General features: G+C 35.4%; 3 protein-coding genes and 2 long non-coding RNA genes across 5 annotated transcripts; 3 read left to right on the top strand and 2 right to left on the bottom strand.

Annotated features, from left to right (window-relative positions):
* Positions 1–19,648: 19,648 nt before the first annotated feature.
* On the bottom strand, positions 19,649–24,166 carry camk2n1b (calcium/calmodulin-dependent protein kinase II inhibitor 1b). The gene is made up of 2 exons (XM_026200381.1): positions 23,664–24,166; positions 19,649–20,739 (listed from the first exon to the last, which is right to left on the bottom strand). Exons 1-2 carry the CDS (start codon positions 23,830–23,832, stop codon positions 20,669–20,671), a joined length of 240 nt encoding a protein of 79 aa, XP_026056166.1. The 5' UTR covers positions 23,833–24,166; the 3' UTR covers positions 19,649–20,668.
* Positions 24,167–28,631: 4,465 nt separating this feature from the next.
* On the bottom strand, positions 28,632–33,043 carry mul1 (mitochondrial E3 ubiquitin protein ligase 1). The gene is made up of 5 exons (XM_026199583.1): positions 32,974–33,043; positions 32,497–32,632; positions 32,326–32,413; positions 32,058–32,178; positions 28,632–29,582 (listed from the first exon to the last, which is right to left on the bottom strand). The coding sequence occupies exons 2-5, from the start codon at positions 32,614–32,616 to the stop codon at positions 28,853–28,855; spliced, it is 1,059 nt and encodes a 352-aa protein (XP_026055368.1). The 5' UTR covers positions 32,617–32,632; positions 32,974–33,043; the 3' UTR covers positions 28,632–28,852.
* Positions 33,044–45,454: 12,411 nt separating this feature from the next.
* fam43b (family with sequence similarity 43 member B) lies at positions 45,455–48,643 on the top strand. Its single transcript, XM_026199584.1, has one exon. It carries the CDS (start codon positions 45,704–45,706, stop codon positions 46,739–46,741), a length of 1,038 nt encoding a protein of 345 aa, XP_026055369.1. The 5' UTR covers positions 45,455–45,703; the 3' UTR covers positions 46,742–48,643.
* An 11,504-nt stretch (positions 48,644–60,147) lies between these two features.
* Positions 60,148–63,465, top strand: LOC113041730 (uncharacterized). The gene is made up of 3 exons (XR_003275451.1): positions 60,148–60,328; positions 61,921–62,011; positions 63,267–63,465. It is a non-coding gene; the product is annotated as an uncharacterized LOC113041730 (long non-coding RNA).
* Positions 63,466–64,421: 956 nt separating this feature from the next.
* LOC113041731 (uncharacterized) lies at positions 64,422–66,542 on the top strand. Its single transcript, XR_003275452.1, has 3 exons — positions 64,422–64,774; positions 64,889–64,969; positions 65,078–66,542. It is a non-coding gene; the product is annotated as an uncharacterized LOC113041731 (long non-coding RNA).
* The last annotated feature ends 5,547 nt before the right edge of the window (positions 66,543–72,089 follow it).

Below are 72,089 nucleotides of genomic sequence, written 5' to 3' on the forward strand. Positions count from 1 at the left end.
TACACCTCAGGTATTGCTCTTGAGTACTGTTGTCTAAGTAGATAAATGAGTGGTTTGTGGAAAGATCTTTCATCTCAAGGTTCTTTTGAGATCAAACCTCTCTTGTGCTCTTGTGACGTGGCAGCTGGTTTGTGAAAAGTGCATTACGTCAGTCAGTTGTACTAAATACTTAAGTGTCGAATTCCCTTCAAGTTATGTGTACTTGCTAGTGCAATGCTGGACTCTGTAAATGCATGTAATAAAGTTAATTGGATGAAAAATTTGGTCTCTTTATTTCCACTATATAGGATAAAAATATATATATAAAAAAATCAGTCTGGCTCCATTCACACTGACAGTGATTTGCACCCACAAAACGTTTGGATGTCATGCAGTTTCGTTGTGTATTGATGGTTTTGGATGTCAATAACAGTGACTTAGTTTTATGCAAATATGCAATATGTAATGATGATGTAATGCAACTTCCAAAACGTAATCCATAAAAATGTTACTTATTACAGTTGCAAGTATACAAATGTTACTTGTTACTAATTAAAGTAAAAATGAACTAAATATATTTTATTTCAGCTAGTGGCCAATGCAACATTTCTCATGTTCATTTAAACTGAAAATCATATAAACATAAAAAAACAATAAAAATTACAAATGTGAACTGAAATAAAGTTTTGTATATTTTATTTCAACTTGCAAGGTTTATTTCAGCTGCCAACAAGGCAAAATTTCTAAAAATTTTGTTTAATTTAATAATACAACTAAAACCAGTAATAATATGAATAATAAATGTAAAAAAATATATCAAGTTAAACTGAAAATGGAAAATAAAAAAGTAAAACAAATTCAATGAATAAAAAACTAATTCAAAATATTAATAAAAGCTATAATAGTATCTCAATGATACTAAAATAACACAGTTTTTTTGAAAAATGCTAGTAACCAAATGGTTTTATGTCCCATTGACTTTTATAACATGAACAAAAAACATATGGAAGTCAATGGGACCCAAAGCTGTTTGGTAACCCACTTTCTTCAAAATAGTTATCTTCTTTTGGGTTCAGCAAAAGACGGAATGCATATCAGTTTGGAACGACATAATGGGTGAGAAAATTGTCCGAATTTTAATTTTTGGGTGAACTATTCCTTTAAAATCCATCTGTATTATATTAACTTTCTCAGACTTTCAGTTTTGACAACATAGGTAATTTGTGGAGCTGCATTGTAGAGCTTTTTTTCCTTTTCGTCATGTCCCTAACCTCACCAAAGGCAATACTTTTTGCAGCCAGTAGATGTTGCACCGCCCTTTCAAAATATGGTATAAGTTATGTCAGATTGCCACATTTACAAACCGTAAGACAGCTTGTTTCTGGTTTGTTCTCTCTCTTTCTCTCAGTAACACTTTGTATAGCTTAAGCCTATTAGTCAGGAACTCATCAGGGAATTACACTGCAACTATAGCTGTCATCATGTTTGTGCAGCTCAAAACAATGAAATCTAGTGTCTCTTTGTTAGCTGTGAAATCTCTCTTTTATGAGTCATGTCTGTCCTGCAGCATAGGCCACCATTTAATTATATCAGTTACCACTCAGTGCAGTAAAAATTGCTTCAGGCATAAAGTCAGTAAGAAAGGATTGTGATAGCTTGCTTTTGATGATGCTAATAATGCACGGTTTTCTAAAGAGAAAGAGAGAAAGTGTGAGAGGGCTGTAATTAGGGTTGGGAACCATTTTTTTTTTTCAATTTATTATTTAAAAAACACCAGAACCAAAGCAGATATCATTAATGCACTTAATGATAAGTTAAGTGTAACACATTATTTAAGATAAAAGGAGTCTGATTCAACGAGGAATATCAGAAAGCCAAGTCCTGGCGAAAGGCGGAGCTGGGGATGGAGAAGGGTAGTTTGCTACTAAACAAGTGAAAAAGCTGCTGAATAATACTGAATAGAGCTTATATAGGAGTGTCATGATAGGTGTCGTATTCCTACAGGTAGATGTGATCAGCTGAGGCAGCCGATGCAAGCTTACTAATGCTAATGCTATATGCTTAATTTCTGTCATTAATTACTCACTTCATGTTGTTCCAAACCCATAAGACCTTCGTTCATCTTTGGAACTCAAATTAAGATATTTAGTTGAAATCCGAGAGCTTTCTGACCATGCATAGACAGCAACACGACTGGAATGTTCTCAGACCCAGAAACGTAAGGACAACAGTAAAACAGTCCAAGTGACATCAGTGGTTCAAACATAATTTTACAAAGCTGTTAGAATACTTTTTGTCTGCAACTAAAAAACTAAAATAACAACTTTATCCAACAATTCTTGCCTTCCAAATCATGAGTACTTCTGTGCAGAAAAAAAAGCACTCAGATACATTGTGGTACTCTCGATAATGGCCAAATATGTGATTTGGAGGAGAATAATCGTTGAATAAAGTTGTTACATATGTTTTCTTTGCACATTTCTAGTCTGGGAAATTTTCTGTCAAATTGCTGTATATGCAGGATCAGAGAGCTCTTGGATTTCATCAAAACGATTTTAATCTGTGTTCCGAAGATCTTATGGGTTTGAAACGATATGAGGTTTGTGATATTGATGACAGAATTTACATTTTTGGGTGAAAGCTCTGCAAGATGGAAATTTTGTGTGTTTTGTGTGTATTTGTCAATTTAAGCATATACCTAAAACCAAAAGTAGCCTAAACTTGGCCATGTTTCACTCTTTCTCGTATCACACATGAAGTATCAAGGGAAGTGTTATTGCACATCTCTATAAATCAAATATAGAATAAAAGTGACATGACATTAAGGCAAGTATGGTGACCCATATTTAGAATTGGTGCTCTGCATTTAACCCATCCAAAGTGCACACACACAAACCAGGAGCAGTGGGCAGCCATTTATGCTGCAGCGCCCAGGGGAGCAGTTGGGGGTTCATTGCCTTGCTCAAAGGTATCTCAGTCATGGTATTGACGGCCGGAGATTCGAACCCACAACCCTAGGGTTAGGGGTCAAACTCTCTAACCACTAGGCTACGACTTCCCTTAAATAAATACAATTCTATTAAATACACAGCTCTAGTCATTCAATCGTCTTCTTTAATTTTCATTTCATTCTTCTTTCTTCATAATTGAGTTGTGTCTTCATCTGAAATTTTTTTGGATAAATTTTGCATTACATTAGTTGCTCACCAATGGATGAATGGGTGCCATTAGAATGAGTGTCCAAACAGCTGATAAAAACATCACAATAATAAACAAGTAATCCACACCACTCCAGTCCATCAATTAACATCTTGTGAAGTGAAAAACTGTGTTTAGAAGAAACAAATTAATAATTAGCTGTTTTTACATTTCAAGACATTACTTCCAAAAGTCCATAATATTCCATTTCTTCAGTGGAAAAGTCTTCTCGTCTGAATCAAAAGAGAAATATACACATCAAACCTTGTTTATAAGCCAAAAATGATTGAAAATAAATATTTTTTAGCTGTTTGGACTCTCATCCTGACGGCACCCATTCAAATCCATTGGCGATGAAGAAACAAGGAAACGCCTGAAGGTGAGTGGCCTGCATTCATTATCGAGTCAACCATTTCTTCAACTGTAAAAAATAATTGGAGTATAATTTTACAAGGAAACACAATATCATCTCTTCAGTTCTTCAAAGTGAAGGAAAATCCTACACCAACTTTTCACCAAAAACTCGTTAGCATACAGGAAGTTAGGTTTACTGGTCAGAATACTGCATTCATCAAACATTCATCAGCTGTTTGTATTAATTATTATTAAACCACTGATCCCAGGAAGTAGGAGTATGTCTCTGACGGGAACTTTTGAAGTGTTATACTGATAGTCCCACTTGTATTACCCAACACTTTCACAAGAGCAACTACAGAGCGTACGGAGTCACCCTTGTGCTTCATTACAGATATTCTTCTCTTATGTAAAGCCTCTTACTTAGAAAGGGTTCATTGTGAGGAAAGGGTGCACACTCAGCTTGACTTCTTTCACACTTTTGCACACACTCGTTTTTAATCAGCAGCGAGGTGTTATTTGATGTTTTGATAATGATTGCCGAGCGTAAGGGGCAAAGATAAAAACTGAAGCGTAATGATAATGACAGGTCTGTAGTTAGCACATAAGAAATTAAAGAAAGTACTTTTGTGCTGTATAAAAACGAGATATATTTTATGCATTATTGAGCTTGTTTCTATGGCAACTATAAGCATTGTTAAGCAGGCCTTGAATAACGTACTTGACATAAGAGCTGAAAAATGAAAAGAAAGTCACAGTCAGACTCATTAGCCCGTACTTTAGTGTTTTACTTATCTTAGCAAAAAAATAAAAAAATATTTTTATTTTATATTGTCAATGACTTTTTCATCTGGTGCAGTTTTTATTTTGTAAATATTTTTCATATGACCATGTTAAGTCTAAATTCACATTTATGAATTTGAATGAATTAATTGCATTTATGCAACCAATAAAAATACTGTGTAAAAAGATTTAGCTGTATATATATATTTTAAATATATATTTTATATTTATAAAGTTTTTCATGCATTTAGTGTATATGAATTTATTCTGGTAAATTTGTTTCCATTGTAGTTGATGAACATTTTTCTTTTTTATATATGCACATTTAGGAAAAAAACATTCTATTGGTCTGTATTTGTGATAGTGTTTTTGATTTTTACAGTTTTATTCTTGTATAATTGAGATATAAGTGACTTTTTATTATCATTATAAACCTTTATTTATTTATTTATTTATTTTTTCAGTTGAATTTGAAAAAATTTGGATTTAAAAAAAAATTTTATTTACATTTTCTAATAATGAAAATGCTTTTATAACTTTTAGTTTTAGCATGATAACAAAAAGCCTATTTCTTTAGCAAATCTCTTATTTTAACACATCAAGATCTATATAAGTTTGTTATGGTTTTCTTCTCATTGACGAAGTTAAGTTTCCTTCAAGGGTCACTCAAAAGTGAACTGAGACGGATCACTTTGAAAAACCATAACTGATTATGGACAGTATTTTTGGGCTCCGCTGTCATGGCTGATGATAAAATCAATATCTGTCGAGCTGTGATCTACTTCACTGACATTAGCGCCGCCTCCCCATCTCTTAGCGATCAAACATCAGTCTTCTTATCTTCCATACATTGCCATGAAACATTAGTTCATTCAAAATTGAATTAATTAGACTGCTAATAGCAGCTCGTCAACTATCCGGCCCTTAAATGGCAGCTTGTTTGTGCTTTCCAACGACTGATGATGCCATTGATACGTTTGGTTTTTTTCCAAAAACACGGCAGTGTAAAATGTCATAAGTCCCATTAGGTGAAGCTCAATTAGCGGAAATTGTCTCAGTGGGTTTCTCAGCATGACAGTACGAGTAATCTCAAAGCAGCTTTCGTTTTGGACCCTTGTGCTCGTCGGGGGATCGGAGAGAAGCTTTAGCTCTTAATTAGCTGCAGTACTTTCAGCGCAGCGAGGCGGACGCCTCAAACGAGGGACATACACAGGGCTTTAATGATGTCCGACAAGTTTGTTTCCACTGTGGTTCAGGGCTGATGAATAGCTGCGAACCAGCGCTTCATTAACGGACTGAGCTTTGATTAAAAGAAAAGCTATAGAGGAATCAAGCCTGCCCTAAATGACTCTCAATTAGTCCACCCTCAGTCATGTAAATGGTAGTATTGCTGGAATTCATGTACTCTTTGTTATAACCTCCAACTCTGCATTTGAATCTCTACCTGCACTGGAGAATTAAAAGTTTTAAGATGTAAGTAAAGTTTTAAAGTATGTGGGACATACAGTACATACATAACTGACCAAACCAAAAGGTGAGTCTATAATTCATGCTTCCTCCAGTGAAAAAGTACATTCCCTGTTGTCCTCTCACATCAAAATTCACAACATACAGTATTTTTTTAGAACTGTTTTGTCTTATAATCTGTGAATATTTCTCTTCTGATTCAGACAAAATGACTTTTTCACTGGAGAAAGCAATAGAGGTATTGTAATTAAGATGGAAGCAATGACTTCAAGTAAAAAATTGCCTTAAAGATGGATTTGTTTCTTATAAATACAGCTTTTCGCTTCACATGATATTAATTATGGACTGGAGTTGTGCAGATTACTTGTGATGTTTTTATCAGCTGTTTGGACTCATGTTATCTCATCTGAATCAAGAGAGAAATATGCACAAAATAAGCACTGTTTACTAGCGAAAGCAGTCTAAAACAGTTTTAAACAAATATGTGAGTATTAAAGATTACTTGTGGATTGTGATGTTTTTAATCAGCTGTTTGGACTCTCATTCTGACGGCACCCATTCACTGCAGAGGATCCATTGGTGAGCAAGTGATGTAATGCGAAACAGATTATTACAGAGCTGCTTAATTTAAATACATGACCGATACATGACTGTTTCAAACTTAACACATTGGTAAATGCAGGAGTGTTTGCAATGCGATCTTCTTGAAGGGAGACTTTTCCTTTCATGGTTGGGATCATAATGATTGCCATGGGTGAATTTGTTAGTGTTTCCGTATGAATCTACAGTATGGAAGATCTGACCCATCTAAACAGCTCATTTAGACTCTGAAGAGTTATTCAGTTTAATAAGAGAGTGTCGTGTTGTATGGAGTGGGTGGTGTTTTTGAGCTCCATGTAACGTTTAACAAAAATATACTAGCAAACCGTTTTATCTGTAAATGGATATGCTATTGAAATTTTTATCTTGTTTCTAGGCAACCATTTTATGTGCTAGAGCTAAAGCCTTTTTGAGTAACTCGAGTGAATTGCCTCTATGTCTTGTGTCTTTGTGGAAACATTCACATGGGGTTATGAACTCAATGAAATGGAGATATTTTATTCGCCCCCTTTGATCCAAAGGACATTTCAATCAAGCAGTTATCTAATAGTGATGTAATTTGAGGGGAAAGTTGTGGTGGACCACAGATGAAGTGCAGTTTCCCTTACATGGATAAAAGGAAGATTTGTTGCAGATTAAATTGTACAATGATTAAGAAGAGACATTTTCTAGACTGCCTTTATTCATTTTCACAACACCATTGGCCAGCTGAAACAAACCCCTTAGGTTAAGAAAACTTTTTAAATTATAACTAAAAGAGTTTTGCTCTTTTCTTAGGCACAAAATAAGATATTTTGAAGAATGTTTAACCTAACAGTTCATGGAAACCATTGACGTCCACAGTATGGAAAAGATACTGTGGAAGTCAATGGCTTCCGTCAAGTGGAGGGTGAGTAAATGATGATAGAGTTTTCATTTTTGAGTGAATTATCCCTTTAACTTTAGGGTTTGTTGCAAGGTGCAAATCATCCTTTATTCACCTTAATGTGAATTTCTGAAGATGACCCTCGCCACTCTTTTTAAAGGCATATTAAAAATCACTTAGTTTTATTAAAATACTTACTGTCACAATGTTCCAAAAATGTATAAGCACAAAAGAAGGTATCTTTGAAGAATGTTGGTAACCAAGCAATTTTGTAAATGTTGACAGAATTTGCCATTTTGAGTGGCGAATACATTTACAAATGCGAATGAAGACTGCAACATGAAGCTAAAATAACCATGAAAGGGAATCAAGCAATATATTTCTATATTTTCAAAATCTTGTTTAAGGGGTCATATGATGCTTTTTTAAAGATCATTATTTTGTGTATTTGGTGCAACAGAATATGTTAACATGCTTTAAATTTTTCAAATACTGTACATTATTGTAGGTCCTATGCCTCGCCTCTCTCTGTAATTTTCTACAAAGTCCCTCATTCCGACAAGCACAGTCTGCTCTGATTGGCCAGCTGACCTAGTGCATTGTGATTGGCCGAACACCGCAAGCACTTATCAGAAATGTAACGCCCCTTTCCATTATCACAACTTCATCTTTCAAAATAAATGTAAAGACAGTTAATAATGTCCTTAGTTTTACCGTCAGTCAGCGACATGCAAAACTCCACATTTGAACATTCAATAGCAAATACTTAAAGGGGGGGTGAAATGCTTGTTTTCACTCAATATCCTGTTAATCTTGAGTACCTATAGAGTAGTACTGCATCCTACAACTCCAAAAAGTCTTTAGTTTTATTATATTCATAAGAGAAAGATAGTCTGTACCGATTTTTCCCAGAAAAACACGACCTAAAGAATCACGAGCGCCAGTAGGCTTTTGAGTTGAGAGCATTTGGAAGCTGTGACATTACCGTGAGGGAAAAACCATCATCCAAAACAAACCATGGCTTACAGTCAGATTCAGCCGTTTATTTATGATCCAGAATCAGATCCAGAGGCTGAAACTGAACGAGAGCAGCAGCAGCAACGACTCGCTCTGAGCGGGGCTCGAACCCGGGTCTCCGGCATGAGAGGGGACGCACTAACAAGGAGGCAGAGATATTTGAAGCAGTTTTACTCACCGCCTGCGGTTCCAACACACGATCGTGACCCTTTTTCGTTGGGATTGCATCGTCCTTAAGAAATAAACGATACACAAATCCGTCGTCAAACTGGGCCTTGTTTGTAAAACAAGCATCTTTGAAATGCAGGGAACAAACACAAACACTTGCACAACTCCGTTGATGCTCTGTAAAAATAAACTCCATCCACTGGTCCCTTATAAGGAAATTCCGCTCCATCTAACCTCACACAGAGCCATAATCAAAAAAAACTTTCCGAAACTTGTGACAAAATTTTGGGAACAAAAATACTCCTTCAAACGTACAACTTAATTTTTGAAACTTTGTCCATGTTTAGCATGGGAATCCAACTCTTTAACAGTGTAAAAAACTCAGTATGCATGAAATAGCATTTCACCCCCCCTTTAAATTAATAACAAAACATACTTACAGAAGCTGATTCAGAAGCGCCAGATAGTTTGTAGCAAAGTCAGAATGACCTCCTTTCCTAGGTTCACTAAAACAGTCGTCCATAAAATGCGTTGCATAAATTTGCATTGTCTTAAAGATTCCTAAATGCATCTACATTCAGAAGGCCAAATAATGTGCTTTTGTTTGCCACAGCTTCTTTGTTTGCGTGAACATTTGGGCGGCATTACCCAAATATTTCCACATAGATACGTAGATATGTGGGGCGTGTTTGAACGAGACGTTTTAGAGGGGCATGGCAGAGTTTTAAATTTATAAACAATATCTCTTTGGTTTTAAGACTTTAGTCTTTGCAACTTTACAGATCTTCTTTATGCACCAATAGCTTGTAACACTCCAACACTACTTTTATTCGTTTTTTGTCCTTTTTGAAGTCTGAAGACCTCAGTCTCCATTGCAATTGCACTGAAAAAAGCAACAATTAATTTAGTTCTTTTTGGGTTCAACCGCAGAAATCTTGGCGCTTGACATTTTGAGAGATTCTTTTTATTTTTGTGTGCAATATGATCAGATGGTTGAGGAATGGTCTGTGGGCGGTTTGTGGGTGTGCCGCCTGAGGCGAGACTAGCTCCAGGTCTGCTAAGTAGTCAAACTGTAAAATGAAATATCTGGAACCATAGTGAAAAAAAATGAGGGCGTATTTATTTAATATTTATTTGAGTTTCACACCGTAGTTTTCAGGTAATCCATAAGTATAAGGCTTTATCCCAGTTTCTCCATATATAAATAACAGCTCGTTGGTATCTGTGAAGCATGTTTATCACGTTTCTCCCATGAGCAGTGCATTAACACTGTTCCATACACAGATGAATGTCTGACTGATCAGATGGACCACGGGCAGGTGGTAGCTCTAAATTAAACATGTTGGACACATGAACGAATACATTGGGCTTTGCTCCAAGGATCAAGTGTCGGTATGATGCTTTTCAAGAATGCTTCATGATATTTGATGGACAGTTATTCATTTAGCAGTCTGATTGTGTTATTGTAGACAATGCAAGAAAACACAAGATCTCTGCAAAGAGGAGAAAGAAAAAAAAAATAGCTTGATGGGGAAGACCCTGGAAGCCAGACGCATAAAATTTACCATGCCCACTCTTATGGGAAAGATAAGGTGGATAAAAAAACGAATTCACATTTTTGCATAGGATATGAAGATATGCCTAGGCTAGATTTTCCTCACTGTGGGCTGTAACTGGTAGTGAGAACTGGACTTACCCAATGCTCAGTCTGAACCATGTGGGAAAGAAATGTGGTGAGCACCATGACAACCAACAAGGTCATAGCGGGCAAAAAATAAGAGGGAAATGGTATCACTTCAGGCATCCACAGTAGGATGAAGAGCACAAATTAAAGGCACGAGCTGTAGGGGCTGAACAGGTGGAACCCAAACAGTCAGTCAGAGGTTTTGAGCAATTCTAAGTCAATTTGAAGCCACCGTTTAATTTCTACATCACAGAAGACAGGGGATAGAAAGGGAGCAGTATTTCAGATAGGCGCATTGAGCTAACTGCTAGTAGCTGCATTGGTTTTAGAACGAGAGGAATAAAAGCTAGAGATGTCAGAGTCTCATGTACTGTGGCAAACCGCAGTTTCATGTGATTCTCATCTTAGCTTGGCAAGTTGGTGCAGCTCCAAAGTGGCAAACAGGTTTACGGCATTCAGACCTAAGGGTGGGCGGATGGAGTTAGCAAAAGAACATCTGAGAAAACTGAAGCTGATACAAAAGTTGAGCTCTTTGGCCTGAAAATGAAAAGAATCATGTACAGTATGTAGTCGACGGTTAGGTAACACTATCCTAAACAGCCGTGGCATTATGGTCCGATTTTAGAAGTTTAGAAGTTTGTGTAAATCATCTAGTTGAAGCAGTTTCACTCAGCCATCGATTGGAGAAGATCCACTTTCTAGTAGGACAATGACCTGAAGCACAAAGAAAAAATAATAGAAGAATAGCTTGGAAAAAAAGAGCTCAGAATCTGATTGAAAATCTGCTGCATGACCTGAAAAGTTCTGTCCACTGGCTCTCTCCGTATCATTTGGCTGCAGCAAATTTGTCGGGAAAATGGGCAAGAAATGAGCAGAGCTCATACAGATTTACCCAAGAAGACCTTCCTAGACAATTCTCAATTGTTTGTGTGTTTGTGTTTGTTTGTGTGTGTGGATGGGTGTGTATTCGTACTTCTCTGATAAGTCTGTATGAGCTCTGCACATTTCTTGCCCATTCTTTACAGCAAATTTGCTAATAATAATGATAGTGATAATAATAATATACATTTTAATTATTTATTTATTCTAATAAAATATTAAAACATTCATTGTTTGCATTTTTATCCCAAGAAGACCTTCCCAGAGACTTACCCTGCTCAAGTGTAACTGAGACAATTGAGTCTTTCATTTTGCGCCCCCCCCCCCCCAAAAAAAGTAAATAAAAATACATTTATAAATTAAAATGAAAACACAAATAATAATTAAAAAAATGATATTAAAATTATGTTTTATAACAAAATATTTTGTTATTGAAGGTATTACATGTTACATATTATTAGTTTTGGGAATGCTATTTTGAAGCTATTTAAAAAACTAAGCATATCTTGATTGATATTAACAGCAGCATTCATTAATGAGCATTTGAAACTTTTTATATTTCACCAGATGTCAATCAAAAGCCCAAAATTCCTATTTGTGATGAATAGCGCACTGCGTCTGCATCTGAAAGTGCATTCACTCTGAGTAGGTACTTTTGAATAAGTAATGACTTCATAAACATTAAAAAAGTTGTATATAGTATATGCTGAGCTCATTGAGAGGAATGGTGCACATTTACAATAAGTTGATGATCTTAGAGAAAATGCATAAAGTTGCCTGCTACCTATTTGAACAAGCTTAGAGTCACAAATGCACCTTTGCTTTCTTAAAATACTGCCTCCGTAGGCAGCACACTAGGTTTTGTAACAGCTTATATCTCCCAGTTTTGTAAATAGCTGCACCACATTAAAGACTGCATGACCTTTTCATGACAAACTCTGATGCTAGAGCTGTAAACTTTTTTTTGGTAGTGCAAAATTACATAACAGAAGACGTTTACATAACACACGACTGCGAAAGGAATCAGAGTAAAGCATCTGGCTCTAGCATGACTACATAACAGGATCTGTCACGGGAAAGTCACAATAAAGACACAGAGGCTGAAAAATCACCGGCGCTCACAGAAAGCGTGTCTGCGAGACACATGCTTCATGCTTTGAGACTCACTCAGCCATGATAAAAAATAAAGACGGCCTCATCTTCTCCCCAGCACACTGAAGCTTGAGAGGCTGTGGGGTTACTATGGCAACAGTGCTGGCAATCCATGATTTGTTGCCCTGTTTCACAGCTAGCATGCCAAGAGTATGTCAGCATGTGTTATCAGAGGATCCCAGGGGACAGAGTGACAAACACACACGGATTCTTCAGAAATGTGTGTATTAAATGCACATGAAGCTCAGATGATGAGTCCTTTATGGTTGAGTGAACAGATGTTATGTAGTAATATTTGGAAACATAAAACAGACTAAACTGATGCAAACTGTGTGTATGTTCATTTGGAACTGGAACCATGCGGTGGAACGGCTTATAAATGAATTAGAAAACTCTAGGTGTTGCTAGGTAGCTGGCTAAATTACTAAATTAAACTAATTTACTAATTACTTAACTAAATTGGTTTGGGGTATGTATGTATTCATTTGGTTATTTTTATTTGCTATAATGAAAATACATTATAAAATACATCTTTAGGATTTTTAGGATTTTTAAGATGGAAATAAAACATTTGGAGTGTGTTATACAATAAAACACTATTTCATTCTTTCTGTTCAAAACTTTTATGTTCAATTTAGTGTTACTTAAAGTTTCTTTGTAATTATTTGTGAAATTTACTAGCAATGTTTGAGGGAAAATTGTTTCTACACCATTTTGTCCATTTTGAAATAACTTTTATTTATATATTTTCCTTTACATTTTAGTTTAAATTGTAGAAATTCTATGTGCTTTTTTATGGGAATATTGAATTTTTTTATTTTTATTTTATGTAATTTAATTTAATTTAATTTTATTTTATTTTTTTATTTTTTTATTAAAAACAGTTCATATTAGTTTCAGTTAAGCATAATATCATGGGTCTAGGTGGCTTCACATATACATATATTGGTTTAAAAATACTTTTACTAGTATCTTTCATGGAGTTTCTCCTCACCTCTATCACCTTAATTGGTTGTGAGACAATATTCTCTGTAAAATTGCTTTGAAATGATATTTACTGTGAAACGTGCAATACAAATACATTGGAATTGAAAAATCTTCATTTTCTTCTAACATTGGGTAGAAAAAAATCTCCTCAACTTCTGTGAGCAGTACAAAATAAATATTTTCTAGATAATATTCTAATAATTTCCTTTGGAACATATTGTCTTTATAATAGCATGTTTAATATTTTCTAACTATACAGTAAACTGGCCTTTAATAAACATGAGATGATGATTTGTAAAAACTCCTTGGACTTGATTTTCTCTTACTCTTTTTGAAGTCTTTTTTCCTCAATATGTGTTTTTCAGAGACGTATTAGTGTCCGTGACATCCCTGACTTTGACACAGACTCTCTTAATGATTGTGACTGAGTTGTGAATCAGATCTAATAATGACACAGCATATGTGCTGATGGGGGTGACTTTAAAAAATACCTCTTGAATTGAATCAGGGATACATGAAGCCACTGGACATAATGAATTCAATTCTTCTTTCATCCTCTGCCTGCACTGTTGTTAAAACACGTGTCTCCCAGAGCCAATTACAGCCACATACTGTGCTCTCTTCAAAGCTGAAGCCTGTGTTTGTCCTAATGATGATGAGCCGAGGGTCTTACAGGTTTCTCTAGGAATACATGACTTTTGACTTACAATCCGATATTCTCAGATTCACAGTTTCTCGGAAGTCTCACTTGTGTGAATGTGTAAATACTATTTTTAAATGTTCACATTTGAAGTTATTCCTGCTATGAAATATTTCTGTGCAAAACAACTCAGTTATATACAGCACATTGAAAACATGTTTTAACTAATTAATAATTTAAAAATTCTTAAGGAAATTTTAATGATAATGATAATGATTATACACAAACACACACACACACACACACACACACATATATATATTATATATATATATAATTCTTAAACAGAATGTTTTCTTGTGGATCAAAGCAACCAGGGTTTATGATGTCAGATTTCAATTAAGCTCATAGAGACACAATTAACCTTCTGTTTGATCAAATGCAATTAAAAACTCTTCTGCTCATAAACTTCTCAAACTGTGATGTCGATAATGATGTTCAGCTTGGATTTTGAAAGGCTTTTTGTTTTGGCTTCATTGCTTTTACTCTTTTAAAAACACTGTGATGGTATCATATCATAACATCATGGTATTTTGGTATATAAACCATGATGGTAGATGACTACCATATTCATATACTATTACTATGATAATTATATGGTACTGTAAAGTATTCCACATAACCATTTACATCATCAAAAAAAAAAAAAAAAAAAAAAAAAAACGCCATGTCTAAGCCTTTTCCAGTGATTTCTACTTTATACTGTATTAAAGGAATAGTTCACCTTAAATTTAAAATTAGCTTGAAATTTAGAGATGTAGATGAATTTATTACTTCATCAAAACATTTAGCAGTACATCATTTGCTTACCAAAGGACACTCTGAAGTGAATGGGTGCCGTCAGAATGAGAGTCCAAACAGCTGATAAAAACATCACAACAATCCACAAGTAATCCACACCACTCCAGTCCATTAATTAACATCTTGTGAAGTGAAAAGCTGTGTGTTTTCAAAGAAACAAATTCATCCAAACTATTTTAAATTGTTTCTTCCTGCCAAAATTCATGTCCTCTTCTCATAATATTGCTTCAGTGAAAATGTTATCTCATCTGAATCAAGAGAGAAATATGCACAAAATAAGCACTGTTTACAAGCGAAAAGCAGTCCAAAACAGTTTTTTCAGTACTATAGATTACTTGTGGATTGTCATGTTTTTAATCAGCTGTTTGGACTCTCATTCTGACGGCACCCATTCACTGCAGAGGATCCATTGGTGAGCGAGTTATGTAATGCAACATTTCTCCTATTCTGTTTTGATGAAGAAACAAACTCATCTACATCTTGGATGACCTTAGGGTGCTTAGGGTACTTTAAGAATAAACTTTTCCAAGCAATATAAGACACATCTAAGCACAAAAATATCATAAACACATCATCTCAGAAAAAGTGGGGAAAAATCTAGGTGGTGATTAAAATTAAAAACACTAATATGTGCGTTTCAAGAAACCAATTAAATGTAATGCAAATCATCCATCCCCCATTCATTTTTTTGGCATAGAGCAATGATGCATAAAATCTAACACAATACAGTGTGATCGCATTTCAGCTTATCTCAAACCAACAGTATTATCTTTCTTATGTATGTTGCTGAAGATTCCGTCCCTGAGATGCTTTTTCCTATTATTTTCAGCCAAAAAGTTTAGCCATGTCTAGATGCTTTAAGAGATTTGCAATCTCCTGTGTCTTGGTGTCACGTAGCCTAGTTAGTTCAAACAGGCTCATTTGCAAATATCTGACATTACCATTGGATCATTGACATATTTACCATTCTAAAAGAAGCACAGAGGTGAGCAAACAATCTGTAGAATGCGCGGAGAGCGTTTAACTGTGCAACCCTCTCAGAAGCAAATGGGAAAAGTAGGATTTTTATTTGCATTGTGTGACGACCTGCGCTGTTGTTGGAAATGCATCAAGGAGAATTAATGATAAGACAGGAGCATCGTTCCCAAGCCTCGTACAGATCACTGCCAACACAAGCGGTGCACTAACTAGGACAACTTCCCTTCTCAGCACACATTTCCATAGCAACAACTGTAGAACTTTCAGATAAACATGGTCCCAAAGCGAAATCAGTCTTTTACTGTAATTAGTGGCATGATGCCTTGCAACGAAGCAGAATTGAACCTTTACATTGGTATCTGATAGTGAAAGATATATGGCAATTTAGTAAACAGCAATTCTCCAGGGAGTAAAAATGTTCATATAAGACCCTTTTAAGGTGTTCAGAAAACAAATAAACCCATGATTTCCTTTCTTCTAAAGAAGGTGAAGAAGGAGAACGTTTAATGTTAAGATCTGAAATAATATTAAAAAGGCCTACAGCTTAAAAGTATAGTCTATATGAATTGTACGCTATATTCCAAGTCTTTTTATTTCATAAGATTGCTTTAAGTAGATATTCACAGAAAAACGTACTCTTCAGCAAAGCTCAAAGATGGAGGACAAAGTCACGCGAACTACAAAAACGTCTGACAGCGTTTGATACAAAAACGCGAGTGATGGTGAAACACATTTTTTCAGCGTAGTGTACACTGTAGCCATCTAGTGGTCAAAATGATTTGCAAAACTGTTGGTTTTGTTTCTGGTTCTTCGCTGACCTCCATTAAACATGTGATTTTTGCGTTGAACGTAAAAGATCATGTGGGACGAGAAAATCAACAATGTAAAATATGTTGTTTTTGGACGAAGGCTAATTAACGCAAAATGTCATATTGCTTCATAAGACCTGGAATATTGCACGCATGTATTTTCTGGTGTTTTATTTCCATTTTGGAGCTTAACAGCCCAAGTCATCGTTTCTTATTATATGGAAAATAATACAATTTTCAACAGCATAAAGGTGAGTAAATGCTTTTGCATTTTTGGATAATTATCACTTTAAAGATGCATTCTGTTGTGCTTATCGAATAGTGACACGCAGTTAGCAATGCACAACAACAAAAGATTTCATCCGAACCACGTGGCTCTTGAGAGCGATGTCATTCAGAGCTTACGCTCGCCGGCTTAAGTGGGGAATAATAAAACACATGGCTTTGATGCAAAGCTGTTTTATTTGCATAGAGAAAAGGCACCAAGTGGGGATTTTGCTCACATCGCTGCTCCAGGACAACACGAGCGCATCTGTTGCCATGGCAGCCAACTGTACCTGTGTGTGAAGATATAGAAGGAGTGATGGAGAAGCGGAATCATGCACTGCTCTGCATCATCTGCTGGAGCTCTAATGAGTTGTCAACACACAATAGCAGCCACATACACACACCTTTTCATCAGAAACCAGCACTGAATTCTTGAGCAATTTGAGCTACCACACACTCCCCACGTGCACCCATGACCCAGTCGCTGGCTCCCCACTATTCCTTCTTTGGAGCACCTTTGATAGATACTGACCACTGCAGACCGGGAACACCCCACAAGAGCTGCAGTTGTCTAGCATCACAATTTTGGGCCTTCTCAAACTTGCTCATATACTTATGCTTGCCCAATGTTTTTGTTGTTGTTGTTGTTGTTGTTGCTTCTAACACATTTAGAGGACAACATGTTGACTTGCTGTCTAATATAGGATATCGGATATATTAACCTTAACTGGTGCCGTGATGAAGAGATAATCAGTGTTATTCACTTCACCTGTCAATGGTCATAATGCTATGCCTGATCATATATCTTAAAAACATAGTAAATATTATTTACTGTAATCACTGTAAATATATATTTTTTTGGTGACTCTAGTTGCACAAAAAATTATATTAGACCTAATATCCTGATAAATGGCTTATAGACCCACTATACTAGATTATTATTATTATTATTTATTTTTTTATTTAGCATGGACAGATTACACATAAAATAATAACAGATTTATTTAAAAAAAAATTACAGTTACTTTCCTAAGACCTTTTTAGGAAATGACACTCTTAATCTTCCTTTTAAATCTTTGTTGTGCTTGAAAATATTTACAAAAAATCCTATTAAAATAACAGATCATAATAATAAATCTTTAATAATAATCCAATGTAATGCATCACACAGAAACATATTTTTTTACTGTAAATTATGAGTAGATCATTTTAACAATATGTTCATAATTTGTATAATTTAAATCTAATTTGACCATGAATTGATATAATCAAATTGTTTATGTATTATGCAATATATGCTAAGGTAACTTAAAGTTGTCAATTAAAAGATTTTGCTATGGTTTTCTTTTATTCTTTTTCCATTTCAATCTCTAACACTTTACCGGAATTGTACAATAATAATACACACAACAACATATTCACAGATCGAAGTATCGTCTCTGATCGACTGATTTATTCGGTGCTGTTCAGTCAAAACCAAAAATGTGTTTACAAGTAAATCATTTCAGCAGCATAATGTGTTATAAGTGTTATGAGGGCATGTTCAGAGAAGAACATCACATTCTTGCTCCTCTTGCACTCAGCAGTTTAAAATAAAAACGAGAGTGAAAAAAAGCTGAACACAGTTTGTAAAGTGCTTTCTGAGTTCGTTCGGCTCACTTCTGACTGTAGAGAGAGTTCAGTAATGTGGGAGAGAGAGCCTTTCAAAGCAACACAAAGACACTGAGTTCTTCACTTTCTTCATAGATTTCTTTGCTATTTCGCCTGCAGCTCTGCTTCATTTCCTGTGAGAAAATAAGGTGGGAATGTTGTAATTGAGGAAGTTAACCCTGTTCTCATGTGGTCCAAATGGTGCCATTGAAACTTTTAAGCGTAAAGAGAGAATGAGCTGTTGTGACGTTTCTCTCACCTGATTACCTGCTCATCCAGATCTGCTTAAGAGAAGAACTACAGCTTGCTTTCAGCAGAATCTGGATTTAGTGGCTCAACAAACTCAGTTCTGAGTAAATGGTATTAAGTTTGTAGGTTTGATTGGTTGGCCATTGTGTTGAGGATAAATCTGAATGTCGAATTTAAATATGTTTCTAAAGGAATTAGAAAACATTTACAAATCTATTTTCCCAGAGATTAAAAGTGGACATGAAAAAAAATATATCGTTTTTAAAAGTCTGGGATAAGATTTATCTTATGCTTACCGAGGCTGCATTTACTTGACAAATACAGTTAATATTCTGAAATATTTTTTCAATTTAAAATAAATATATTCTGTTTTAATGTTTTAAAATGTAATTTATTCCTGTCATTACTCCAGTCTTCAGTGTCACATGATGCTTCAAAAATGGTTCTAATTTGCTGATTTGTGGCTCATGAAATTCTCATTTTTTAATTATTATCAATGTGGAAAGCAGTCGAGTTGCTTAATATTCTTGTGCAAACCAGGAGATGTTTTTCTTCAGGGTTATCTGATGAATTCTAAAGAATAGAATTGATTTGAAATTGAAATCTTTTGTTGACTTTACTGTCCCAGTCGATCAATTTAATGTGTCCTCACTGAAAGAAAAAACTCAAACTTTTAAATGGTAGTATACATTAATTCTTCTGTACAAAAATGTGATTTATTTCAACTGTTAAGCTCATCAGAATCAGCATCATCAGCATGTTTTAAGCATTGTTAATTCATTTTAGGAACAATATTGAAATTGTTAAACTATTTTACACAGATTTATTTATTTATTTTTTAAGAGACTGAAGAACATGTTTTGGGTTAAGCAACTAAAATACATTTCTCATTACTGAATCAACAACTAAGACTGTTATATCCGGACAGGCCTGTTTTAATAAGAAAGCATTTGTTTTAAAAAAGCTCCACCTTATAACTGAAAGAAGAGGAATTCAAGACCGAAGCTTCATCGTCAACAAAGGGAAGACATTTCACATAGTGTACAGTAAGAGTGAGGGAATTCTGTTATATAATCACATTTTATTGGTGATACATTTCATTGCAAATATAGCCCTGTTTAACAGTATAGAGAAGTGCAACATACACAATATTCAAGAGTCTGAGGTTTGTCATTCAGAGCAACATCACTGTAAATATATTAATAATTCACTGCCACAGAAAGAGGCGTTTGTGCCTGTCTCATGCAAAAAAGAAAAAGAAAAAAAAGGCAGTTAAAAAAAGCCCTGAACCATAAATGAGAGGCAGGCCTGGAAAACTTCACATTACTCGAGTGAACAGAAACACAAGTCAACTGGCATATTTTGCTAAATCTTGGCACAGAAGTGATCAAAATCCATTTATCTGAGAGTTGTGACAACCACGTTTGTCACAACTCAAATAAGCCTTTTTTTCTTTCTCAGAAATAGCTCTTTGATATAAAAATAAGCTTTTGAACTCGGACTAAGCAGGCAGTTTGCAGCCACATCAAAATATTACAATATGCAACATGAGTGATTTAAAAAAGTAGCCTTTCCTTTCTCATCCCATAAAAAAAACACATTTGCTTATTCTGTCGTCTCGGCAAAAGAACAATAAATGTATCCAAGAGATCATAATTAAGATATTTCAAGTGAAAAACACTTTCACTGTGCACAAAAAGGTATGTAGAAATGAAGTGCTCAGTCTCAGCAAAATAAAGGACAAAAGTTGACAGATTTGTGCTTGTGACATCAATGCATTCCTCTCACAATATAAACTGAATCTGGACCACTACAGACCAACTCCACATGTATTAAACAACGTAGGACTTGTGTGTCCAGTGTAGGATGTCACTTTATAAGAAGGGATATGAAACATGCCCTTAAAGAGAGAAAGCAGACAGACCCCCGCTTCCTCCGTTTGGATGCCCGCAGCAGGACGTTCTCCTCGCCTGCTGTCGCAGCGTGTAATTCAACCCATACTGAGAGGGACTGCAAAGTGCTTTCGATGCAGAATGCACAGAACCCACGATTTTCTGCAGTTTTAACAACGTCCTTGTGCGTTACACTCCCGCCGATGACTTTTCTGCTGTGTTGTTCAGGACTTCATCAATTCTGTCATCTTCTATGACAACTGAAAGAGAAATCACACGGGGCACTGGGGTCAAACGTGAGGCACTGGAAGAAATGACAAGACTTCAGGACAAGAATTTGACAGTCAGTCTCTGAAGACTGCAAAAAATAAATCAAATAAATGTAAAAAAAAAACATTCTATATATATATATATATATATATATATATATATATATATATATATATATATATATATATATTAGTGCTGTCAAAATTAGCGCGTTAACGCATTCGATTAATTTGAAATATTTAACGCGTTAAAATAAAATAACGCAATTAACGCGGTTGGAGTTTTTTTTATTTCCAGTTGTGGCCTATGTATGTTCAACGTGCAAAGAGATATGGATAAGACCAAGGAAGGACTTTTAGACGGAAAGTTTCAGTATAAAACTCTGCCGGATTACTCTTCAGTCTGCCACAAGAAACATTATGACTGTATGACTGTAACAGTGCGTAAATCAGACCTTTCTGTAACGCTAACGTTAATAAGCTTAAACGAAAATAAAGAAATAATTGTGTAGCGGAGTATTTTTTGTACACAGTGCCGCGAACTGTCAATCACTCCTGTGCGCGTGCATCACTGTCCTCCTCAGCTGCAGCAACTTGCGCTCTCTCTCTTCATCAAGCTTTAAAACAAAAAGGGGACAAAAAGATCATATTGTCTTTGTGCATAGGCTATAGATTAATTAGATAAATGAATATCTAAATTTGTGCCTTGCCGTCTACGGTATTTTTTTAGAACTTAGAAAAAAGATGCTGCAGCCAATGAACAGCCAGCGGGGGCTGGCTGCAGGATGACTCAACCTCCGCAGACAGTTTTTAATGTTTATCAGACAAAAAATACTCAAGATTTTGCTTTAGTTTAACTCACAACGAGTTTCACACACCTTCTCCGGCCACGTTGAGTTGTTGACACTTAACAGTGGGAAAAGCGACACATGCGCTATTCACTTGTATTATTTAAGGGTGAATGGGTAATGTAGTTTCTGCTCTGGGTGGGATGAATTAGGAAGCTTGCATTGTGAAGGGCGCTCTGAAAATCGGAAGTGCAGGTAAAAGATTAAAACCTCTATTAAAACAGATGTCCAAATGAGCGTACCGGTACGCTACAAGCACGTTCTGGGCGCACGGAGAGGTAGTGGTACGCTCAAGAGCTATATTTGGAAGTGGCGGTACTGAGTACCTGTGCATACTGGCCCACTTAAAGCACTGGCAATGACTATACTTTGGAATTTTTTTGCAGTCCACTTAGAATTCAACATGGAAATCATTTTTGTGTTTTATTGGCATTGATTGTTTTGAAATTCAAATGGTATTTACATGCCTGTGTTTTTATTTCTGTAATAAATATGGCTTTCAAGCCAACAGTTAATTTGGAGGATATTGATGGTTTATTGCAGGTATGTTGTTTACATGAGAAAATCTGTGTTACAAGTTAAACAAAAATTCCAATAAACAATCATATTTTTAATTTAAATAGTTGCTTTGTCTTGAGTTTACATTAATTATTTACATTTTACATTTACATATCCAAAAAGTTTCAGTCTTTTAATTGCGATTAATCGCGATTAATCGCGATTAATTTTAAAAAATTGTGCGATTAATTAGTTAATTTTTTTTAATCGATTGACAGCACTAATATATATATATATATATATATATAATATATATATAATGGATGAAACTGATATAATGTAAATAAAACAATGACATTAAATAATTCATTTATTTAAATATACATTTTCTAATTCTAAGTATGTTGCTTGGTATGGCCTGATAATACTGAATGGACTTATACATTAAACATAATATTTCAACTTTAAACATTTAAAAAACTTTTAATTGGACTGCAAAACATTACATGGTGACAAGAACCCAGCTTTATTAAAAAAAAAAAACAGTCTTGTGTTGCATGGATATATTTGTAGCAATCGCCAACAATACATTGTAGGGGTCAAAATTATAGATTTTTCTTGTATGCCAAAAATCATTAGGATATTAAGTAAAGATCATGTTCCATGAAGATATTTTGAAAATTTTCGACTGTAGATATATCAAAATGTAATTTTTTATTAGTAATATGCATTGCTAAGGATTTCATTTGGACAACTTTAAAGGCGATTTCCTCAATATTTAGAATTTATTTATTATTATTTTTATTTATTTTTTGCTCCCTCAGATTCCAGATTTTCAAATACAGTATCTCGTCCAAATATTGTCCAAATAAAACTGGTTTTGTAATTTAGGGTCACATTTATTGTTTGTTTATTTTTTTTATCTGTGAAATAAAAACAATATAAAAGTAAAATTAATTTTAAAGAAGGAAATCAAATAAATTAAATACTTTATCAAAAAAAAAAACCCCAGCAAACCAGCATGTTGTTTTTGTTTTTGTTTGTTTGTTTGTTTGTTTTATGCGCCAGTGAATATGTGAAATTTCACTGATTATTACTGATTTTATACAACATTATCAGTAAATAATGAATTACATCCCTTCCACAAAAATATTGTTTTATTTTTTTTAGAGAATTCTAAATTATGTGTTATGGAAATAACTTTTACAGCACCTAAAATGAGCTGTTCTTAAAATATGTTTATATTTTCTACTTTACGAAAACAAAATTTCTTTTAGTCAATTATCCATCTTTTAACTAGAAAACTAAACAATTTGCCATGAGATGAAAACTCGTATGAACTCACAAGCAGGCAAAAGCAAACGCATCATGCTGACATCATCACGTGATGCCATCATTTGCATATTCAAGGAATCGGTGTCACATCAAAGGTAATAGTAAGAATAATGTATTCGTTCGACTCATTTATTAGGTATTTTTAGTTTGCTGAATATGACAACATTAATACATGTTTTAAGACTAGAAAACCGACTCCTAGTTTTATTTCACCAACGAAACAACGTGTCCCACCTCTCTTGCTGCGTCCGATCTGCCCGAGTTTCGGAGCTCGTTTGTTCTGCCCAGAACTGAAGAAGTTACTGCTGTTGTTCTGCAGACGACAGGTGAGGGATATCTGCTCTTCATCTCCATCATCGCCATAATGAGAGATGTTCTCTTCGTAAGGCAGCACTTCTGACATGATCCCGGTCACAATAATCGATGAAGAGGAACGGGAAGAATCGATAACTAACGAGCGAGATCCTCACTGTCGCGATCTGATGCAGCTGTGCTTTACCTTCATACTACGGGAGACACTTTCACTTTCCCTGTCGTTACTTACAGGCGATGAGCAGGAGTTACTCGGAAAAACTGATGTAGATGCAAAACAGGAGCGCGATGCAAAAACATACACAGGGATCCTCAGAGAGAGCAGAGATACGTCACTCCACCCCCCTCCTCCACCTCACTCTGCTGCCTGCGGAACCTGGGTGCTGTGGCTTAGTGGTTAAAGATATCCAAAAGGATGTGGGTTTGAATCCCACTGGGGTTGATTCGTGATTTACCATCACTAGCACACAGACGCTTGTTACATTCCTCCTTTTGCACATGGGTACTGTGGCTTAGTGGTGTAAGATGGTTTGACTTTGAATACATTTAGGGTTGATTCATGCCGTGTCATCATTTTTCTTAACCATTTAGAACATTAATATGGGTGGCATGGGTTTATGTTGTGGGATCGAATCCCACAGTAGTTCACCCAAGAATGAAACAAATTGCTCTCCTTCATGCAAGGCCAGGGCCATCTAAGATAAGTTCCCTTATCAAAACAGATTTAGAGAAATTTCTAAAAATCATTAGATCACTTGCTCAGCAATGGGTCCTCTGCAGTGAATGGGTGCCGTCAGAATGAGAGTCCAAACGGCTAATGAAAACATCACAATAGTCCAGAAAACAATATTATGGAACAAGGACTTGTATTTTAGCAACAACACATGCAGCTTTAAACTTCACAATATGTTAATTGATGGACTGGAGTGGTGTGAATTACTTGTGGATTACTGTGATGTTTTTATCAGCTGTTTGGACTCTGATTCTAACGGCACCCATTCACTGCAGAGGATCCATTGGTGAGAGAGTAATGCAATTCTAAATTTCTCCAGATCTGTTCCGATGAAGAAACATACTTGTCTTAGACTAGCCTGAGATCGAGTAACGTTTTATAATATTGTTACTTTTGAGTGAATTATTCCTTGAAATTCATAATCTAACCACAATTGTGCCTTTAAGCAAAACTCTTATAGACAGATAATGTAGCTACTGTCAAATATAAAAAAGTCTATGTGTTCACCAGAGGTTTAGCATAAAAATACAATGATTATTTTTTTTTACAGGATTACAGGAATTGATATATTAATTGAGCTAAAAATCTTAAAATTAAAATTAATGCATTTTCCTTCCAAAACATTTTTTACGTTTACAATAAAATTACAAATAAAATATATTTTTTATATAAGCTATACAGTTAACCAGTTTATGTTTTTACTGTAACATTTTTACGCAGTCTTTAATAAAAAAACTTGATTTCCTCTGTAACACTTTCATTAAGAACATTACCTACCATTATATAATACTAATGTTAATTTAAATTCATATTCATAATAATATTCTGTTATATTGTAGGCCTATAATATGATTCATGTGCTTTCATATATTGTATGTCTATACAATCTGGACTTAAATCATTAGTGGCTTATATGATTTCATCTGTAGCTTTACTCAAGCTAGAGTTTTTTTTTGAAGATTTCTGATGGTTTTAATAGTTTAAGGCATTATGTTGATGGTTACCTCAGTACTAACCAACCCATAGTGATCCTCTTAGATTAAAGGTAAAGACAGAAAGGGGTTTAGCTCCATCTATCGGTCTGATACAGTTGTACTCTTATTTTATGTGCAATTAATGCAAACTAAAGAAATGTGCATGTTCTTTAATTGTTTACGTTTCATAATATTGTTTGTAAAATATACAGTACATAGATAATATCAAAGCAATAGTTTTTAACTGCAATTTAGACAGTGGAGCACAAACCAGGTCTTGCACCATGTTGCCTACACCAGTCAAGCTGGCAAAATACATCATTTTGAAAGAATTATTTCCCAGATGTTCAAGCTGTCAAAAGCCATATAGCAGCAACAAACAAGCAGAGCAGAAATAAGCAATTTACTACAAAGTTGGAACATTTTTAAAATGCACTTATATAGCTATTAGTATATACAGTAGACCAAAAATTTGTGTTTACTATCTGAACATATTTTAATTCCTGTGATGCAAAGTTTAATTTTTAGCATTACATGATCCTTCAGAAATCATTCTGATATGTTGATTTGCTGCTCAAAAAACATTTATTATAATTATCCATGTTAAAAACAATTACTCTATAATATCTTTTTGGAAACCGTGATATATTTTTAAAATAAAACATGAAATATAATTATTTTGTAACATATATATATTTTTTTAAAGGGACACTAAGTAGGAATTACTCCCATCTAGTGGTGAAATTGTATTTTGCATTCAAACTAATTTTGCTCTCCAGCGCCTCGCTTTTTCAAATGCGCGTTGCATCTACGGTAGGCGATATGTACCAAAAAACTTTGACGGGATGTCTTCTAATAGCACTTCTTCGAGTTTTCCTTCAGGTGAACAGGTGTGTTATTTCAAACAAACAGCAACATGACAACTAACAAACGAATGTTACAGTATGAATTACTGACTGTGGAAAACATGAAATATTGTAATTAGTAGTTATGTCTTCTTTATTCGTTATATTTTCTGAATAATGTGCATTGTTAGATATAAAAAAAAATATTATAATATAGACTGTAACACTGACTTACCTGTCGAGAAGAAAACTGGCCACTTCAGCGTCTCTTTTGAAATCTTTATCAAGCATTAGCTCTTTCCACCTAGAAAAAGCTTCCCCGACATTAACTCTTGTTTTCTGTAATCTACGGTCACGTTTCCTTTTACGTTCTATTTTTTACTGTTTTGGCGACGATGTTTTCTTCTCCTGTGGCGCGGCATATGTATGGTCCATATAATAAGAATGCAATCCAGACTTTTAAACTTGCCGGTGCAGTTTCAAGCGCCTATCACTGCTCTGCACCTGCGTTTCTGGCTCTGACCGAAAACGTGCTGTGGAAACGCGTTGGCTTAGTACTTTTTGTCCCTCTCTGCTATTATAGTTTTGCAAGATGGCGGAACTACATGGAAGCCTCCGTCGACCTACCCGTCCCATGTATATAAAGATAATAAATTCTTCATTTACGAGGATTAGTTTAAACATTGGCATAGGTATTTGTACACCATTGAGGGCATATTTATGAATAAAAATATTGATTTTAGATAATAAAATACCTAAAAAGTTACTTATTGTCCCTTTAAAATCTAAATTTTTACTTTATTTTAATGCCTCCCTGCTGAATAAAATTTGTATTATTTAAAATCTTACTGAACGGTAGTTTCATTATGAACTAAATCACTGTTTTTATCATCATTATACTTTGAAATAATTTTATTAGCTTTAACTGGTCCATTACACGAGAGTGAGATCAGTCTACTTTTCAGTAATGGCATGTGTTTCACATTGAAGGAAGTGAATGACTTTCTTGTGTCTGATTGTGGATTGAGGGTGACGAAATTTGTTTTACTGCAAAACTGTGAAAAAAGTTAAGTAATTAATAGGAAATATATATGTATCTGGTTAATAAGTCAGGCACAACACAGTATTACACTTGTATGTATTACACATTTATATATTCATATCACGAACATGTAGTTAGTAACTAAAGACTGTTTAGTAAACTAAAAGTTAACTGATTCCATGTACCGTACAGGCCATTCATAATCATTAAATATAATATCAATACTTTAAGTCATAATTTTATACATATTTAGAACATTTACCAGACATCTGTTGTGTGATTCACCTTCTTCATTTTCTCAGTTGTCGACAAAAAGCTGTTCAAGGGTTCATTGACTTGCTGCAAAACATCTGGAGACCGTATGGTACAATTTTCAAGAAAAAGTGCAGTTGTTGCGACGGCATTGGGTGAGAGATACTGTATTTGCTTCTTTTATCATCTAAAATGACTGATCTTTTTTTTTTCGTAAGGTAACACTTAGTATCTGCTCCCTCTCCATCCACACTAATGCATATCACCTGTGTGCCGCTGCTCCAATCCTCTCACTTCTCAATTGTTTCCAGTGTACTTTAGTGATTAAAGATATGGTTACAAAACTGAAAGGTGGTAGGTTTGAACTCCAAAAAATGAGCTACCCCCTTCATTGTGGCCCTTCAAGATTAATTAGGAAACATTTAGTTGATATATTTCTAAATATTAAGTAGTATAATTTTGGCTTTACAGACTTTTGCTACTGTGCAGACTTTTAAGACATCACTATTTCCTTTCCAAATCAAGTATATATTAGTTATTCTTCTGGAAGAAAGAAATGTTGCTCTAACATTTACACAGCTGCTTCATTGAAACGAACGTCAATTGTTTGCAAATTCATAATACATCACATGAGCTGATCCATTACAGAACAAAGGTTCTTTATTATTTTCAATCTGTTGTAATATTTTTGTAAATTAACTAATATAAAACAAACATTTTCATACTGAAGAAAAAAGAACAAAATTATTTGGTTGAATTTACCCTGGCATTTAGAGATTCCCATTTAATAATTCATTAAATGAGTTTTAATGTATGAAAAAAAAAACGCCCACAGTCCTCTTACAAAATAATAAAAAAAAAAAAAAAAAAAAAATGAAAAATAAAAATAATGAAAGGGCACCACAAACCATCAAGTTAATGAGCAAATAAATATTTAACAACATTTTATTTTGCACAAAGAAAATAAAGCCTATTTTAAGTTTTGCAGCATATTCATCATGACTAAGTGTATTCCTATAAAGCATTCACTATTGAAATGCAAAAAAATTTTTATTTAAGAATTTTTTTACAAAGTTCACACAGGCACAAGTGGTGAAAACAATTTCCAACAGTGTGATCAATCAATAGAAAACAAACTGGGAGAATGTTTTTACTGCAGAGTATTTGCATGATATTTTTGATATTGCATGACATGAAACGCTCTGCTCACACCCAAAGTGCCTCATTACAAAGTAATTGCATACTACGTAATTATAATCAGGCCTCTAACTGTTATACAGAGGCACAATCCTGTCTATTGTAGCCCTGCATATGGGACATTTCTTCGGTTTGGGAAGGGCCCTATAGCACTCCTCACAGGCACACACGTGACCACACTCCAGAAACACGCACGAGCGTTCACGGTTCAGGCATACCGTGCATGAAGTAGGAGACAAATCCTCCTCAGCCAGATGGAGCTCCTGCAAGCGGTTGCTCTGCCACTTCCTGTACTCGTCCAGCAGGCTGCGCTCTTTCCTCCGCTCCTTTCGCAGCACATACTGCCGCCACAGCAGGTAGAATAGTGTGGCGCAGGCAGTCAAGCCAAACAGCACCGTCAACAGCCTCCAGATCCGCAGGTGACCCTCTTGCTTGTTCAGGAGCGTGTCATAGTCAAGCCGGCTGAGGAAGTACCGCAGGCCCTGTTTAGGGGGTTGAAGACGAACCAGGTTGTTGTCCAGGACCAGCTCCCCTACCCCCGTCATACTGGCACCCAGACGCAGCATTTCTTCTGTCTCCTGGATGCCCTGCGGGCGCTCGCCGCTGATGAAGTGGCTGACGACGTTGGTCAGAGACTGCTGGGAGGGATGAAAGTTCTCATAGGTGGTCTCCAGATCCAATTCGGCTGCATCGAGTGGACCGACCACTCGCACTGTTGTGGGAACGGTGGCATCATGTGGGGCGAGGTCAAAGGGCATGGTGTTGGTGCGTTGGTGGATGACCTTTTCACAATCATTCCTAAAAGAAAGATGCAATAGCAGATTAAATAAGGTATATACAGTTATTCCCACTGAGAATATTATTTTTTATTATAAATCACTGATGCTGCATAGGGATACATAAAATGTTGTAAACATTCAATATATTTAAATAAATGGGAAAGTCTTATTTAATAAAGTGTTAAATAAAATGTAAATAAAGAAGAATTATTAAACTATATATTATCATAAATATAATGTTATATTAAAACAAATATTTAAAAGTATATTATTTAAGCACACACACGCACACATATACATACATATAAAATTAAATTTGATTAATTATATGACAGGTATAAAACTTTTAATAGAGTATAAGTAATTAAAATGAAATATTTTACACATTTAAAAAAAAAAGAATCTTTAAAATATAATATTTATTTAAATATTAATTATATTTAAATATGTAAAACACAGTTTTACAAGTATAATTATTGAAACTAAATATTTAGAAATTATTAAATTATTACAATATTTAAATACAATTAAAAGTTCAAATAATGTGTAATATTATAAAAATTTTTTATAAAATGTAATTATGAAAAACTAAATGTTAGAAGAGATGTTACATTAACACTAAATAATAAATAATTATAATGATTAGAAACAACATAAATAAACCTAGAACTTGAAATAAACTTTAACTTCATTTTATTTATGTTTAAACTACCTTAAAACCTTCTGATATTATACCTAGACGAGTGAATTTTTTTTAGTCAAATACAAATTGTGGCCATGTATGAATTTCTTTAGAGCTGAATGAATATATATATATATATATATATATATATATATATATATATATATATATATATATATATATATATATATATATATATATATTAGTGCTGTCAAAATTAGCGCGTTAACGCATTCGATTAATTAGAAATATTTAACGCGTTAAAAAAAAATAACGCAATTAACGCGGTTGCAGTTTTTTTTATTTCCAGTTGTGGCCTATGTGTGTTCAACGTGCAAAGAAATATGGATAAGACCAAGGAAGGACTTTTAGACGGAAAGTTTCAGTATAAAACTCTGCCGGATTACTCTTCAGTCTGCCACAAGAAACATTACTCTTCATTTAGTCTGCCACAAGAAACAGCAACATTAAAATCATGAACTCAAATGTCATTGTTTAAAAAAAACAAAAAAACAATGACTGTAACAGTGCGTAAATCAGACCTTTCTGTAACGCTAACGTTAATAAGCTTAAACGAAAATAACGAAATAATTGTGTAGCGGAGTATTTTTTGTACACAGTGCCGCGAACTGTCAATCACTCCTGTGCGCGTGCATCACTGTCCTCCTCGCAGCTGCAGCAACTTGCGCTCTCTCTCTTCATCAAGCTTTAAAACAAAAAGGGGACAAAAAGATCATATTGTCTTTGTGCACAGGCTATAGATTAATTAGATAAATGAATATCTAAATTTGTGCCTTGCCGTCTACGGTATTTTTTTAGAACTTAGAAAAAAAGATGCTGCAGCCAATGAACAGCCAGCGGGGGCTGCAGGACGACTCAACATCCGCAGACAGTTTTTAATGTTTATCAGACAATAAATACTCAAGATTTTGCTTTAGTATAACTCACAACGAGTTTCACACACCTTCTCCGGCCACGTTGAGTTGTTGACACTTAACAGTGGGAAAAGCGACACATGCGCTATTCACTTGTATAACTTAAGGGTGAATGGGTAATGTAGTTTCTGCCCTGGGTGGGATGAATTAGGAAGCTTGCATTGTGAAGGGCGCTCTGAAAATCGGCGGTGCAGGTAAAAGATTAAAACCTCTATTTAAACAGATGTCCAAATGAGCGTACCGGTACGCTACAAGCACGTTCTGGGCGCATGGAGAGGTGGCGGTACGCTCAAGAGCTATATTTGGAAGTGGCGGTACTGAGTACCAGTGCGTACCGGCCCACTTAAAGCACTGGCAATGACTATACTTTGGAATTTTTTTTGCAGTCCACTTAGAATTCAACATGGAAATCATTTTTGTTTTTTATTGGCATTGATTGTTTTGAAATTCAAATGGTACTTACATGCCTGTGTTTTTATCTCTGGAATAAATATGGCTTTCAAGCCAACAGTTAATTTGGAGGATATTGATGGTTTATTGCAGGTATGTTGTTTACATGAGAAAATCTGTGTTACAAGTTAAACAAAAATTCCAATAAACAATCATATTTTGAATTTAAATAGTTTCTTTGTCTTGAGTTTACATTAATTATTTACATTTTACATTTACATATCCAAAAAGTTTCAGTCTTTTAATTGCGATTAATCGCGATTAATTTTAAAAAATTGTGCGATTAATTAGTTAATTTTTTTTAATCGATTGACAGCACTAATATATATATATATATATATATATATATATATATATAAAGAACTGATAATGTAATGGACAATACCCATAGTATAGTGTATAAATTATATACATTATAAACATGTACCATATATGTGTTGTTCGATTCCACACCATCTTCTTCTCTTTTAGGGTTAACCTCTCGATGACCCCTTTACAGTTGCCTACAAACTGACTGTTCAACGTCTCCTTCACTGAGCGCACAACACCTAAAGAAACAGCATGAATAAAAAATATTACAATATGAACACCAATTAAATCCCATTTTTTCTCTCTAAATATTTTCCAGTGGATCATTATTGTATCTACATCAGCAAAGTGCATCACTTTATGACACTTTACTTTAGAAGCCATACCTTCAATAACTGCATAAGGAACACATTTTCCTGGAGCTTCATCGAGGATCGCTTTGAGATCTGGATTTAATGGCATCTTCTTGGCTTCCTGTTAAACAACAGGCTTAAGTATGATTTAATTCTTCTAGTGATAGTGTTATTCAAAGAAATGCACCAGGGGTGTCTGGTTACCCTTAATCTGGCTACATGGATAGACTTCTTCTTGTATATGGTGTATAAGACAGCAGTCAGAGCCGAGCTAGTGGCCAGAAACACAATCTGTGCTGTAGAGGGTTTGCCACTGGTCTCCATTCTGCAGTCTGACCAGCTGAGTATGAAAACAATCTCATAATAATAATAGAAAAAAAAATAACTTCTCCAAGTTTGGTGTCAACAACATACCCACTCATAGCTCATTAACAAGTCATTTTTCAAAAGGTTAAATATTTGTATTTACATTTTAAATACAGATTGTGTTGGATTTTTTTTTCTTTCGTTTTTACAGATAACAGCTGTAAATTAGCTTGGCTAGCAATGCCTTCCGAAAAAAGCCAGCCCTCTTAAAACTTTTAGTTTTAGATTTAAGTAAACTCACGACAATGGTAACTGAAATAACACTAATAGTGGTCAACAGGACAAACATGTACCGAATAAAAGTTTAGTAACTACCTTTACTAAAGCTGTGCTGCAGTACAACTCCTGTCAACTCAAGCTCCTTCATAATAAAAGTCCTCGGCAGCGAACTGTCTCTGTTCCAGGCGTGCAGATCAAAGTATGTATTACAAAGATCAAGTGATCATGAAAGATCAGACCATGTTAGAACTGTATAATATATTTAGAAAATTAACCCGCATACATAGTGCTATTTTAATAGATAAAATAATGGAAAAAAATATAGAAACTTGAAAGTCCTGCTTTACTAGTTGTATTCAATGGCTGAATATTTTTATATATTTATTTATTTAGATTTATTTATTTTTTTATAAATCCCAGCGAATAAGTGCAAAAAATACCGAATCCAACAGACATGTAGGTAGGACTTTTATGTTATAGTTATGCTTTTAGTATTTATATATATATATATATATATATTTTTTGAAAGTGTTTCATATAGAATTCAATTTCCTGGGTTTAAAATAGACATTTCTTTAAAATAAGAAGACATTTTGTTATAAAGAAGGCTAATCTAGTCTGAACAGTATAAGTCTGGTTCAATATTTTTGGATTTGATTCCATCTCTGATCGTAGTTTTTTGGAAACTATCACTTTCTGCTTGTTTAAAAGACAACAGTGATCATTTTACCCTATTATTTAACACTATTATTTTAAAATAGATGCCATTTGTGGTGTTTATCAGTCGAGAACTACTCTGTATTTTTGAACGACTCTCTTGAATGAATGGTTCGTAGATTCACTCATTGCACACTTAATGGCATCTCCACCTCCTGGTATAATGATGGAACATGCTATTGTACAGTCATCAAAGTGAACGGGTGTTTTTTGGTGTACAGACTCAAACGATACGAGTCACTGCGATAATTAAAAACAATCGTCTTTCCATGGAGTCGATTCACTGAGTGAAGTTGACACTCGATTCCAAACGTTTTCAAATCAAAGAATCGATTCTTTGTGGTAAAGTCCTAGCCCCGCCCCGTTTACAGGCGAAGGCGCGAAAACAGTTAGGAAAAAACGACAACTTCTACGAAATGCTGCAAACGGTAAAGATAAAGGTAAATTAAATTAACATTTCAGTGGTACAGTAGCTTTGTAAGTGTTTTGCAACATAAGTTATGTTAAAAATTTCAGTCAAGACCTGATAACTCGGTATTTAAGCTAAAATACTGAGTGTTAGCCACCATTTAATTAAGGTTAACTAACGTTAGTTAAAAGCTAGTTATGGACGGAGGGAAATATATCAAATGTAATCAAGTAGGGCTCATTAGGAAAACATTTTTTAACGAATGACATGGAAATGTTATAGTTTGATGTTTAAGTTATGTTCAGTAATTAGTATGGATTTGTCGGTCTTTGGCTGTCGTTGTGTTTAAATATTACATGTGTTTATCAGTGATAAACTGTAGATGGCAGTGTCGAGTCATGCCGAGAGAAAGCCAAAGAACGATAGAATTAAAAGCTAATATTCAAGATCTCCTCATCAATATGCCATTTAGTTATTGCAAATATGTGTTTCAGTACTATGAAAGAAACAGCATGACTGATGCATCATTAATAAATTGTAAGTCGTTAGTTGCTAGCAACAGCATGAACTTCTGTCTGAATTTGCATGACAAACACTGACAGCACCAAAGATTCAGTACAAAACTATTCATCAATTATATAATGAATGATCCATTCATAAAGAACTTTCAGTCTCATCTTCAGCAACACAAATGCACCATTCATTCATAAGCACAATAATTCACGAGATAAAAACAAGCAGTCTTTGTTGATGAAAAGAGTATTAATACATTGTAAACCAATGAAGATTAAACACAGGGTTTAAAACAGACTTGATGCACATCATTTACCGTAGTTATAAGCCATATCATTTAAAACTGCTTGATGACTGATGAGCTCTGCACAGTGGAAATGGAAAACAAATGAAAAACTTTTTATTTATTTTTTTGCTCCAGAATAGCTTACAGTGAAAAAAATCTGGTATGCTGATGGGATGATTTTTGTGCATCCCTTCATTATAAAGAAGAAAACCTCCTGTATATGATAATGGAAAAACATTACATACAGTATATTACGTTTTTACGAAGTAATATTACATTTTCTAAAAAAAGTATGTTGAGTCCTAAAGCGGCAGTGATTTGTTTGGTGGTCAGGTGTAAGATATGTCAATATATTGATTAATTGAATTATACGTTTTATAGGTTAATTGAATTATAAGGTACGTTCTGTAGGCTTCATATTTTGTCAGTTGTTTAAACGTATTCAGGATTTTACTGGATTCTAGGTTTGGGTTTTAGAGCAAACTTTAACCAGAAGGAACATTAATAAAGTGCTGCTGTGCAAGAACTGTAAATATTTCATTAGAGTAGCGGTCCGCAATAAATCTCACGAGTTTGTCAGGCCAATCGGAACTTTAATAAGTTCCTCAAAAGCTTGAGTAATTCAGTTAATCAAGATAAGGTTATTTGCCTGCCAAAAAGTGCCGTGCTGGTCCGTGATGGCTGGCTAATGTGAACATCAAGCACAAGCCAGAAACGCGAGAGAGATCTGCCCTTTCCACATCAACAGCTGACTCACCGGAGGACGAGTGCCGCCCAGGGCCTGGGTTTTTACATTACTCACCTTGTTGAGAGAACGAGCAAACTATTAGTGTTGTGTAGTGTGCTGTTCCTTAGCCCTCAAGACACTCGTGCAAGAGACACAGTGCCCACTCAAGCATAGACTGGAGAAAGTGTAGACAGATGGATGGGTGGGCAACAAACAGAAAGTACTGGATACCAGATGTGTCTGTTTTAGTGCTGTAGAGCACATCGATGAAGGTGTGCAGGGATACATGTACTGAACGCCTACTGCACATGGACTTTTCCAGACGGATTGTACAGTATTTACATGAAAACAACATTTGGATGGGTTCTTGTGATTTTTGGGAACTCCATAATGCTCCATGATGTGTGGACTTTTTTGAGGGTTCTCTGTTTAATTTGATGGTCACAATAGGCAGATTAATTTAATGGGAACACCAATGTTTTATCATCTTAATTACAATTCTCAGGACTGACAGATCATTTCCGTCTCAGCTTAGTTTTTTTTTTTAAGTTGATGGCTCACTAGGAGGATGATAATTCATCTTTTAGACTGAATAGAACAGGGTATCTGTTAAGCTTTCATGCACATTGCCAATGCAAGTTAGGGCATATGGATGATTGATTTCCACTGCAAATCTGTTTACTGAAAAAGGGTTTGTGGAAAGTGATACAGCCTCAAGTGACCAAAAAGCAATTAAATCTGATGTATTTGTTCTTTTCAATATGTTTTTTGGAAGAAATGGATCATTGTATTCAGCAAGGATGATCGAAAGTGACAGTAAAGACATAAAAAGTTACAAAATATTTCTATTTCAAATAACTGAAAGAAAAAAATATAAATTTCTAACAGTCTGTTCACCAAAGAATCCTGAAACGTGGTTTCCACAAAGATATTAAGCAGATCAACTGTTTTCAACATTGATTATAATTAGAAAAGCTTCCTAAGCAGCATATCAGAATGATTTCTGAAGGATCATGTGACACTGAAGACTGGATTAATGATGCTTTGCCATCACAGGAATAACCCACATTTCAAAAATATAATCAAATAGAAAACACTTCTTTTAAATTGTCAAAATATTTCACAATATTACTATTTCTTCCTGTATTTTTGATTAAAGAAATTAGGGCTGCAACTAACGATTATTTTGATAATCGATTAATCTGTCGATTATTTTTACGATTAATCGATTAATCGGTTTATGTACTTATATTTTAGTTTTTTCCATTTTTTCCCCAAGTAAATTATTAATAAAGGGTCTTTATCATTCAGCATAGATTTTTAAGAGATTTTAACCATTTTGCATTGTCATATCCTCATCAAAAATATACCTGGAGTTGTTTTATTATGTTAGTAATCCTTTGTCTAACTCTTCTGCAATCAAAACACTGACCCATACTCTAGCAAAATTCACAAGGAGATTTCAAATATTGTTTTCACCATGGCAGTCCTTAGAGCTCCTAAAGTAGTTTAACATTCCAAACAAAGCTTAAGGAATCTTTGAGAACATATTTTCACGAAGTATAAGGATAAAACAGAATAAAATTGCAGTGCATTGTATTTTATTATTTACTGGGAAAAAGCTTTATAGCTTATGCTGTGAAATTGTAAACAATCCTTCGAAAAAAAAGTGCCAGTGGCATGAAACCTGAATGGAACTAACAATTTAAAGTAAAATCCATCAGAAGGTTGTCCAGAAAAAAAAAAATTGGGACACACACAAAAAACCTGCTGTGTGAAAAAGAGCAGTGAATACTTAGAAGTGCATTTTAAATATACTCAAACATTTACCTCTCTCATTCAGTCATAATTAGACTGCAAGTCTGAATTATGAACTGGTAAACGACAAACTGATCACATAACATGTTTGTAAAGCTTTAAATGTTAACTGTTAAAAAGCAATGTTATCAGCTTTTACGACTAAACATTTGCAAACAACCTTGTACTGGAGAATCTGCACAAATAAAATTCTTAGGGGCCGTTCACATATCGCACCTAAAAACGCGTGGAAAACGCTAGTCGCGCCGCTTTCTCCTTCTTTCCAAAGCGCTCGGGCAGAAGCGCTCCTGAGGCGTCTGCCTTTGCTAAGTAACTATGACGTGCTCTCTCCATGACGTACCCTCTCCATGAAGACCCGGAAATTTCAGCAAAGGATAAATGGATGCGGTGTGGACGCGCCTGGAAAAACGGGCGCATCGCACCGCGTGCGTGTCGCGACCGCGTCGCTTCCATTATGAGAGTGCATACTGCGCGCCTACATAGGAAATAACGAACTTGAGCACGCAAAAGACACGATATGTGAACGGCCCCTTAAACAGTTCAGTAGTGCAGAGTTTACAGGTTACTCTTCATTTTGAAGGCTCAAAGTAAAGTACTCCCACTTCCCGCTGAATGCTGCAGAGACGCTGTTCGGAAAGCACGTGACATAAAACGAGGCCAGCTATTGGCTATTCGCTACTTCACCTGCTGTACTGGCTGAGTAAAACCTCCGGTGGCTCATTACTGCCACACTTTGGTCACCGCAGATTTGAAATATGCACGAAATGAGCCGCTTATGGCAAATAAAATTTATTTAGCGACGAATCGATTACTGAATTAGTTGACAACTATTTTAATAATCGATTTTAATCGATTAAATCGATTCGTTGTTTCAGCTCTAAAAGAAATGCAGCCTCGGTGAGCATAAAATACTTCTTTTTAAAAAGCATTAAAAAATCTTAACCCCAGACATTTGAAGTGCAGTGCAGATTTCTGACTGAGACACATTCCAAAATAACTGGATTTTGAACCTAACATTCCATACTGTTTCAATCAATAACAAAATAAAATGTTGTAATAAAATAAACAGTATCATTCAGTCTTGGACTGTGGCACAAAATCCCTGCTCTACTAGTAAATTATTATTTATCAAAAAATACATGTTTGTGCCGTCTGGTTCTGTTGCTTAGAAAATGTGAGCGTGGGAGTTCAAAATCCCACACTAAAGAATAGAATATAAAATATCAGCACGGTAATGTCTGAGGCATCATGACCGAGTTGAAATTAGAAGTCAGACAAAATTAAATGTCAAAAGACAGCGAAGATTAGACATGAGAGATCATTGCAGAGCTCATTGCTAATCATAATGTGTTTTTTTGTCTTTAGAGGGAAACCAATCTTGAATCTTCATTCCTAAACTGAAGGATCGGAGCAGTGTCCATCATCTGTCCTGAAACTTTTGGCATTTATCGTGACCCGTGACGTGATTGAGCCACCTCAAAGGATTACCAGACAAAGGCATCAGGTGAATAATGATTCATCCTGGCACTGGTCTGCATCACTAATTTCAGCTTTCTACAAACTTCGGCAGAGTGCCTCATTTGCATTCGTAGCCTTACATAATGAATATGCAAAAAAGGCTGAATCAGGCCAACTACTTGGACATCTCATGTCATAATATGCAGCGCTGCTTAATGTTTGTTTCCCATTTAATTTCAAATGTACTGCTGATGGAGAGGAAGAATTATGCTGCATTATTCATCATCAAAACATAGCTTTATTCAGGGAAACAATGCATTAATATTTAGAAATAGGGAGAAACACAGAAACCCTCTATTAGACCACATCAGCAAACCATCCATAAATTAATAAAATCGAAAACTTTGCAGGTTGCTTAGTTTGGGCCACTCAACTTAGTTTGAAACAAACACATAAATGCATAACATATATATGTGTATGTGTGTGTGTGGGGGGGGGGGGGATGCGTCTAGTATGTATAAAGGAAAAAACTATAAATCGAATAAATCTAAATATATACTTAGAAGTCTGAATATATAGACTGAATTTATATCAGTCTCAGAAATATCAGAATTATAAATCTGAATTTATAGATTCAAAACCGAATATATAAACCAGAATGTAAACCAGAATATCTAGTTAGGAGTCTGAATAAATATAAGGAAATCAGTATATTTATAAATCTGATTAGATAAGTGTAAATTCTGAATATATACATGTAAATCTAAATATATAGTCATAAATCTGAATATATAAATGTAAATTATACATATCTAAAAGTAAATCATCAATATATGATTATAATTCTGAAAATGTAATTGTAAATTTTTATATATATACAAAAATAACTTAAAAATAAATCAAATGTGTGTGTGTGTAATCAATAATACTTATTCATCTTGTGGTATTATTACTCATGTTGTTCTTCTAGGTTGTTTTTTGTGTCATAACAGACTGTTTTTCTTGTTTATTTACAAAGTAGCCTTGTAATATGTGGGAAAATGTATAATGATATCTCTTACATAACAGCTCTTATCCATTTCATAATGCAACGGCAGTACCTAGAGGAGAAAAGAACAAGTGAATCACCTCTTTAGTGGTAAATGATACAGCCCTCTGCGGCTGCTTTATATTCGTGCTGGATGTGTGTGTTTAGTTGCAGGTAGTGCTCGGCTCCAGCGTCTGCCGGAGAGAGTGTTCACTCTTATCAGGCCAGCTCATTCTTTACAGCGAGCAGTCCACACACCTTGTGTTCGGCCATAAATCACACATCTATGAGATCGACCCTTTTCTCCTCCGTTCTGCCTAAACCCTTTGGTACATGACGCTGTATTGGCTTATTAAGGACAGCAGAAGCTGATTTGATTAGATGGCTGCTGTCCGTAGGGAGCTGTAGAACAAAAACCACTCGTCAGTTTAGTGTCCTGCAGAAACTAAATGAGGAGTCAGTGTTTGTTTGTGCTGCCATGAGTCTTGTGGATGGGTGCCAGGGCGTGTTCTGAGGGGTTAGTGTGTTGCTAATTACAGTAAATCATAATCAGTCGTTATTGGATATTTATTTGTATGCATTCTTATTTTTGATGTTCTTAGATTGCTTATCATCATCCAACGTTTTTATGATGCCTAAGTTCAGTTGTAACATTTTATTAATTGTTTAATTAAGTGGTTAAAATGATTTAATTATCATGTTGGCTGGACGTTTGATTTAAAATGATTAATTTTATTTTTTTATATTTTGATTATTAGTTATCAGTCACAGCATGAAAAGTGTCTATTTAAGCATTATAGTGATGGCAATTTTAATGTTGGTTTATTGCTTTTTTTAGCATAATTTAAAAAAAAAAAAATTAGTGATCAGTCATAGCATTACCATTAACTTTTGATTTAATTATCATTTTGAAATTTGAATTATGGCACATCCCTATTTCTAAGGCCTTTTTTCCATATATAACATATAAAATTATTTATTTATTTTATTTTCATTGCAATAAAAAAACTAATATTGGTCCGAATTCCAATATTGGTGCATTACTTTTACTGAGGCCTTTTTTTAGGTTATTATTTTTATTCTTTCGATCTATTTTAATATATGCCAGGCGAGTGGTAGTTTAGAAATCATTTGCGGAATCATTCATGTGTGCTCCATGAATGTTGTTGGATGATTTATGAGTTTAATACTTAAGGTTAAAGATTTGAACCTGATCATGAACCTCTAACTGCACCTATGAGCAAAAGCAATAGTGATGATCGTCTTAGAAAGCACCATTAAGACAAAGAAACAGAAGAAAATGGTTTATAAAGAGCAACCGTATTGCTGTTTATTATCACCACGTGGAAAGGACATGTGAGGAAATGGCTCGTGATAAACGACGTGCTGCAGAAGAGGCGAAAAAAAAGTTACCATGTTTCAGTGCTCACAGAATAAAACAGTGGTGTATTCAGCACATTTCTCTCGGCTCCAATCACGAGGGCGGCGGCGCAATAATGCCTGTGTGCGATTTTCCTCCGTTGGCTCAGATGAAGAAGTCTAATGAGCGCCGGAGACAAATGTTCCTCCTGGTTTCTCTGTGAAATGGATGCCTGCATCACTCCAGAGGGGTGCTGTTAATTGTCAGGCACAGCACAAACAGTCCCAATTCTCTAAAGAAATTAAACGGGATAAAACACTGAGTTGCATTTAACCCTACTGTATTTTAAGAGAAGCCTGCAATGGTTCATCTGGGAAATCTAATTGCACTTTTATTTATTGGTAAATAATTTATGAGTCATGTGCTCCGTGTAAACAAATAAAACACACACACACACACACACACACACACATAGCCTATATATGATGTGATTCTGATTTTTGATTCTGTTTTTGATTCAATTCGAGTTCATTTTGGAATATTTCAGATAATGTTCTTTTTTCCCCCTAACATATGAAATAAATAATTTCTCTGCTAATAAAGTAAATGATACAGGGACCGTGTTTCAGACTGATTTGAACTGGCAGTAAGCAGTATTTTTTTTTATTAAAACAATTAAAAGAACCAGTAAAAAAAAAAAAAAAAAAACTGCCTAATGAGAATCATTAATCTTATGGATCTGGCTTCACAATTTCAATATATTGTTTTGGGCAAACAAAGTATTTAATAAAGAATATGTGTTTTTATTACCATAAATGAGTGATTTTTAAATATTATTTGGAAAAGATAAATAATTTCAACATTTTTAATTAAATAAATATTCCCAAATAATGTTACAATGCCCAAAATAGTCCTTAAAAAGTGTTTTCTTTATATAAAGTGTAATATCTAAATATAATTTAATAATTTCTTTCTTTTAATTTTGAGGTGAAATATGACCCTGAATGTAGTCTTTACTCTTTATAAAGTTGAAATGTCTGTCCATTTGCTTCAGACCAGACACAAGTCTGTCTGTCCGAAAGTCTTGTAGTTACATAAGCCTGTTGAATTACAGCCCACTCTTGTAAATCACAGTTAAAGTCTTAATTTCTTCCAGATCTCCTTTTTCCTCATTAGTAGAAGTCACACAGTTAATTAATTCCCTCACTCCCTCCTCTTTCATATGCAGATGAGGTGCTATTCTGCCACACAGAAGGCTTTAATAATGCATTCACTTGGATCGGGGAGCTGGTGTCCCATTTTCTGTTACTGGACAGAATGTGTGATCCGTGACAGCTTGAACAAATGCTCTTCCTTTCATAGAGTCTGATCAGAAAAGGATTTGGAAATAGACTAAATTGTGACTGATATGGAATTTAATCAAAACATGGCCTGGAGTCGATCCTCATGCAGATGTTTCCCAATTTCATTCATCAGTTCGGTGCTTGTGCAGTACTAACGCCTGATACGTCAGTGTGAACCATGCGCATCAATCCTCGTGAAGACAGGGCAAGCTCCTTATGAATTAGTTTTCAAGTTGTCATAGGCATGTTCTTTAAATGACAGCCCTGCTTTATATCGTCCTTTTAGGTCGATGCACTGGATACGTCACTGCAAGATTCATTCCACTCTCGCGTTCTGTCAAAAATCATAAAGGCAGCCGCACGTATTACACGGCTTCATCCCTGTCCACTCTAGGAAACCAATAGCTTTCGCCTTTCATACTCCACACGTAATGGACTGAAACAAGTGACCTAGCCTTCAGGCCTTCTCTGGAGATATAGGCGACAGCTCCCTTTAAAGGCTAAAAATAGACATAAAAGTTGGTTGTTGCTTGTGCCGCTGGGTTTGTCATAGGGAGCTGTGTGATTTCAGGGTCAGCCTTTGAGGGAAAAATGTGAGGACAGGAAACTTTGCCATTTGTGGTAAGGGCATGTGAGGACTCAGGCTTTAATGGAAGGTTTATCAAGTGCCACTTTTAACTCAAGGTTAATGTTATCTTAGGATGTGTCTTAATTCATTTTTCCTCGGTGTCCTGTACATTTGTTTGCAGAGACTGCTGTGGCATTATTTATATAAAAGATTCACTGTGGTTCATAATAAATATGATCTTGTAAACATGCTCCTAAAGAGCATATATATTCAATTAGCATATTTATGAGATTAATAACATTTAACCACATTTGAGGTAAATTGGGGTGTCTTCTTCTGAAATATATTACAGACAAATATGGAAAATGTAGAGAAGTGTTTGGAATTGGTAGACAAATTTTTTCTCTTAAAGTTAACCAACAACCGCACCTTAAATTTTCTGCAGCTACACAAAGCACATGAATATTTAATGAGGCTAGCATTGAGGCAGTGTATGATTAGTTGTGTATTGCTTAACTTACTGTTATATTCCAGCACTTGTGTAGCTTATGAGTCTCACGAAAAAGGTTTTCTTTCACCACAAATCAAAGGTAAGAAATAAAAAAAAAAAAGATAATAAATAAACTACTAATAACAAATAACAAATATTTTTTTTTAACTGTTGTTATTTTTTAAATATATAAATGATAATTGTATTTATTTATTTATTTACAGTAATAGCAATATAATGTGACCTGCATATGTTCTGACAAGCTGGGCAAAACATGCGCAAAATATGATTGTGGTTTTGCGCAGCTTGTCAGTGAACAATGGCTCAGAGTAGTGAATGCTTCTCCACGTGAAAGCATGCATGTGTCAAGATTTACCGCTGATTACAGAACCGGCTTAAATAGTGCTGATATTTATCCTGCATCACAACACTTTTCATATTTCTCCATTTATTTTATATTCCATAAAGGAAAGTAAGTCATACAGGTTTGGAATAACATGAGGGTGAGGAAATGTTTTTTGGAGGGAACTATTCCTTTAACACAGGTTATAAATTACCTTGAATAAACCCAGGATTTAAGATAGTGTGATGAAGCATGAGTAGTTCAGTGATTAAGAATAGTCAGCAGCTAAGCAGTTAACCACTTCAATATGTCCTTTATATGTTCCACCTTTTTTCTGTGAAAGACTAACACAAAAATCAACACACAAATCCCCTGGCGTGCAATAACAGCTCTGTAATGACTGATTGGGAATAGGAACCAATCCATCAAACACAGAAGTAATCTCAGAGTGACAGCAGCAGTTCCACTCCTCTGCGCAGTCTATCGGATTGATGGAAATGCTTCTCGATGTAATGCATAACTGCTGACCTGCCCTATCAGAACGGATGTCCAATACACTTCAACCCAATGAGATCCTGCGACGCAGAGACTGTGGGGAACGTTGAAAATGCTCATCAGCTGCAAGCCATCCAACATATAATTGAATAATATGGATGCTGTAAGCTGGTTTCGGTAGGAAAGAAACATTTATTGACATGTTTCATTATGTAAAGCACATTAATTACTACTTTATGGTTTGTTATAGGAGTATTTCACCCCAAAATAAAAGTTATGCCATCATTTACATGTTCTAAACCCTTATGATGACACAAAAATAGAAATGAATGCATGCACTGGTACAGTAGCTTTTTTCCCCCCATGCAACTATAAATTAATAGGGACTGGAGCTTTCAAGCATCAGTAAGCAATCAAAAGCAATATAAAAGTGGTCCATATGATTTGTATGCCATAAGTCTTCTGAAACCATATGGTAGCTTTGTATGAGAAACCTTGCATAATTTGCACCGTATTCAAAATTCAAGCTTTTGTGCTTCATTAAGGGAACAAATCATATAGGTTTGGAAAGACATAAGGTAAAAGTACTAATTTTCTAATTTACATTTTTGGAACAACTGTTAATTTAATTTAAGGAAACTCTACCTGAAAGATTTGATCTTTGTTCAAATATCTTGAATAGTTACAAAAAAAAAATCTAAAGCAGAAAAATAAGATGTATTTAAGTTCTTATTCTTTGTCTTGAAAGGTAGTGAAATTATAGCTGATTAGAAAGTGATTCATCCTTTCAACTGTGAACACGTTCAAATGTCATGAAGCAAATGTCTCTTCAGTCGTTTTAGGATCTGCAGCCTACGCCCTTGCTCCACTGGACATTTAATAACCACATTAACGTGCTTGTTCTAGCACCTTCTTTCATTTGCAGCTGTTACGTAAAGTCCTTTCCTGGAGTTTTTCCAGAGGCTGAATGAAATCTATTAGAGCTGGGAGTTGTGATGCTATACATCGATTTCAGAAATGACTCCCAGCAGGTCAAAGCATTCTCATAGGGCACTCTGACACGAGGATGAACCCTCTTCTTTTGCCTCAGGGTCAGAGTCTGCACAACAGACCATCAGGTGAGACAGTGAGAGGTTTGAAGGAGTTAAATGAGGACCGCTGAGGCTCCGAGCCCAGCGCTGATCAGCACTCAGTGATGCAGGAGGAGGAGGAAGAGGAAGGAGGAGCGAGCAGAGCAGCTGAGCCTTTCTGCTTTCAGTCTCTTGTCAGCGAATGCCAGAGCAGTTTCCTTTGCTGTGCTTCTCTGAAAACACACACACACCAGAACACTCTTCATTGCTGAATCCTTTCCTCTCCGCCTGGATAATGCTGCGCTGGAAAAGGAGCAAGTTTGTGCTGGTGGAAAATGAGTCCAAAAGCAAGCCAAAAAGTCTTGGAGCTGGACTGACTTATCATTCTCTGCTTTCGACTTTGCTCCACTCCTGTCCGGACCTCGTTCCTGACTGCCCGTTTCACTGGCTGGGAAGTGTTTTCCACAGCAAACGCCAGAAAGTGGAGCTCAACAAAGAGGAACCCACCTACAACGTGCGTTACCTGGGCAGCGTGGTCACCATCATGGCTAAAGGTGAAGATTGCACACAGGATGCAGTGGCTAAGATTTGGACTCGCAGCAGCTATGGCGAACAGAGCGCCAAGATGAAGCTCACAGTCGGGCCGCACGGCATCCGCATGGGGGTGGATAAAGGTGGCAAAAAGAAGCCTGTCCACCATTATTCGCTCAACCGTATCACATACTGCACCGCTGATCCCTTCCGGCCAAAGATCTTTGCGTGGATTTACAGGCATCAGGTGAAGAATAAAGCGGTGGTTCTACGATGCCATGCCGTCCTGTTGGCGAAGGCAGAAAAGGCCAGAGCGTTGGCGCTTAGCCTGTACCAAAACTCTACATCGGCATTTACAGAGTTCAAGCGACTAAAGCGGCAATCCGACTTCCGCCATTGCCAGCAGCAGCTGTTGGGTGAGGACATTGTGCCTCTTATGCCTCTTCGGAGACTTCTGAACGGCCAGTGCCACTACCAGCCACCTGCAGAAAAGCCTGGAAGCGCCACACGGCTCTCCTCAATTACTGAGGAAGAGGAGGAAGATGAGGATGGACAGAGGGATGCTGAATCCTTCAACACAAAAAACACAGGCACTCTCAGTCCTTCTAATACTCCAGAGAAAGATCTGGGGAAGATCGTAAATCGACTGGATGAGGTTTCGATTACCAGCTGGGATGAAGCACAGATGACTATCAGCACTCTGGTGTGACGTCAGATGGATACAAATTAGTGTCCTCACCACTGAGCCTCTGTCCTGTCGCCTTTCCCGCCAACCCACTCTGTCTGGTACGTCCATTGATGCACCGTGAAACAGCTCTCCGAAACTCGGGATAAGGTCACAAGGAGCCACAAGGAAGCGTTACACAAGCTGCATGGAGAAGAAGAGCCAGAAGAAGCACAATATAAGGAAGACCACAGGTACACCAATCATCCAGAGTTGGTCAAGAGCGTACACCGAAAAGCCTTTATCTACCCCTGACATCGAGCAAAGCTTAAACCACACACCCAAAGACGATGAAACATTCGTCTTGTACTCACGGCACAGAGTGATTTTCTGAGTTTGTGCCATGTGCTTTAGACTGATGAACTATGGCAAGGAACCGTAAAATGTGACTTTTTGTATGCCCAGATGGTTCATAACTGTCCCCCGGTGACATCTTTCAACTGGCTCGACTTCAGTGAGATGCGGTTAAAGCCGTTTTATTGGCATTGGGAGAAGCACTAATGAATTAAACCATAACTTAGGAATCGAGCCATTGACTTGGCATGTTTACTGCTACCATTCGTCATAGCTCTGCTAATCAGTAATGCATAACAAGTGGAGGCATCATCTGTGACGTCTGAGATGAGCCTTTTAAAACATTTATAAAAGGTATCTGTTTTACACTGTGATTTGTCTGGGACCAAATGACAGCAATGTATATTGTATGTATACAAATTGTAATTCATGCGGAATATGTGTTGGTGTAATGTGGTAGTCATAAAAACTCATTTCTATGCTGTTCACATGAAGATCGTAGCTCCCATCTGTCAACTCTGGCATGTGTTTTTGTAATTTCAGCTCATCGTATTAATCCTCTGGAAACTGATTGGGGGAAATGGTGATTTTTCTACTACTTTCATCTTTTTATGCACAATGTTGTATAATAAAATGTTTGCTTATATTAATTATTAATTATTAATTTTTGGAGCCCCAGCTTTCCATTTGTTTCATCCCGGGATGGGTTCATTTGAAAATGCAGACTGCTGATTTACAGGCTTCATTTTAAAAGATCATAATTCCTAGCTTAAAAAACACTTAATTCAAAAAGGAAAAATATCTATTGACAGCCTGTGAGTGGGCTGTGGAAGGAACTGATTTCATCTGAAGGGCATTTAGCTTTTCCGTCAGTGAGGCTATTAATCAGCAGATTGAATTGTACAGGAAGTGAGCATAAAACACCTGGGCGGGCAGCACAGAGCTTTCAGTTTGACATGAAATCAGCCAGAAGAGCCTTCAACAGCCTCTCAGCACATAGCTGATTACAACGGACAAAAGGACAAGCACATAAAAGCACGCAATGCTGTAAGATCTGCGTCAAATTCACCCCAACAAGATCTCCTTTCTGAAGTGCTGTTGAAATGGTTTTATTATTGGTGCTTGCTAGGACAGACATCACTATTGCTATTGCTTATACTTGGGGTTAGGCAATGGATTTAATCGTCCCATGCCATTTTCGAGCTATGTGGATGATTTAAATTTGTGAGTTATGCTCATTAGTTTTCCAAGTGATCAGATCATCTGCAATTTTACAAAACAAAAAAGTGTGGCACCACTTGCTACTGTGTACATAAAATGTGCAAATGTAGTTTGTTTGTGCTGTAACTATTTTTAAATATATATATTTTGTCCCTGAAATATTGTGGGATTCTTTGGGTGACTTGTTTAATTAATCTAAAATGACTGGGTATTGTGGGTTTCTGATCTTTTCAATTTTTTTTAGATGTTCTGTTCTGACTGAAATGTGAGTTTTTGTCAACAGGAATTAAAAGGGCCATATGATGCTTTTTTTGAAGATCATTATTTTGTGTATTTTGTGTAACAGAATATGTTTACATGCTTTAATGTTCAATAAACCAGTTATTTTTTAGATACTGTACATTATTGTAGGTCATGTTCTCTTAAACACGTAGTTTTCTACAAAGCCCCTCCTTCCGACAAGCGCTGTCTGCTCTGATTGGCCAGCTGACCCAGTGCATTGTGATTGGCCGTGGCGCAGTCTTAACTTGGATAAAGAATATCTCTTTGGATTTCAGACTTTACAGATATTCTTTATGCACCAAGAGTTTGTAACACTCCAAAGGGAAAAGAAAAATTTAAATCGCATCATATGACCTCTTTAAGACATATGCATGAAACGACAAATACAGTCAGAAAATTGCATCCAGATGGCACCAGGAAGGTTGAGATACCGAACTGGACATTAGTGTCAGTGATAGACACCATTTTGTCCCTGGAATGGGATCCTGTAAGTGTAATCTCACCTTGCTCTCTGACTGTCTCTGAAAATGTGAGTGTGGGTTCGAGTGTGAGAGTGACAGAATAATGGGAGTGAGGGATGTTACTTTTCTCCTATAAGCCTAAATGAAAGTGTTAATAGTCTCCCCTGGAGGCACCGAGGGGAACAAGGTGTGCTGGGCCGGGACATACAGGATCAATGAGCCATCTTTGAGGCATACAGTGAGAGAGAGCGATAAAAAGGATGACAGCCCCGTTTCAGGTGTGTGTGAGTGTGTAAAAGCGAGAGATAAAGAGAGCGAGACTTGCATTTGTATTCTTCAACAGCACTGTTCTCTTCCTTTGAACAGCAGCGCTGGATTCTACATTATTACTTCTAAACACACACTGTGCCAGATCAAATTCCCTCAAGGCTCAGTTATAAATAGTTAATTCCTGAGAAATATTTGCACAAATACTAACAGAGCAAAGATGTATGCTCCATTCAAATTTTGTTAACCAAAGCTTTGATAGTGTTTAACAGCTAAATAAAGGTGGTTTTATTTAAATCTTCAAATTAAATTGTCAAATAAAAGGGTGAATAAAACAAACCTGATTTATTTCCTGAACAAATATAGCTAGAGTGTTCAGAACTGAAAGTGAATTATTTTAAAGTCGAAAACCACATTGCTAAATTGTAGTTGAGTTGCATGCGTTGGTTCATTAACCGTGTATATCAATATTTGTTAAGAAAAGCTTCCAAATTTAATTATGTGATATCACATGGCTTGTATGAAAAGTTTCACTGTTGTTTAAAATTTTGGGGTTGGCAAGATTTGAAAATATTTTTGGAAGAAGTTTCTTCTGCTCACCAAGGTTGCATTTATTTGATCAAAATATTATTACAACTTAAAATAACTGTTTTCCATTTGAATATATTTAAAAATTATTTATGAATATTCAGCATAATTTCTCCCATTTTCAGTTTCACGTGGTCATTCAGAAATCATTCTAGTATGCCGATTTGCTTTTCAAGAAACATTATCTTATTATTACTAATGTTGAAGATGGTTGTGCTGCTTAATGTTTTTGTGAATAGAAAGTTCAAAAGAACAGCATTTAACTGAAATACATTTGTTTAACATTACATTTAATGCATGCTTATTCTTTAAAAATAATAATAATAATACTGACCCCAAACCTTTGAAAAGTAGTGTATACAGATAGTATTCCTCCTTAAACAGTAGGTTTCATGGCTCATGGGTTTATTTCCCAGCAGGGAATTCATGGATTGATAAAATTTATAACTTCAATGAAAAAAAAAAGTCGAATTGAATAATTCTACTCAAAACTTTGACTTGAACGTCTTAAAATGTTTACTTTTCAAAGGAAAAATGTGTTTAAAATGACTTTCCTTTTAAAAATATGTCAAATTATGAAAATAAACTTTAAATCTTCATTTAAATAATAATAATAATAGATTCACAAGGAACAAAATTCAATTCTAAGACACAAACGACTGCAGGAAATTAGATTGCCTGCAGTGCAATTGTTATGCAACGCCATCATAAATCAGGCCAAAAAACGTCTCCATGCTCCAAGAGTCCGAGCTAAAACATCCTAACTGTTTTTAGCACTACAGAGCAATATACTAACACAAGCCACCCACGAGAGACCGGGCCCAATGACACTGAATTTTGCATGACCTTTCAAAAACAGTGCTTGTGACCATGTGTATTTCATGGTCAATGAAAGATATTATTATCTGACAGTCCTCCTCCCAGTCCCTGTTATTGAAGCCAGTAGAATCTGTGAGACTTGAATATTTCAGTGTTTTCATCCAAAATATTCCCTTTGCTCGTGTGTTTTTCTGCAATTCTTTGCACATAGAACCAGATGAGGAGAAACTTTATGTGGTGAGGGATCTTTAAAGATCAAATCAAGATCCTGATGTTGAAGCCATCGCATGTTTTAGCATCAACATTAAAATTGAACTCACTGGAAAATAGAGAGAATAACGCAGATTAATTTTTGTCACGTAAATATCAGATGTTTGAGATTTGCAGCATTAAAGAAAACATGAAATCGACCCTATGTATCCTATTATTCTTAGAAAATAAATGGTCTTATTCCATATTATTCATTCAGTTATAGGTCTTTACAGTGTATGATATTTCAAAAAAAAGCATAAATCTGAATAATAACACATCTCTTTTCAACAAACTGCATGAAAAATATTAAGAGTTGAGGAACTAAAACAGATGAGTCGTGCATCTAAATGTAATATTCAAGATTAGGGATTTCTACAAACTCCACAGCCAAAATTTGAGCGATAGTGTAAGGGATGTTTTCCTTAGCAAGTGTCACTAATTCTAAATCAGTGCGGCAGAGAATTGTTTGATTGAGGGTCTGTGACTCAGCGCTGAATAATTGTTTGGCTCTTTGCTGGAGCACTGACATTTAAAAGGTGACATCAGTGTCACTAATGTTAGCAGAATAATTGAGGATATTTGCGCAACAGGGGCCAGTTTAGAGCACACCCTCTATTTCACACTATCAAGCTCATGATTAGCTCTTTAATGCTGAAATTTACGTCAGCAGATTCGCAGGCCAGCTGGCAATCATGTCAGATTTGAATTTGAGATGATCAGACTGGTGGAAAGTCTTGTCCAGAGATAGAGTGAGCGATAGTCAAATCATGTAAAGTCACATTTATTTATATTTAGCACTTTATGCAGATCACTTCCAAACAGGTTAGTGGTGGTGTTAATGTTACAAAGTTCATCAGTTATGAATCAAATTATGTCTCTAAAGACAATAGTGTCATTATTCACATGAATTTAGTCCAATGTTTATTCAGTTCCATTTAATAACTCTGTCAGGGTTGCAAAATTGAACCAATAATGAAACGACTTCAAAGGCAGCTCTTCCAAAGACAATAGTGTCATAAGACTAGATGATGATTGTTGTTATTAATAAGTTAATGAATAGATACATTTTGAAAATCTCCAAAATAAAATAAATTGGGTTTTTAAATATTAAAAATACACAGTTGTCTTTATATTATTATTTCAGTCTCTCTACTTTAAAATGTCACATTTATTAATTTATTTATTTATTTGCCGTGTCTTTGTCATTCTTTGTGAAATTTAGTTTTTTCACCAAATAATAGCACAACTCTCTTCGAGAAACTGCATGATAAAAAAATAACCATGGCAAGATGCAGTTTGTGTATCTGAAAATAAAAACTGTTTACACGACAATAGTGTAGTAAAAAATGGAAAAGTTTTTTAAAAGTTTCACATAAACAACAATCTTTTCAAATCGATTTGCGTTTACACATATACACGAAAACGGCCAAAAACGCTGCATTGCGTATAACAGGCCAGTAGTTGGTGCTGTCACCTGATTAGTAAACAGTACCTGTAAGGAAGTGACGATTATAGGATGTATATATCCTCATTTTGCTGAAGAAGCATTATCAAATTCTTGAACAGCAACAACAGTACCGTCTACTCGCCATTGTTGTTTGTGTTTGTTAAACACAGTCTCACGCCAACTCGTCATATATTGACGCTTGGCCAGGACACCTTGGCATCATCACATTTTTCGAAGCACAGGGTCCTCCATTGTTTTAGTTTGTTTGTCTAAATTTAATGGTTTTCATGCAAATAAAAGTACAGTCGCAGGTATTTATTCCAAAAACCAACCATAAACAAGCATTACTTTTTAGTACTTTTTAGACATTCCATATTATTGTTATATCACAACGATAAGCCTTTTGCACTGGCTTATTGATGCTAAGGGTTTCTTATTTATAGCAATGGAGGACATCGAAAAATGTGCGTCAGAAAGTGACGCCAGTAGTCCTGACCAAGCGTCAATATGTGACGAGTTGGAGTGAGGCTGTGTTGGTTTGTTTGCGCTTGCCTTTAAAATTGACACGTATTGCACATGTCTACATACCTAACATGTACTACGCACAAGCATGACGTGTTTACACAGAAACAAAAATGGTGGCGTTTTCAAAAACTTGTACTTTGAAACCCATTTTCAAAAATATGCATTTTCAGTCCCCAAATCGTGTTGTCATGTAAACAAACGCATAAAAAGTTTCCCGTTTATATAACAGGATCTTGCATCAGACAGATGAATCCATCATGGGGCACCAACATTGGGGAATAGACCCTAATTAGTAAATGATGTGTGTACTTTATCATAATGTAATCCTTCCTCGTCTCATTGCTGGGCTTGTTTTATTACTTTCCTATGAAAGGCAATATATTGGATTAGACCTTTTAACACGCTCCTCCTCTGGGTGAAATGCAACACCTCAGCTGATGCAATAACGCATCTATTTCCAATAAGATCTTTGGAGAACAGTTTCTACCTCTGGCAGCAGCTCTCAGACATTTTTCTGATTGCTACTTTACGACATGCAGCTCTTAAACCATTTATGTATTGAGAGAAAGATCCGGATGACTTTGGAATGCAGGCAAACAACCTTAACAAAAACAACCTTAAACAACCTATCAAAAATCTCCAGCTACCTCTGGGTTGATCTCACTTGCAGCAAAGAAGCACCGAGACCTAGAGCCAAAAGTTTGCGAAATGACATGACTGGAGGACATTCACTTAATACAGGCACTAATTAACAAACAAACATGCTCACATGCAAACTAGGCATGTGTGAAATTAAAAATTAATTGCAACTCTTAATCTAACAACAGACTTTTTTATCTCTCAAAAATCTCAGAAATAAACTGAAAGTTACCTTTTTTATTCCATGGCCAAAACCAACAAACAGACAAATTCTCTGAATTGGGAGAGTTGCAATTAACTTTTTTTTATTGTTACTCAAGAATGATGTATCAGGATATATTTATTATTATTATTATTATTATTATTTAAAGGTTTTAATTTAGTGACAACTTTTCTGAGAGTGTTGATTTTATTTTGCATGCTAATTATCTGTTTCTATATATTCTAGACACTGTTTCTATATTACAAGTGTAGAAACATAACTTAAATTATGTGCATCCTAACCAATCTGTATTGGATATGCAAAACCAATCTTGAGTGAGATTTACTCAAATTTTATAAGGGATACGTTTATTAATAATTATTAATAATTTAATCTTTTAATTTATATTTAATTATTTAATAATTTTACTCTTTCATGGTGACTAAACTAATAAATTGGTCAGTAATTATGCTTTTTTGTTTGTCTAATATACCAAAATAACCATGTACAGTCTTGCAGCAAAAGTTAATTTGAGGTATTTTGCCATAATATAAACTAAATGATTGCTTATATCTTATCACTAATTATTGTTTGTTTATATCCGTATTCTCTTGTTATCTTTTTCTATTAACAAAAGCTCTAACTTTGCCTCACTTGGAAGTTCACACAAAGTCACTTTTCTTTTTTCTTTTCTTTTTTTTCAAAGGCCACAGTCTATTTGAGATGCAAAGGAAATCAAACATAATCTCTCTGTCTTGATTCAACTACTCGCTCTGATAAAATGCTCAGGTGTTTTCTGCACATAAATAAACGGATACAAACTCAATAATTATCCTTTACAGATTCAGCAGCACAGTGAGCTCTCTCCCATACCGACGAGCTGGTTGAGTTAATGAGGCGGGAGAAACCTTTATTATTTCATGATATTCTGTCCTTCAGCTTTGCTTAGAGAGGCGTTTCATAATACAACTGAATTTATTAAGACATAGGAATACAAAATCTTCTCAGTGGAACAGCTCAAAGCTACATCCATCCTCCATTAACCAGGTTCTGAAAAAGTCACATCCCTTTCCTGTTGCCAAACTTTCCTCGAGTGGCTGGTGAATGTGTCCTCCGAATAAATCCATCGTCCTTTTAAGCGTCTCTTTAGTCAGATGTCTCCCTCAAACATGGATATTTGCCATTCGCTCCATTTGCTTAATTAAAAAGTAGAATGCAACTCAATCATTGAACATTTTGTCAAAGTAATGTAAGTATTACTGTAACAAATAATTTCTAGCTTTATTAATGTTAAATGATGCAATTATGTATTGTGAATGTCTTAAATGAAAAAAGAAAATCTGCTGTTTTATATTGGGGTTCAATATAAAATCCTTGGCAGTAATATTTTCACATAAATTGTTGAATTGGACACTATTTTATCTAGTAGCTTGACAAATTTCATGAATGCAAGTTTATGCAGCAAGACCTGAAAAAAAAAAATCCATTCAAACCAATTGTTTGAGATTGAAAAAGTGTTATTGTGTGGCACAGTCTCCCTCAATTTAATTAAGTTCATTGATCATCCTCATTTCTTACCAATGAATACCAGCGGCTTTGAAGACAGCATGAAAAGTGTCTGAACTGCTGCAAAGCCAAAAACAAGGTGCATAAAAGAATCTGCAGTCCATTATGGTAATTTTTCCTTATGTTTTTACCATCTGTAATGTGCAGTGCTGGCAAACTTACTTTCATTGCAGTTCAAGCTACTAACAAGAAATAGCTACTATAAAGTAAAGTTAAAGATCAGGTTGTGTAATCAAAGCAGTATTTCTTTTTATAATCAAAGCGCACAACTTTTATACTGAACTTATACTGAAGTGTTGTCAAACCACGTGGACATTGGCTTCAGACAGGTAGTGTTTTTAATTGGCAGATAGCTGTAATTTCTTTCCTAACTTTCTGACTTTGAGTCCTTGGGGAAAACAGAGCCACTGTCTGTAATTGAGAGCAGCAGACTGGGCTGAGGTTTCGTGCATGGACTGCCAAAGGAGGAAGCTCCTATAAATCCCTTTCATATGAATGTCAGCGAACAGGGCCATTTGTTGAATCCCTTCCAAAATAGGAGGTGCAAAAAAATCTTTCGATAGGTGCTCTTATCCTCAAGCGCAGGTGGCTGAGGCACAGAAGTTATTGAAATGGCGATGTGTGCCTTTGCCCACTTGGCTCCTCCGTGTAAATAGATGTCTTAATCATTTTTTTTTGCACAGAGCGTGTTGTCATTTATGATGGGATAGATAGAGGCGGCACCTAAAGCAATATGAAAGATTATGTATGCAAGATGTCTGCTTCCTATTTTTCAAGGCCAGATGTTGAAGGTTGTTTGCAGACGCCGTTTGAAGAATGTGTTGTATTTTTTTCTTGCATTGCATACTCTTTACAATGGCCTCAAGTTTTCATGCCATTTTTTTATATTTTGTGTGCAATGTTATGACATTTGTACAGTTTATTAAAATAAATAAATAAATAAAACGGAATAACAATTATGTTAAAAAAAAAACAGAGTACATCTTGTGTTGTGGGTTAAATATAATACATACAGGAATATAGAATATAGTACGTACATTTATTTCCATGCAATTTTTTAAAGTATGTAAATATATATATATAATGTGTGTGTGTTTGTGTTTTATAAAGGCTACATTTTTAAAAATGACATCTAAAAAATTATTTGAATAAAATTGCATATTTAAATAAAATATATGGTTGACATATATGGTTGCTATATGTAATACCATATAAAATATATTTTTTATATTTCATAATTTTTCATTTAGATCATCATGTACATTTTACTATGGGGATTTTATGTATGTTATAAATGTATCTCTTCATCGACCCAGAGAATGTAAGTATATGAAAATTAAATATATCGCCTTATAGGTAACATATATGGCAATATCACTTTTGATATATATCAATTTGATATGCCTTGTAGTCAAGCTGTGAAAGGAAAAAAAAAGTTTCTCACACTTCTATTCAGTGCTGTATCAGCCCACTAATTGAGATCCAGAAAGCTAAGAACCAAAACAGCCTAGCAAAATTTACTTTTTCTTGGGTTGATTCAGAAAAGCCTTCATTTTTGAGTAAACTTTAAGTCTTAAATTTCATGTAATTCATATTTTAGTTTAAAGTTATGCTGGAACTTCTTCTGTTTATGACAGATAGTGGAAGTGATAGAAAAGAGTAAATTGTGTTTGAAGTATAGATATTTTTCCTAAAAAGAAAAAAAAAATCAAGAATTCGCTACATTAGGCCTTCATTTACTTATATTCATGTGCTTCTCTCTCTATGATGAATCAATGTTAGACCGTCTGCTTATAAAAGAACGGGAGTCTGAAAGCAGGGTTTGAGTAATGAGGTTTGCAGCTTTGATCGCATCGTGTTACACAACATTCAGGAACATTGTGTCTACGCGAAATTCTACAGTCCGTTCCCAGACGCTTTCCGACACAGACATCAAACCAGCTCGCTAGGGAATGATTTTTTAGACTAATTTGACAGCGGAGGAAGCCGGCTAGCTGTGAATTCGCTCATAAGATGAAACACATTTCAGAAACACATTGTGCTTTGGGGAAGTGTAATTATGGTAGTGAACCCTCATTACGCTTTGTGTTTGGCAACAGAGAACAACTAGTTTATTCCTTCAATTCCGAAAAAAAACGTATATTTAAAGGTCACACGCTAATGCTGCCTGCGTCACTGTATGTTAACCCAAGGACATAAATAAATTGTTGTTATTTGGGTTTGACACTTGACATTTTGAGGTTACAGAAAGGGTTCAAGTGAATGATATGACTCAAGGTTGGTACGCTACATTTAACATTGCATTTATGCATAAAACTAAATCTTTTCTCTAATATAATTTAGCATTACCTCCAACCATAGGTGCATTGAGGGATCTACATAAGATGGCACTCGCTGCCTGGATGTTTATTTCCTCCCATATAATGGAGCATGTTGGCAGGATTGTTAGGGCTGCAGAATTGGCGTGCTGAAATAAGGGGCTGGGGAGGATCGCTTTAGGTGCTCTGCTCTGAAGGCAATACCTGTGTGGTTCAGATAACGGTCAAGTGCTCTTGCATTTGCTGCAAGCTAGAATTGTTTCTGATCCATGGCTCTCTAGAGATAGACGACAGGCAGCTGCTGCGCACCAGCTCCCAAATGAAGGGACTTGGACAGTGTTCCAAATCAGAAAACAACGGCAGGCAATTTGCCATGACCTCGAACATAACTCTACTAAACAAACTCAGGAGTTTCCAGTAATGAAAATGCACTGCGGTTTGGGCTAATAAAAAAAGTTTTTTTTCTTTCTTTCTGCTTAAAATGAGGCATTGTTTTTTATTATATTAAGACAAAAATCAAATATATATTTTTTTTACTAATCAAACTTAAATTATACAGAAAACTGTTTAACAAAATAGATTTTTTTATTTAATATAAAATGTAAAATATATTGACGTGTGTATATATATATATATATATATATATATATATATATATATATATATATATATATATATATATATATATATATATATATATATATATTTAGTATTTATTGCACACACACACACATTTAAATTACATTTAAATATTTTGGATTTTGGGGTGAGAATGAGATACAGTATTACTTAGATTTGATCTTTTAATTCTACCTAAACTCTTTTGGCTGACAGTGAATATGCAGCTTCTTATATTTTCAGCCGTTAGGTAATCAGTTTACATTCTCTTAATAATTGTAATTAGCAGTTTGATTGAGAATGTGACGTGCATTAGCGGGAATCATTTGGTGAAATTATGCGTTCAGAGCTTTGTGTCCGGTTCTGCACTCTCATGTTCCAGGTCTCTAATAAATTTGAATGATTGAAGGCATAAAATGTGACTCAATGAATCGGAACAGGAACAGACAAATTCTGCTAACAAGACAGCACACAGTTCTTTATTACACCCACTCACTCACTAACAGAAGACAGACACTGGAATGATTGTGCCTTGAAGTCTGGCTGATCAGCAATTGTAAAACCCCAAGATGCTGAAGACAGGCAATTTTGGACTGCAGGCTCAATAGCTTTCTCATTTTGTTGCTCTCAGTAGCATCTGACCTGGATTTGGATCAAAGATAAAGTATGTACTGTACAGTATTATTGACTTTAAGTGGTTATACTTATTGGTTTTAAGAGATGTGAATAGTTTTTTAGGTTTTTAGATGTTTATAACTTTTATGTATAATAATCATGTAACAATTGCTATTATGAAATAATAAAAAAGATAAAACTGCTTTACCATCATGTTACCAGAATCAAGGCAGCAGAGGTTGTTGCATAAATCTTAGAAAAATTGCCATGGTCCTAATTAAATCCACATCTCGTGAGCGGCGGAAATTAAAATTCTGTCAGATCTCAAAAGCGCCTCATTTACAGTGTTGACAACTCGCTCAAGTGTTCTGCCTTGAGGGTTCATTTCCGTCCTCAGTCTAAATCCTCGTGCCAGTCACGTCTGCCTCTGGGCTTCGAGTGCGTCTCGGTCCGGCCACTTCATCATACAAACACACAAGCGGGCTAATCTCTGAGCGCTCCAAATAATATCATCCTCATAAGCCAATGACAAGTCTGCTCACAGCGTGAAGAATCTGTTCTGACGGGGCCAAACAATAAACAGGGACAGACACAAAGCAGTAGGAAAGCAGTTTTGAAAGTTCGTGAAGAAAGATTTGAACTGAAGTATTTATTGTATGCGTTTTTTTCTAATCATAATATTCCTTGTGATTAAAAGTCAATTAATTTACCAAGATGTTAATTGATGGACTGGAGTACTGGAGTTGTGTGGATTATTGTGATCTCTCATTCTGACGGCACCCATTCACTGCAGAAGATCCATTGTTGAGCAAGTGACGTACTGCAAAATTTTCTCCAAATCTGTTCAGATCGAGAAGCTGACTCATCTACATCTTGGATGGTCTGAGGTTTGAGTACATTTTAATACAGTGAAATCATTTTAAAACAGTGTTCGTAACGCAGTTTACTCCTGCAATCTAACGTGTTTTTGTTTTGTTTTATCCCATCAGGAATAGATTGGATCGAAAATTAAAAGCTTGATGATGTCAGCAGCAAGGAAATGTGTTTCAGAGGTGGAGTAAGTCATTCATATTTTGATATTAGACAATATTGGAATATTTTGCACAGATAAATCATGTATAATGTATTAAGAAAGAGAATCGGGTCAGTTTTGATTTCATGTTGACTTTCAACAGCTCTGTTCTGGTGAGTTGGTAATGTGTCAAATGATGCCACATTGTCACTCCAAAACAGACCCAGATTTGCTAACTTTTGCACTTCATTATTCAAAAGGACACTTCATATTCCATGAACAAACACGTCCGTCCCAAATGGCTTGGCAGCATGAGAATGAAAGCACAGACTGTACGTCTGAATCCAGACCCATGCCAGCAGCTGGGAGTTACACCCATTCATATGGCCTCTGGAGATAAACTCAATGGGGTTAAATTAATCTCATTGGGCGACTGCAGCCTAAAGGTAAGAATGTATATTTGAACATTGTAAAAATTATTTCAGTGTACAGTAAGCAGTGTTTCAGAATGGTGAAAGTCTTAATTTATCCTTACCCAAATTGGGCCCAAACTGAGCCGAATATCTTCAATTAATACAGTCATGGCATTTAATTGTATTTTTGTCTTGTTTTCCAGTCCTAATATCTAAACATCTTTATAACAAGATGTATTTACTTTTCTTTCTGCAAATTTAACAAAATTAAGTGAGTTTATGCTTGAAATAAGAACAAACATCTGCCAATTAGGGTATGCAAGAAAATTAAATACATTTTTCTGAGTTAATTAGACGATATTGTTCTTAAAGTAATCTTAAACTCACTTCATTGTGATCAATTTTTCAGAAAAAAAGACATAATTTAACAGTCATTTAATCTTGTCATTGTTCTTCTCAGGTAAATTCATTTTTTATTTAAGAAACTTGAGACTTTTATAACCCCCAGGTAAAGCATACATGAAATTCCCTTGTAGCAGATCTATACAGGTGGAGCTGGGGAAGGTGGAGGGTTTCTGAAAGTGCGCTGCATCTTCTACAGCAAGCACTTAAAGCACTACAGCAAGTAAAGTTCTCTGAGGTTGTGTGGTGCGACATCGTATCCAATGTAGTCGGCACAGCATCATATTTTAGTTTCAATTTTTCTAAAAATACTGCTTTCTATTGTGCCTTGTTTGTAAATTAATCCATGGTAAAATGAATTGAACATATGACCAGTTCAATTTCAGCAGACTGGCTTCAATATTAGCTGATTTTAGACTAACGAGAAAATTGTGAGTTTTAAAACCTACAGAATGTTTTCATATGACCTTTTATATATCAAAAGATCAAAGGAATTTCTCAGTTCATGACCCCTTTAATTGTATTAAGGTAGATACTTTACCAGGCCTGATTATTTAATTTTTAAGGATGAAATAGACTTGCGATGGCTCAAAACAGCCTGCCTGCGTGGGCAAAAATAGTTAAACTGTGCACTTGATAGGGGTCACATCTTAGCAACTACGATGGAGATAGAAGAGTTAATGGAGAGCTTTTCCTCCTTGATAAACGTTTTGCACTGCAAATTACTGTAGCAAATGTTCTGTAATCTACTGTCACTAAATGCTAAACACAAGCTTGAGAAGTGAGGCTTCAAGAAGAAACCAATTTCCAATTACTGTACATAGCAAGTTCCAGATAAAGAATTCCCTGTTAAGCGAGGCTTACACAACATCAGATAGACTGTAATCAGTTTCTAAACGTGTGCAAAAATATGGATACCCTCTGATCTGGAAATTCATATAGTTGCTATTAATTTTTCTACCCTGCTGCAGGACACTCATTCCACTCATAAATAGTGTAAATCTCATTTAAAGCTTGACTGCTGTAGGTGCATCTATCCATGCATATAATTCTCAGACATACTCAGTGGAACAGTGTCAGCCCACATCTCCCTGTCTGGCACTGTGTGGAAAATGTGTATGCGAGCTTTGCTTAAGTAGGAGCAAACAGAGCGCATTTACATTTCAATTTGGCAGCGAGACATAGCAAGTTTGTACAGTCTCCCTCTCTCTCCTTTTCTACAGGGCTCAAGATAATTATAGATTGATTCAATGCTTCCTGCTTTCGACAAAAATCCAAGCTTTTCAGCAATTATGCTGCTCCCGGAACCAAAAGGTAATCTATGAATGAAGTTCATGGCCGATTGGATATCACTTTAATGCACAAATAAGGAGCAAAGCAGCAAATGCCAGAAAAAATTAAGCTTTAAAATAGGATGTTATTTTTACTATTAAATTACTACATTATTACAGTTCTGCACCAATGTAATTACTAATAAGTTGTTGATTAGATGTTACAAAACGTGACTTTAGATGTCAGTGCTGTATATTGTTTGTTTTATTTTTTATGGTATGTAATGTGCATGTAAAAAACATCTTTTGCTGTTGCATCCCATATTTTTTCTCATTCTGTGTTCTGGTCATTTTGAGCTGGAGTGAATAATGCTTTTTTTTCCCCACAAAACATGAGGTGTATAAGGCCTACGACCAGTTCCAAAAATAAATACAAAACCTGTGCTAATCGAAAGAAAACAAGCAGACAAAAAATATATTCGAAGATATGGTGCTAATTTTACAAAATGAGAAATTTACAAGCATTTTTTTGGAGGCCATGCATTTTTTATCAAATTAAATAAAGCACGGCAAGCACAGATCTTTAAGTAGTTTGGCCTGTAAAATGTCTGCTATTACTGTTTGTTGCATAACATTGTTTACAAAGAAAACGTAAAAGTTTTTTCTGTTCGGTATGAAACGCGCTCAGATCTTGGTTGTATGAAATGGAGCAGAAAATCAGGCTGTCAATAAAAAGCCTCTTATGGAGGGAAGTATTGAGTCTTGATTCCTGAGCTTTTGTGCCAAAATAAACCCTGTGGTTCTTGAAATGCCTTTGGAATTTCTGGACTTTCTGGGTCGACAGCATTTATGTACTTAAAAACTACAATTACAAGGGAGAAAAAGAGTAGGATCGAGCTTTGTTACATTATCTGACAGAGACAATTTTCCATTGTGGACACCTGTAATATATGCCACATAATAGAGCTGTTCATCCCACACGATGAATGGACTAAAGCTGAGAGAAGAGAGGGATCAACACATGGATAGAAAATAAAATAAGTCACATTTTCCTGCAGCCCAAGCAAAAAGGAACAAAGCATTGTTTGGCCATTCTAGCATTGGTTTATTCCTTACACAAAGCTATCGCATGTCTTCAGATAACATATATATATATATAGTGTACGAGTTGTATAGATGACTTTCAGGATGCTTTTGTGTTTGTTTGTGAAAGCTTTAATCTTTTCATTGTGATTAAATAATAAAAAATAAAAAAAACTGCATATTTTCTTAAAAATTTCTCCTTTTGTGTTCCACAGAAGAAAGTCATGACAACATGAGGTTTGGTAAATGATGAGCTATTCCTCTAAGTTCATTGATTCAGCAGCAGAGAGCATCCCATTTTATCTCTTAGCTTGACACAATCAGAGCGATCGCCTCTAAGATTGAAGAATCCCTCATATAAATAACAATCTCTGTTTATGTGGAGGAGGTGCTGTATTGGGAATACTAAGCAGTATTGGGACAATCTAAGAGGGAAGTATAGTATGTATAGTTTCTGTTAGTAGAATAGAAACGGACTGATTCTGATTCAGGGTGTGCTAACCTGAAGAATGTCATTCCTTTTGTAATGAAATGTAACATATTGCAGTTTTTCTGGTTCTAGTTTGAAGAAATTAATTCTGTTATTTGTTGAAATCAGTGTACTGTAGTATTGAATGTATTGCAGGATTGACTCTATTTACCTTCTTAATACACAGTTCTAGTCTCAATGTGAATGGTTTATCATTGTTGCACGTTATTAAAAAAATACAAAACATATCATAACAACATTGATAATAATACAATTATAAAAATAATACAAATTACTCTTGAGCAGCAAATCAGCATATCAGAATGATTTCTGAATAATCATGTGGCAATGAATGGAAGAGAAATGCATAACAGAAATAAATTACATTTTAAAATATTTTCAAAGAGAAAACAGTTGATATTTTAGAATATTGGAGTTTTTGCTGTATTTTTGATCAAATAAATGCAGCCTTTTTGAGCATAAGAGACTTCTTTTAAATATGATTATCATTAAAATGCTTTTCATCTATATTTAAACTACATTTCCATCAGTCCTTAGGCAACAAGAATCGTTTTATAAATGTGTAAAACGTTATTTGTTTTAATCTTTAATGAATCAAGCACATTATCCAGCAGTTTTAGTTCCCGGTTTCCTTTCACACAGTTTCTTCTCTCCTTTCCCTCTCAGTCTCTGTACTAGCCAAGTTCCTTGGGGCTTGTTTTTGTCTGGCATTAAAACAGCCATGCTGAGACCTTCCGACAGCTTCCAGATTAGAAAATGAAAGCCCGTTGCCAGGGAACTGTAAATCTACTTGTCATTGGCTGAGCTGAGATGATTCAAAGGTTCGCTGACCACTTGTTGTTCAGCAGAATATTTGTGGTCGTATTTTTCTGGTGGACATCGATGCTGAATGTTCGGTTTTCAAGGCCTGATTGGAAATAACAGCAAAGAGACCTAATAGCTTCTGTAGAGCATCTAATGAAAAGCTTCTGCCAAGCACCTACAATCTGTATTCAAACTGATTTACTGCACTTTTTAGGTCAGGGGTGCTGAGTGCTGCACCTGCAGATCTGTTTTCCCGAAGTTCCAACTCAAACACACCTGAACCAGCCAATTTAGGGCAAGTGTACTTTAAAAATTGCAAACAGGTGTGTCGGAGAAGTTTCAATTAATCAATTCCTCCAATATAGAGTGCTGCAGCATCACCCTGTTCCCTGGACAAAATCTCAACTCTGGAGGACCAGTGGCATTTGGGTCTGTTTTTCACTTTAAAGCTATCATATGACTAGGAAGATTGTAAAATAGTTCATGAGTTGTATGGACCACTTTTGCAGTGCTTATATGATGGCTTTTTTGCATTTTTCTCAGGCTTGACAGCATAAATCTGCATCCACTTTCAGTGTATGAAAAAGAACTGGAAGCAAAATATGTAATCTGAGAAAAATTAGGGTGAGTAAGTGATAACAAAAATGTATGATTTTGGTTGAACTGTTCCATCATTCTATACCACAGGATGTTTTGCCGTTTCTTAAAGGAATTTGTCTCTTTTGCATGCAGTGATGAAGCGGTTGAAATTACTGATACATCTATCATGCTGGATATGAAAATGACTCTCCAGCTGCGCTAGATTCTGACTGAAGCGCAGACTGCAGGAATGGAAATGATCTGTGGTAGTGGGTGTTACAGCAGCGATGTGACAAGAAAATTGGAGTCTAAATTGCAACACTGTGTCATTTTAAAAACCTCAATTTATGGAAATCAGCCCTTTTCCCACACACAGGTTTTATCTTTTTGTCAAGCACAGAGAACAGAGTGTTAGAGGTGCTGAATGGAGGAAACTGGCTGTTAATTAAAGTCTGTCACAGACGATCTCACACACCAAACTGTCACACCAAGTTTGTCCCAGCAAACACGTCCACTAGGAGTTTCACTTCCTCCTGTCTCTATGTGAAGTTGTTGAGGATTTACATGCTGTTCATCTCTGAGAGGCTGTAAATAATGCAGAATATTAGAGTCAATTTTGCTTTATTGTTTTCTCATATTTCCAAACTCTGGAACTAGATGAAATTAATGTATACGTATATGCCAGTGGCATTAGTTGATTAGGTTTAATCCAGTGTGAATCAACAAAAACCAAACTCCATTCAGACAGTCAGAGTGTCACTTTAGGCTAATAAAAAAAAATCATATTAAACCTGTCATTGACCGTATAAGCATAACTAAGAATCTAAACCCAACTGGCACACATCAATTGAATGGACTGCTTTCAAGGATTGAAGATGGATCAGTATCCAAAAGAGCCATTTAATCTTTTATTCATCTGTGTTTGTTGAAACCCTAAATTACTCATTATGCGATGCCACATTATCAAGACTGTCTAACTAGCTTTCCAGGGAACTTCTGAACAGTCAATTAGCTCAGGAGACTTAATGTAGTTCTTAGTTATGGCTCATTTGAGTATCAGCTTTGTTTGCTATTAGTCCTAAAATGCCTAAGAATGCAGAAAAGTTATTTTCGCCACATATGGGGTTTAATTCTGTGTTCAATCTGTGTTCGACTGGTTCTTGTATTTTTTGAAGTCTTGAAATAGTTTTGTACTCGTTTTCAAATCTGTAATAGGGCTCTTAGTTTGGTATAGCCAGAATGAAATGTAAATGTATTCAACACTCGGAATAGATTCAAACAAAATAGACAGACACAAGGGGTGACATTATATTACCATTTTATTATATTTTAGAGATTGAGAGACAAATGTGTGGAGCAGCTACTTCAGCTGCATTTTTTTCCTGTTGCACAAACCAGATTTATAACCTGCTCCTTTAAATCCAATCCAGCTGCTTATCTGATTGGCTTAGAGGGACAGAGGGTGGGGTTAACTGGAAGTTGTGCAGAACTCCATAGGGTATGTTTACATGACAACAAGTTCTTCTTTTGCGTTTTTGAATAGATAGATATGACAACTAGTCAAAATGATGCCCGTTTACACTGATCCATGAAAAGGACCTAAAGGCTGTATTATACATGCCAGGCCAGTAGTTGGCAATGTTAGCCTACTTTGTAAAGAAACACTACATGCACAATGTTTTTTTTTTTTTTTTTTTTTTTTTTTTTTTTTTTTTGTAGTTTACACAGAGACTATAAATTGCATTTTTAAACCTGTTTTTAGTTTGTTTTCAGGTCAATGAAGGGCCAAAACTCATTTAAAAAAAGTTTTTTTGTTGAAAATGTTATGTAACAGCTCCTTAAACGTTCACACTTTGCCAGAATGTAAGCTCTAAAGCTATATATAGAAAAAAAAAAACTTTTTTTGGTTTTGACTGAAGTTGATGAGAAATATTTAAGTTCATATTAAAATCTCGAAGTTTAGATGGGCTTTGTTCACATCTGTACAGTTCTCCCTTTTTTATAAATTAAACATCTGTCCACACCAACAGCATTTCACAGGACAATGCAAAAACACATTGAAACCAGTTTTTGCAACTTATTGCAAAGCAAACAATTTTATAAAATCGACTTATTTAGGTGGATGACAGAACACAGACTTTTTAAAGAATAGGCTCTTTGAAAAAGATCTGTTTTTAGTTATCTAAAATCCTGTTAACATTTGAATAACATCTCTTATAGATGGGGGCTGAGAGACACATGAGAGATTACTGGGGTGTTTTTTTCTGCAACTGTCCCTTATTGCCATCTAGGAGAAACAGAGATTTTTAAAGAGAGTGATTTTTCTTTCCTATGGAGGAGCTCTCATTACTCACTCTGTGTTACAGATTCTCAGCTAATACTGGAGTGTCACAGACCCAACGGAGAGAGAGCCAGTGCACTGCTGCCCCAGAGTCTCCCTCAGGCTTATAGATCATTTCTTCCTTATTTTAGGATTGACTCTGACAATAACCTCCTGATTCCCATCAGCCCCATGTCCGGCAGCATTCCATCACTCTTCGACGATATCGATCTGGCCGTCTCTCTCGTCTGCCTCATCAATGCACACATATGACTGAGGACGACCGTAGGTGGAAGTGCTGCAGCATACGGACAGAATGCATTTCACCTCTGATTCCAGAGCACTTGGCTCATCTGTCCGGTAAGTGGATCTGTTGGCTTCCATTATAAGACTAGGACATGCTCACCTGGTGGACAATCATTCCTGACCTTCAAACTGAGTATAAAGCTTGCAATGTTTTTTAACCAGGTAAACTTTCTGCAAGCAAAAAAGCATCACAAATTATCATGATTTGGGCTTGTTGAGGCAGTCATAACTGTTTTTCACTTTTCAAAACCTTTTTCATTTGTGTTAAGTTAAAAAAAACAGGTAATCCTCAGGCCATCCAAGAAGTCTAGTTGAATTTCCCTGGAACAGATTTGGATAAGTGTAGCATGACATCATTTGCTTAGCAATCGACCCTTTGTAGTGAATGGGTGCCGTCACAATGAGAGTCCAAACAGCTGATAAAAACATCACAGTAATCCACACCACTCCAGTCCATCAGTTAACATCCTGTGAAGTGAAAAACTGCATGTTTGTAAAAAAAAAAAAAAATTCTAATCCTTAATATTCAGTCGTCTAACTATAATGTTGTGTTCTCCAGTGAAGAAGTCATTTTGTCTGATCTAGGAGAGAAATATACACAAATCAAGAAAGTGAAATCAAGTGAAAACAGTTGTTGTTGGTGGATTTTGATGTGAGCGGACAACACGGAAGGATCTTTTTCACTGAAGGAAACATTATTATGGATTATATTTTGGCCAAAGCCGATGGTTTAAAGTTAAAATGCCTTAATGATGAATTTGTTTCTTACAAGCAGTTTTTTTATTCAAGACCTTCAAAAGTCATTAATTGATGGACCAGAGTGGTGTGGATTGATATGTTTTTATCAGCTGTTTGGACTCTCATTCTGATGGCACCCATTCACTGCAGAGCATCCATTGGTGAGCAAGTAATCACAAAACTTCTTCATCAAGTGTCTCATGTAGCTAAGCAGAAATGGGCTTTAAATAACGGGAAACGAGTCGTGTTATACAATAGCTTTCCTCTCTTGTGCGTTGTTGTTTCTCCATCTGCTATTCTTCCCATCGAAGCTGTGTGGTGCCACGTCTGCTTTACAGTTTCCAAAATGACTCATTTTCAAGCACAGACTTTGAGGATGAAACTCAGCATATATGACACATCCTTCAGATTCAGCCTGCTCTTATATTGGATGTATTAAATGCGTATTGTTTCATTTTTGACAGCAAATTGCCAGAAACCGCTGACTGGGACCTTTTGGGACAATTTACCCATTTTTGCTAAGTGTATGGGCCTCTCTAATCATATAATGGCTCGAAGCAGATTGGCTCAGCAATAACTGCAGTGAAAAATGAACACTGACGGCAGCAAACGGAAAATACTGGTTGCCACAGCACCTTTATGGATTCTGGTGAAATACAGGAGACATGGTTATTTCAGCGCTGCACTGTAATGAAGCTATAAAATTGGAAATAAATATCACCTGCATTTTTGTACAGCAGCTAAAACTGCAGAAGAGCTTTGGATTTCATATATTTATTCAAAATGTTGGTTTAGTCATCTAGTAGCAGTGCATTTACATAATGCATTAGTAAATTCTGATTCATTTCAGGATAATTACTGTGCGTCTTAGCATACTGAAGTTGGGCAGCATCATTTCTTTTTCTTCAAGTCCTGTGAGAAAGAAAAGAGCCTTGTCTCCTTTGACAGCATTGCTATGTTAGGAGTTTTGATTAAAGTGCTCTAGTTTCTACAGTTCCTCAGAGACAGATAAATCAGCCCCCTCCCCATAAAGCCGAGACAGGAACTGAGTGGGTGAACTGAGAAAATGGGACATCAGTTGGAAATAAATAACGTTTCATTGCAATGCACTGCTGAAGTGGTCTGGTGGAAGACTTAATGGCTCATAATTAACATTCTCCATTCTGCCCCCTGACTCACGTCCTACTGTATTTTCAGTGTTTCATAACAAAAGGTCGAGACGGTGATTGTTATTCACCTTCGTCTGCGATTAAGTCTTGAGGACACATACATAAGTGCACTTAGAAGTCTTTAAAGACAGATGGCAAAAGCAGGTCACCGTTGTTTTATTTCGCCCACTCACTGATACTTCCCTTTGGGTTACTAGGAGATTACTTCTTCATCAGACGTGCTTTTCATTATATACACACACACACACACACAAATACACACACGCACACACACACACACACACACATAAACTAATCGTAAAGACTTGTATTATTAGAAAATAATTTTGTTTTGAATAAATGCTGTTCTTTTTAACTTTTTTATTCATCAAAGAATCAAAAAAAGTATCACAGGTTCTAAAAAATATTAAGCAGCACAACCGTTTCAACACTGATTTTATTGAGAATTGTGTGACACTGAACACTGGAGAAATGGCTGATGAAGATTCAGCACTGCGTCACAGAAATAAATGATATTTTAAGGTATATTAAAACAGGAATCCAATATAAGAAATTGCAAAAATATTTCTGTATTTTTGATCAAATAAATACAACCTCGATGAGCACAGGAGATTTTTTTTTCAGGATTCTGTATTTATTTGAGATCTTCTGTAACATTCTAAATGTCTCAAATGTCACTTTTGATTGATTTAATGTGTCCTTGCTGAGTAAATTTTTAACTGTGTGGGAAAAAAAGTCTCTCTCTTTTTCTCTCTATGTAAATGCATATACCTTAAAAAAGTTATAATTTAGTTTATACCAGAGCTGTTAATCCATTAAAGTTTATTGAATGCATGATATGCTGATTTAACCAAATGCATTACATTTTATTTGCAGTAAGCAGTAAATCATTGCATATACACCAGAAATGTCCATATAATGATTTTAATATATATATATATATATATATATATATATATATATATATATATATATATATATATATATATATATATTATAATCCATTTCAGAATTGAATTTGACATCTGTCTGTCTGTAGAGGCTGTTTACAGACGACATGTTCTTGAATTGTGTCTATTTTTTGATACCCTGTATGTTGCTCTAGATCTGCGGGCTCTCAAAAACTGCCGTCAATTTAGCTGCTATTTCAAGCGTGAATTGTTAGAACAAGCCATGTTCTTGTACTGGACTGGAGAGGAAAGTTTTATGAAAGTTACAGTATATTTATATAGTGCAACACTTTTACTTCAAAAGACCAGTTCTGTTTTTAATGATGACCCTTTTAAAGCATCACCTAACTGAAATATTCAACGTAACATGACTTTAAAATTTGATGCTTTTATGTCATTGCAACTAGCTTGCATGGACCACAAAATGAGATAACTAGCAGAATGTCTCTGCTTCTCATCCACTTTCATTGTACAAAACTAATTTAGCTAATTTATTTAGCATTTAGCTGAGCCGCTTATTTTGTGTTCTATGAAAGAAAGAAAACTACATGGGTTTTTAGGTGAAGTATTCCTCCATTACTTGCCATTTCTTAAAGAGTTTTGATCAGAGTGTTTCTGTGCCTAATTCTTATTATCTTTCGTTTTATCCCAGTCACCGTTCCACTGAAGTCAGAAGGTTTTAATTCATGTCAGAGGATCCCCAGGTAAGCTGTTCAATTTGCCAGGACTGCAGTAGTGCTATTCATCTCAATTGAGTTTCTCTACATGCTGAAGGTGAAAAATAGATGCCTTCATGTTCAAATGTGTGTTCCTAACACTAAGTGGCTGGGTACATCTGAAGCTGTTAGAGCAATCATTGCATCATTCATTGGGGGCAAAGGCTTTGTTTTACTCAGCTTTGACTGATGGGACTCATTAGCCATTGCAGATTGTGATCGTTGCATTTACCTGCTATGAAATTTAGTAGGAAGCCCTTCTCTCCTGCTCAAATATAGTTATATTTCTATAAGTAGAGTAGTACACACCAAAATAAAAAGTGACACCCTCAGGCCATCTAAAATGTATGGGTTTGTTTCTTCACTGGAACAGATCTGGAGAAAATGTAGCATTACATCACTTGCTCTGCAGCGAATGGGTGCCATCAGCTGATGAAAACATCACAATAATCAGCAAGTACTCCAGTACATCAATATATGTCTTTTGAAGTGAACAGCTGCATGTTTGTAACTAACAGATCCATCCATTTTGACTGAATTATCTCTTTATATCCTTGAGATACACTTAAGAGTGAACAGAATGTAATATGTTTGGAGACTAGGAATAAAGTAATGTGCTATATAATTTATCATGGTTCAAGTGTGCTGCAAAAGTTTGCGACAAGCATTCATGTACTTCAAACTAATTTATATAATTTGTATTTCATATTGAAATATATTGGTAATTGCACATTTTATAAAGTTAAATATTTTTGCATTTCACTTAATTAATATGTTGCATTAAACAGTAATAAATATAATCAAGTACTGAAAATGTAACATTAAGTGTACTTTTAGCATGATGAACAAATAATTAAAACAATGATTTAAATTTTATAATTTTATAAATTTTTTAAATTTATAATTTTAATTTGACATTATTAAAGTGCACTTTGTAAAAAACTTAAAGCACTTAACACTTAAGTA

The sequence above is a fragment of the Carassius auratus genome, chromosome 23 (assembly GCF_003368295.1).
Source record: "Carassius auratus strain Wakin chromosome 23, ASM336829v1, whole genome shotgun sequence".
Taxonomy (NCBI): domain Eukaryota; kingdom Metazoa; phylum Chordata; class Actinopteri; order Cypriniformes; family Cyprinidae; genus Carassius; species Carassius auratus.

Excerpts from the sequence above, each read along its gene's own strand:
- fam43b (XM_026199584.1), top strand. The coding sequence starts at position 45,704 with ATGCCAGAGCAGTTTCCTTTGCTGTGCTTCTCTGAAAACACACACACA.
- camk2n1b (XM_026200381.1), bottom strand. The coding sequence starts at position 23,832 with ATGTCAGAAGTGCTGCCTTACGAAGAGAACATCTCTCATTATGGCGAT. Across the intron at positions 20,740-23,663 it reads GATCGGACGCAGCAAGAGAG|TTGTCATAGAAGATGACAGA; the intron begins GTGGGACACGTT and ends TTTCTCTTTCAG.
- mul1 (XM_026199583.1), bottom strand. The coding sequence starts at position 32,616 with ATGGAGACCAGTGGCAAACCCTCTACAGCACAGATTGTGTTTCTGGCC. Across the intron at positions 32,414-32,496 it reads TCCATGTAGCCAGATTAAGG|GAAGCCAAGAAGATGCCATT; the intron begins GTAACCAGACAC and ends GTTGTTTAACAG. Across the intron at positions 29,583-32,057 it reads AATCGAACAACACATATATG|GAATGATTGTGAAAAGGTCA; the intron begins GTACATGTTTAT and ends TCTTTCTTTTAG.